Below are 72089 nucleotides of genomic sequence, written 5' to 3' on the forward strand. Positions count from 1 at the left end.
ACGAGATGAGCATATATCTCTTCAGTTATTTACCTTTACTATTCTCATTATATTATTATGAGTTGTTATTGGCTATTGTGTTGGACACTGACCTTCTTTCAAGCTCGTCACTGCTTTCAACCTAAGGTTAGGTTTGTTACTTATTGAGTACATGGGATTAATTGTACTCATACTACACTTCTGCACCTTGTATGTAGATCTTGAAGTTGATGTTGATGTGTATGGAGGGAGTTGGCATTGAAGATGTACCTGCGTTCCGATTATAGCTGTCACTTATCCTTGGTAGCTTTAGATTTGCAAATCAGTTTATGTATATTTCGAGCAGATGATGTATTTTCGTACTACCTTTGTAAATTCTAAGTCTTAAAAGCTCATGACTTGTACTACCAATCATTGAGATTGTATAGAAATTCAGTTATTTTTCTCATTTATTTTTGTTATTCTCATTTGAGTTGTGTTGACTATCACTTGGCTACCTAGCATGTTGGGTTAGGTGACATCACGACTAAATGGATTTTGAATCGTGACAAATGACTTCCTTAACAATCTTATCTTTTCCATATGTAATCATTAAAATCAAAAAATGCAAGAGATGTTACTCCTTATTCAACTGTCCAATTCGTCATAAATATTTTAAAGAATTTTTTCTGGTGTTCGATTGGTCAGCGAAAGATATGTTGCGTAAAGCATTTATATCAAAGATTATTAATAATATCAACAAATCGGAGAGTGTTTATTGTAATATTTGAGTAAAAAAGATAAATAATGTCGTTTAAGCAAAAATTGAAAAATGACGTTAAAAGTTTAGATAGCGGTAAGGAAATGATTTCCCGACAAGCGAACGAGTTAGTTTCTCCTTACGATATAAAATGGTTTGCTTGGGATATATTTTATGGTAATTAACAAACATCATAAAATAACTTTGTATGAAAATGGCAAAACACTCTATAAAAGTTGATGCAAGTAAATCATATAGAGAAAGTGGTAAGATGTGTGTTACGGTCGTTATATTTCCGTCCTCCACACTTCACACCTCTATTGAAGCAATCAACTTGCCTTTCAGACCCATATTTTCTTTTGCGGTAAAACAAAATGTTGTGAAAAGAAAGTGTACGAGAAAATGTTCATAAGTTATAGTCCTTAGATAGATTATACAAGATGCAATAGAAGTAGTAGCTTCAAATTGTAAATTCTCTTTGTTCCGAATTGGTTGTTTCTTTGTGACGGTTTTCACTTCTATTTCCATGGAGCAATGATTCGCTGTTCTTTCATTGAAGAATTTGTTCTTCTCCGTAGCTATACTAACGGAATCATATTTTCCTCTTGATCCTCGGTTAATGCATATCCATAAGATGTAAAGATGATATATTTGACGAATCATTGAAAAAGTGAACTAATTCGTGTATTGGAGACTTACGGATTTCTCCTTCCGGGATCTGATCGTATGTTGTAACCACAGCTCGAATTACAGGTCGTTGGAATCCTCACGTGACGGACGGACTCCCTGTTTCCACAGCTTAGAGAACTAACCCTAGCCGTCTCTAGTCTAATGAAAAACCTTCCTTTTCAACACCTGAAGTGGTGCTTATATAGGCTAGTAGGGTTTTAGGAGGAGGACTAGCTAATGGGTTAACAGGCTAATTAGAACCCTTTATGGGCGAAGCCACCTTTTGCTAAGGATGGTCAATTGACCACCCTTTGTTGAGATATTACGAAAAATTACACGGCATATATAAGTAAAATATTAGATTTTAGATGTTTATAACATATATTGAACACCCTTTGTTGGAAAATATTTTTTACTTTTTTTAAGTCTTAACGCCCTGGAAAAAAAATTCTGATTTCGCCACTGGTACTATTATGGGTGGAACCGACCCGATAACAATTTTCCAACACAAAGAGATTTTGTACTCAACAGATTGATATAATCAGGATAAAAATGCTGGAATATTATTCAGATGATTAAACTGGTCAATCTTTAATTTCTGTGACTTATTCAGCAATATTGTGGTTGAGGATTGATTACTATATTGTCTATGCTGAACTTATGGTTTTTGAATATATGGTCCTCATAGGATGTTGCATTTATCGAACCCCATTCTGAGGTCCCAAAAATGAAACTTACATTCATGGAATTCTAAATATTCTTAGAAAGGACCTGGAGGTTCGCTGTTGAATGCTCTTCCCGAGGGAAATATAATTCTCGCTTTTTCCTTCTACTTTTCCTTCTTGAAAATACCTATGTTAATGATTCTATTTCTATAAGGCCTGACTTCTGGTCTTAGTTGTATATTTTGATCGTAGAGTTACATTAAATGTATGTGAAAACAGCCTTTTGAATGGAAATCTAGAAGAAATATCTACGTAAAATAACCTGAAGGTTTTGAGGAGAAAGGAAAAGAGCAATTAGTATGTACATTAAAGAATTCTAATTTGGACTTAAACAAACTTCCTTTCAGTGGTATGTTAAGTTTCACGATACTGTGACGTTCTTCAGATATAAAGATAGTAAATTTGATGAATGTATATATCTGAAAGTCTCTGAGAGCAAATATAAATTCATAATTTTATACGTGGATGACATACTACTTACATGTAAGGATCATGGTCTATTACATGAAACTAAAAAAATTTCTTTCTGATAATTGTGGAATGAAGACATAAGTGAAGCCTCTTATGTGTTTGATTGAAATTCATCGTGGAAAATCTTATTTCAAAAGGCCTATATAGATAAAGTTCTTATAAATTTTCTAATGCAAAATTGTTTACTTACACAAAGTGAAAGGAGATAAATAAAATTTCAGCCAAAGCTCCAAGATAAAATTAAGCGTAACCAAATGAAAAATATCTCATATACATCTGTAATTGGGAGTTTAACGTATGCTCAAACTTGCGCAACATTCTGATCTTAGTTTTCTGGTTGGATGTTCGAAAGATATAAGGGAATCCTGATATGGATCACTAGAAAATGGCAAAGTAGGTGATGTGTTATCTTCAAGGTACAAAACATTATATGTTCACCTATCACCATTGTGATTCTCTTGAGGTAATGGGTTATCGTGATTTGGATTTTATGGCTTGTGTTCAGAGGCGAATTCAGGATTTGAAGGTGACAGAGGCATATGAGCGGACTGCTCAACCAGTGTACCGCCAAGCTTTTGATCTTAAGGGTTCCAAACAAATTATATGACCGTTTTCAACATATATACATACATATATATATATATATATATATATATATATATATATATATATATATATATATATATATATGTTTATAACTTTTTCAACAGTTAATGGAAGCTGAATTGTGGCATGTTATGAAGGTACGTCACAAGCATTTTGGATCAAGAATTTTATATCTTGGCTTAGAAGTTTAGATTTTATTTTAAGGCTTATGACGACTTTTGCAGCTTGTCTTCTTTTAAAGAACAACAAGTGCTCAAGCAAGCCAAAGCACACGAAATTGAAATATCTTGTTGTTTGTAAAAAAGTTAGCAAGTGTATCGGACATCTTGTATTCACTTTAGTGTTCCAAAGTGCAAGTTATTTTCCTATCTCTTTAAAATATTAAAGAGATATATATATTCTTGTGCTTTGATAGTAAAGTTGGACCTTTATTATGAACATCAAAAAGTTTGTTCAATTGGACATAAAAAGTTCATTTGAGCATGATAGTTAAAGTGGGTCATATCCTTCTGTTGTTTTGGAGCAATAATCATATTGTGATGCATAGGATTTATATCTTTCATGATATAACATTGCAATGAGCCAATGATCCATATTAGTGATGAATTTAGAAAATATAGCGATCAGTAAAGTTAAAGTTGTAGCCATTATATTTTTGTGAAATCCATAATAATTTTCATTGATCATTTGATTAAGTGGGAGAATGTAAGATGTTTTGGGGCTGTATAACAACGTTAAAAAACCAAAATTAAATATACCAAGAGGCATTCATGATCTTCACTATTCACCTCACTTACTACCATGATCTACACATATATTAGCCCACTATATGGGACAACACACTTGTCACTACAAATAGGATGATTTTTAGTCTCTCTCTTCATCACTCAAGCATAGAGGAAGGAGCTTGAGGGAAGATCGAGGTGCTAACTTTTATTTGTTTCTACACTTCATGGTCATTATTGAGAAGTAGAGGAGTAGAGTTAGTTATAATGAGAGTGGTATTTTAGACAATGTATACATGCACATGTGAGAGACACATGAGTGTTAGTTAAGCTGTTTAAATACTGTTACTCACTGTAACAGTGCATTATAAAAGAAAAATGAAAAATCATTTTCTGCTTCTTCCTCTCTACTCTCTGTATCTTCTAGATCCTTCAAGCTAGGGTTTCAATTGTTCATGCAATCTAGATTCTATCGTGGTATCAAAGGGCGTTTTTTGGAATTGTGACGAAAATATGTAAGATCTGAACATCGGACATTGTTAGAAGCTCGAATTCAATAAGCCATGGGAGAAACGGCTAGTCTTCAAATTGATCAGAATCATCCTCTGTTTTTAGCATCTACAGATATGCCTGGAGTTGCAATGCATGATATAAAGCAAATCGGACTTGAAAATTATGGTTTGTGGAGTATATCGATACGCATGGTACTTCTAGTGAAGAACAAGCTAGGGTTCATAGAAGGAACCAGCATAAAAAGCTCTTACAAAGGAGAATAGGCAAATCGGTGGAAAAGATGTAACGCGGTTGTTCTCTCATGGATAAGACGCACAGTATCTGCAGAATTACAGCCGAGCATCATTTATGCATCAAATGCAAAAACATTGTGGAGTGAATTCAAGGAGAGGTTTGATAAATCTAATCTCACTCGTTTTTACCTTCTATGGATACAAATTGGATCATTAAAGCAATGTATTGATTCTGTAACATCACAAAAATGAACGACCTTTGGGATGAAATTGACTTGTTAGTTCCAACACCTAGTTGTGATTGTGAAGAGACTAGGCCTTTTATTGAGCAATTTAAAAATCTACGTTTGTTGCAGTTCCTTATTGGTCTTAATGAAAGTTATAGTCAAGTAAGAAGTTAGATATTGCTTAAGACGCCGGTACTGACTGTAAACAGGCTTACGCTTTGGTTATTCAAGAGGAAAGCCAACGTGAGCTAAGTGTGCTTGAAGTAAATAGAGAGCCCTTAACTATGATGGCAGGACATAATCAAGGATATAAAGCTAAGAAGGTTGGGATAATTTATGTGCATTGTGGATACAAAGGACATCTTAAAGAAAATTGTTACAAAATCATAGAGTATCCCCCTGACATTAAAAGCAAGAAGAAAAGTAGGGGCAAGGAAACATACTTATTCCAACATGATATCAGAAGAGACCACAAGTTCTTCTCAGAACCACCCACAGGGACATTTTTCCACTGAAAGTTAGTACAAAAAGCTATCGGATCTTCTGAACAAAACACATGCAGATGATGGTCATACGCTTATGACAGGTATAACTACATTGCTGTCTAATGCATCCTTTTGTGAGTGGATAATAAATACAGGGGCATCTCATCATATTACATGTCATAAAGAGGTTTTGTCTAATTTAAAGAACATTAAGCAACAGAGGAATCATAAAGTGCAGGTGCCAACAGGTAGCAGGTGCTCTGTGACACACAAAGGAAATGCTTCTATTCTAGGAAGCTATGAACTAAAGGATGTGTTATATGTTCCAGATTTTAAGTTTAATTTGTTGTTAATCTCTAAGTTGACCAAGGAGTTGAGATGGTATGTCCTATTCTTCCCTGACTTTTGTGTATTGCAGGGTCTTTACAATGGGAAGGTGATGGGGATTGGTAAGGAGGACAGTGGACTATATGTGCTCAAGTGGAGAGACAGACCTGCAACAACAATGGTTACCAAGGACACTGATGAATCCAACCTTTGGCATATGAGATTAGGCCATCCATCAACAATAACAATGAAACACATTTATGTCTTGAAGAATAAAGTAGTAGACAACATGCAACATAATTGTGAAGTGTGCCCTTTAGCTAAGCAAAGTAGATTGAAGTTCCCTCTTAGTAGTAGTAAAACTGACTGTATTTTTCAGCTTATCCATCTTGATGTTTGGAGTCTTCATAAGTTGCCTACACATAATAGAAAATATTATTTTCTTACAATTGTGGATGACTTTAGTAGATATGCCTACACATAATAGAAAATATTATTTTCTTACAATTGTGGATGACTTTAGTAGATATACCCGGTTATGCTTATTGCAGTCAAAATCTGAAGTTGTAACAGTGTTAAAAGATTTTCTTATAATGATAAAGACTCAATTTAGTATGAATGTGAAAGTATTGAGGTCTGTCAATGGGAAAGAATTCTTTAACTCTAGTTGCAATGAATTGTTAGCTTCTTTAGGTATTGTGCATCAAAGTAGTTGTCCTTACACATCCCAATAAAATGGGATGGTGGAAAGGAAACATAAGCACATACTTGAAGTAGACAGAGCATTGAACTTTCAGAGTTGTTTACCTAGAAGGTTCTGGGGAGATTGCATTAAAACAGTTGTCTACCCTGATCAACAAATGGCCTACATCTCTATTACAAGTAAAGTCCCCTATGAGGTGTTGTATAACAAACCACCTACTATTGATCACTTGAAGGTGTTTGGATGTTTATGCTTTGCTAACAATTTCCAAAAAGGATACAAGTTTGCTAAAATGGCAAGAAAATCAGTCTTCATAGGCTACTCAGAGGTTCAGAAAGGGTATAGGTTGTTTGATTTAGACACTAAGACTATATTTGTGAGCAGAGATGTCATTTTTAGAGAACGCATCTTCCCTTTCAGAGAGACTACAACTACTTTAGAAGACAACTTTCCTACACAAGTGTCTGTGCCTATACAACCTGACTCCTCCATATCACCTGTATCTAGTACAGTCTCACATGAATCCTACACATTTGCTATAGATGCTCAAATTCAACCTACCGACATCATTCCAATCCTAGGAGATATCAGTACACCTGCAACAAAATGAGTGGAGATTGAGCATGCAGTGCAAGTTGCAGAAACAGTAGAGGTTGATCATGTAATTAATGCAAGATACCTCAGCTGAATTATTTCCAGACATTGCAAATAGTGACAACAAAATCCATTGCACCACCACAAAACAAATCATAAGTAGAAAAAAAAGTGAATCACACAATAATGTATGTACTTTCCTCGCTCTCTTACTTTTTTCCAAGTGCGGGTACATTCTCGAATATTGCCGCTCACCGGGGTAGCATCCGCATAGACGTAAATAGAAATTAGTATAAAATGTTCAGTTTTATTGAAAAAGTCAATAAGAAAAAGGAAGGAATTATAGTATAAGGAAAACCCTAACAGATCCAAATTTGTTTTTTACCCAAACCAATTCATTAAGCCAAGCTAAACCAAATAGAACATATATTCCACTACTAGGATTGCATAAAATTAAAGACCACAAAAAGCAGTCGCAATACATATCTCAGCCAAAATTTTCCAATCAGCTCAAGATTTTAATACACTTAAATGTTGCGAATCTTTTACTTAAAAATAAAAATTATAACATATTTTTCAATCGGGCAGTAACAAATTCGAAGCTTATAATAAAGCTTACCAACAGGAGAACCCGATATAACGCTACAAAGTGAATCCCTGGCGATCTTAATATTCAAAAACGATCTCAGTATATGTATCTTTGTATCACAATCCTCGTCTTTGTCGCATTCTCTATAGCAAATCTCATCTTCCCTCATTTCCCGACAATCTCCCAATAGCCCTAGATAAACAGATACCCAATTTAGATTCCATGCTTAAATCAAAAGCAAAATAATAAACTCAACAAGAAATTAATAAGCCGAACAAGAAAGGAATGGTTAAAGAAGAAACCCCAAAAATCCTCATGGAGGAGAAACCTAGATCTGAGCTATATCTTATGACCTACCTCTTCTTGATGGTCAGCGACCTCCATAGGCGTGAGAGTGTTTTAGCCTACTTTGATGTGTTTGAAGCTATATGCATTTTGAGATGTGTTCTTCAAATACGTTCTTCATCTGTGATTGAAGCTACAAAGAAGTTTTTGAAGCGATGCATTATTTTGAAACTATGCGTTATTTTGTTTTGAAGCTAGTTGGGTTTAAGAAAAAAAGTGGGCCTAAAGATATTAATATTATTATTATTAAAAATAACAATAGAACAATTCTGGGCGGGACTATCAAAATTAGAAGGTAAAATAAGGAGGGAACTAATAACCGTTCCAATTGGCATTTTTACCAAAAACCCGTTGCCACAATTTATTCTATTGCAACGGTTACAAAAATCGTTACATAAAGTACCCATATTATCTGAAACCTTGACTTATGATAATCTCATAGCAGGTTATCAAGCATATGTCACACCTCCTTTTTCCCCGAAGAGGATATGGGATAAGGGAGTTTTTCCAAATTAAGTGACATTAATCGAAATGGTATTTATTTATTTCAGAGTCGCCACTTGGAATAATTTATGGTGTCCCAAGTCACCGATTTATTTTAAAATCCCAAATCGAGGAAATTTGACTCTATTTATGGTCCGCGAACACAGAAGACCGGGTAAGGAATTCTGTTAACCTGGGAGAAGGTATGAGGCACTCCCGAGTTCCGTGGTTTTAGCACGGTCGCTTAATAATTAATACTTGGCCTAATTATCTGATTTATTACATGTTTAAAAACCTATTGTGCATTTTTAACTTTTAAAACCACTTTTAGTATTTATGAAATTATTTATGGAATAAGTCACGATGTCGTACACTTGTCGTTGTGGTACACATTGCAAACCGCGCCACATGAAATGTACCCACGATTTACGACATGTTTATTTTTATTAATATTTGAAGTTATAGTCGAGTCACGTGAAACGCACACTCGAATTGGGATTTGCGTATCATGACTATGCCACGGGAACCGTACCCATAGTCACGATAATTTATTTATGCGCCTAAAGCAATCTACAATTATAAACAAAGAGGATGGCCTTGAAAGATTATAATTACATTTTAATACCATGTGAAGCCGGCAAGAAATGACAACTTAAAGATATCACCTGAATTTTTCTCAAACACATATAACCCATTTACCGTTATTGACAAAGTAGGGCCCAAACCATATGCAAAAAGGAAAAAGATTGAAAGAAAACGCACAAATACCCACGCTCTAAACCATGTGAATTCTCATATCCAATTTATGAAAAAAAAAATTCAATATACTACTTATCATTCCCTTTGGCAGTGAGAAAATAATTTTGGCAATATTAGGAACCAAATTAAATTTCAATAGAGATAAAAAAAAAAAACTACGAAGGAAAATGGTCAGAACTAGATGAATCAAGATATCCTTGACCAAAGTTTCACCTAAAGAAAATCTTGAAATTTCTTATAAATTAAAACTCATGTGGAAAACAGATTTTATAACTTTGTATAATACTCCAAATTTCTAATGACTTCATCAAGAACTTTAATCCGGAAGAACTAAAAGATAATGGGCCAATATCATGCTTAATATCACATAACAACACATGGAGTTAAACTTGAAATAATAGAGGGATAAGAGTAGGAACCTCTGGTGCGTGTCTTCTTTATTAAACAAGAGAAATAATCCAACAGTTACAAATGAATCTGATGCCGCTAACTCGACTTAGAATACTCCAAATCAGCGACAGAAACCGCGAACATCCGACGGAACCAACGAACCTGCGACCTCATATAGGAACTCGACTACCAGATTTTTCGAAAAAAAAAAAAAAACTTGGATCTCTCAACCAAATCGCATTTTTGTTGCTCAGCCTCGAATTTATTTCAAACTTTGAGAACGACCTTGGAGGCCCTTTGCTCTATGGTGTTAATAGTGAGAAAATCAGTGGAATCCTCTGTTCTAAAGTGTTGTTTCTCACTGCCTATTCATCCCCTCTCTGTATTTTTCTGTCTCTGTTTCGCCCCCTCCCCCTTCTCTCTATTTTCAGATCGATCTTTTGTGTGTTGGGTGAGTAGAAAATATATAGGTCTAGGTATAGGGATTAATTGGTGGCCAAGAAAAAGAGTGTGTATGGGCGTGTGCAGTTTTTGAGAGAGCATGTGAGTTTGTTACAAAAGATAAGGAAGAATCTTGCCACATGAAAATGACTCATTGACTCTTACTTTAATTAATATTTTTTTAAGAGTGTAAAATAAAAATACTAGCTAAATATTTTAAAATCAAGAACATATAATTTTTGTAATTTTTAATTTTCTTAAATAAAACCTACTAAAAATGAAGTTCAGGTTAAAATATGTAGATTAAACTTAAAATTATTTACATACTAAAAAGTGTTAAAAAATTACTAGTATGGTAAAAAATTATGTGCTCACAGCTGCCCCTCTTTGCTTGTGAACATGAAGAATTTTCAGGCAAAGACAAAAGTGAGCCGTGTGACTAATTTTTTACCAAATCTTTATTCAAAAGGAAAAATAAACAAAGGAAAGGGTGCAACCGAGTCCTGATTCTGGACAACCTACATATCCTGGGTCATAAGAAAATCAGATTGCGTGTAGTTCAAGGGGAGTGATGGAATGATGGGTTGAGGAGTCAAGTGAGGTTTCGTCGAGGCTCCGGTCCGTGGTCCTGTTATTACATAAAAATCAAAATCTAAAGGAACTAAACAACCCTATCAGCTATGAGTTACAAGATTCCTATCTAGAAGTCTTCTGAAGCTTGATCTTGAGTCTTGAATGGTTATTCATGCAGACTTTTGATTTGAACCTTGATGCTTCCTAGCTGCAGGTGCTAGTTCATTCTTCTATGATTTCTTCGGATCAAGCCGCGACATGCAAAGCTTGTGATTTCAGTCATATCTTGAGCAGTTCACATCTTTCAACTGCTTCTGCATTTTGGATTCACTTCTTTTTTTTTTCTTTTATACTGGATTGAGACTTCTTCTTTAGGTCATCTCGGACTGTCGACTTGCATTCTTTAGACGATCTTCTGTACTTCTAACTTTAATTGAAATTTGAGATAACTTCCCTCGTTCTTCAGGTGGGCGCCTGCAACTGACTTGAAATTTGAAATAAATTTCCTTGTTCTCCAGGTGGGTGCCTGCTAATGACTTGAAAATTGAAACAAATTCCCTCATTCTCCAGGTAGGTGCTTGATGCTGACTTAAAACTTGAAATAAATTCCTTCGTTCTCCAGGTGGGCGCCTGATACCTTAAAACTTGAAATAAATTCCCTCATTTTCCAGGTGGGCGCCTGATGACTTAAAACTTGAAATAAATTTCCTCGTTCTCCAGGTGGGCACCTGATGACTTAAAACTTGAAATGGATTCCCTCATTCTCCAGGTGGGCGCGTGATGACTTAAAACTTGAAATAAATTCTCTCGTTCTCCAGGTGGGCGCCTGATGACTTAAACTTAAAATGAATTCCCTCATTCTCCAGGTGGGCGCCTGACGACTTAAAACTTGAAATAAATTCCCTCATTCTCCAGGTGGGCGCCTGCTAACTTAAAAACTTGAAATGAATTCCCTCATTTTCCAGGTGGGTGCCTGATGTTGACTTAACACTTGAAATAAATTCCCTCGTTCTCCATGTGGGTGTCTGATGACTTAAAACTTGAAATAAATTCCCTCATTCTCCAGGTGGGTGCCTGCTGACTTTAAAAACTTGAAATGAATTCCCTCGTTTTCCAGGTGGGTGCCTGCTAGCTTAAGACTTGAAATATATTCCCTCGTTCTCCAGGTGGGCGCCTGCTATCACAACAACGCAGACAAAACAGAGAAAATTTTCTGCCCCAGTTTGTACCAGGAACATTCATTGATTGTTAGTTGCATCCCATTATCCATGAGGGTCCTGAAAACTTAAAACTAGATCCCATTATCCAGGAGGGTCCTGAAAACTTAAGACTGAACTTATCTGGAACATGCTTTCCTCATGGGGATTTCCTGGCAAAGAGAAAAAGATTTCTTGCCCCTGCTTAAAACAAAGAGAATTTTGTCAGTTTGAAAATGTGGCGGTTAATTTATGGCATCCTTGCTGAAAGTGTCTGCTTCTGCCACTATCCCGCTTCATTCTGATTAGATGCTTCGGGCTACAAAAAATTGTTTGACCTTTCAATCGGACCTCGACCACAAAACCTCTGAATGACTTGCATCCCTTACACTCAACTCGTCGTATGGCCCTTTCATTCTAACAACTGTTGAACCTTTGCATTTCCTACAAATTCACGAATCACTTGACCACATAAACTTCAGTTATCACCGCATTGCTCATTCTAAATCATGTCCCTTGTGATGTGCCTGGCCAAATTTCGCTTGGTGCAAATAAAAAGCTAGTAATGAGCTTTGAAATCCTTTCTTGCTTGCTTAACAAAAGACTAATTTGACAGAGACTTAGAAAAATAGACCCAAAAGAAATGAAGCGAAGTGACTTCAAGAATTAGGAATAAAAAAGAAAAAACAGAGATGACTATTTGAAGAAAAATGGAAAAGAGAATTATCTGAATGAAACAACTGGCTCCAATGATCATGACATGCATTTCGGATTGATCAGCCTAATCCATCCAACTAATCACATTTCAGTTCATGCCATGTCTTCATACTTCAAAACCGGGTTTTCCATAATTCAATTTCTCTGTAGAGTCATGAACCTCATTCGGCTTGTAATACCTCGAGGGGTTTTCACCAGCAAACATCTCTTATTTGCTGCTCTCTCAACTCATTGTCGCCTTACAATGCCCGTAAGGGTTTTCACCAATAAGACTCCCTCATTTGAATTTTCTCTCGACTCGTCATCGCCCTATGGTGCCCGTGAGGGTTTTCACCAATAAGACTCTCTCATTTGAATTTTCTCTTGACTCACCATCGCCCTATGGTGCCCGTGAGGGTTTTCACCAATAAGACTCTCTCATTTATTCACTTTTCCTTGTGCCCATGAACAAAGGTGCTACCCATGATGTAAATAATACCTCCATATCACTTGACTTGGCATCCTCAAAGTTGATCAGAAGGTCTTTCTTTGGACTGTAGTGTAGGTTTTGGACAGGGTTAGAAAGAAAGGGTGGCATGCAGGCTCAAAATAATTTAAGATGAAGGGGTTCAAAATTATAACTTTTGGAATCAGATCTTTTTACAAAACTAAAACTTCTGCACCAGTTTCTTCGAATCTGGGGAATTTTGGATTTTTATTTTGATGGGACCGAACCGTGTAAGGCTGCCTACGTATCCTTAAAAGGAATCAGGTCGAACGTAGTTCAAACTAGTAAAAGTTGTTTTGTTTTTGCTTTTATTTTTCTTTCTCTCCTTTCTTTTCTCTTTTCTTTCTTTTGCTTTTCTCTTTTCCTTCTCTTTTTTTTTTTTGCTTTTATCTTTTCCTTTTTTTTCCTTTTCTTCTTCTTCTTCTTCTTCTTTTTTTTCTTTTCTTTTCTTTTATATTTCTAACTCTACTTCTGATTCCAAAAGAGGGGTATGAAAGAAAATAAATAAGGTTCAAAAAAGGGGTAACAAATAATAAAAGTGTTTGGGATAGCAGAATAAAATACCTTCGTCATTCCAACTTTGAACATGCCTAGTACAAAATGCGATTGAAGATAAGCAAAGAAATCATACATAATATCTCTTGACTGCATCAGAATTGATAGACATATTCATACATTTACCTTCTATGTCTGTTAAATACAAAGCACCATTGGGCAACACCTTTGTCACAATGAACGGCCCCTGCCAATTTGGGGCGAACTTGCCTTTAGCTTCAGCCTGATGTGGAAGGATGCGTTTCAACACCAGCTGACCCACCTCAAATTTTCGAGGACGCACCTTCTTGTTGTATGCTCTTGCCATTCTTTTCTGATACAATTGACCGTGACATACTGCTGCCAATCGTTTTTCATCAATCAAACTCAATTGCTCTAGCCGGGTCTTGACCCACTCATCATCATCAATTTCAGCTTCGGCAACGATCCGCAAGGATGGAATCTCAACTTCCGCAGGTATAACTGCCTCGGTTCTATATACCAGCAAATAGGGAGTTGCACCTATTGAAGTGCGAACAGTAGTGCGATAACCCAGTAAAGCAAAAGGTAACTTTTCATGCCATTGCTCGGAACCTTGCACCATTTTACGAAGTATCTTCTTTATGTTCTTGTTAGCAGCCTCAACAGCTCCGTTTGCCTTAGGACAATACGGAGTGGAGTTTCGATGCATAATCTTGAATTGTTGGCATACCTCTTTCATCAAATGACAGTTGAGGTTAGCAGCATTATCTGTGATGATTACCTTGGGAATTTTGAACCGGCAAATGATGTTTGAATGAACAAAATCTACCACCGCCTTCTTGGTCACGGACTTGAAAGTTACAGCTTCGACCCAATTGGTAAAGTAATCAATGGCCACCAGAATAAACCTATGCCGTTTGATGCTGCCGGCTCAATTGGTCCAATGACATCCATGCCCCAAACAACGAAAGGCCAAGGTGCAGACATTGTGTGCAACTCAGAGGGCGGTGAATGAATCAAATCACCATGCACCTGGCATTGATGACATTTGCAAACGAAGCTGATGCAATCTCGTTCCATGGTGAGCCAATAATAACCTGCTCGAAGAATCTTCTTTGCCAAGACATACCCACTCATATGCGGCCCGCAAACTCCGGAATGCACTTCGGCCATGATAGTCGAAGCTTGTTTAGCATCTAGGCACCTTAGTAATCCTAGATCTGGAGTTCTCTTGTACAATATTCCCCCACTTAAGAAAAATCCACTAGCCAGACGTCGAATGGTTCTCTTTTGATCACCTGTGGCATGTACCGGATATACCTCCAATTTGATGTATTCCTTGACATCATGGAACCAAGGCTCACCATCAGGTTCCTCCTCAATCACATTGCAATAGGCATGCTGATCACGGATTTGGATATGCAGATGGTCGACATAAGTCTTATCCGGATGGTGTAACATTGACGCCAGAGTAGCCAAGGCGTCGGCAATCTCATTATGAATCCTGGAAATATGCCTGAATTTTACCGACCTGAATCGTTGACAAAGATCATGCAAACATTGTCGATACAGTATGAGCTTCAAACCCCGAGTCTCCCATTCTCCCTGAATCTGGTGAACCAACAAATCTGAATCTCCCAAAACCAATATTTCTTGAACTCCCATGTCTATAGCTAGCCTCAAACCTAGAATGCATGCCTCGTATTCAGCCATGTTGTTAGTGCAATAAAATCGAAGCTGAGCTATTACGGGGTAGTGATGCCTTGTTTCAGAAATGAGTACAGCCCCTATTCCGACACCTTTCATATTAGCAGCTCCATCAAAGAAGAGTTTCCAACCTGGCTTTTCATCATGATCAGCCTCGTCAACATACATCACTTCTTCATCAGGAAAATAAGTCTTCAGTGGCTCATATTCTTCATCCACCGGATTCTCGGCCAAGTGATCGGCCAGGGCTTGGGCTTTCATCGCGGTCCGAGTCATATAGATGATGTCAAACTCTGTGAGTAAAATCTGCCACTTTGCCAATCTTCCTGTGGGCATAGGCTTCTGAAAGATATACTTTAGAGGATCCATGCGAGAAATAAGGTAAGTAGTGTAGGATGACAGATAATACTTCAACTTTTGTGCCACCCAAGTCAGGGCGCAACATGTCCTTTCAAGAAGAGTATACTTAACCTCATAAGGAGTGAACTTCTTGCTGAGATAATAAATGGGTCGCTCTTTCTTGCCCGTGATGTCGTGTTGACCCAACACACAACCGAAAGAATATCCAATACCGTCAAATAGAGAATTAAAGGTCTCCCAGGTTCTGGCGGGACCAGCACAAGTGGGTTTGACAGGTAACTCTTGATCTTATCAAATGCTTCCTGACACTCATCAGTCCACTTAACCGCAGCATTCTTCTTCAGCAACTTAAAGATGGGCTCACAAGTTGTCGTGAGTTGACCAATAAACCTGCTGATGTAGTTTAACCTTCCAAGAAGGCTCTTTACCTCGGTTTTGTTCTTTGGCGGTGGTAATACTTGGATGGCTTTGATCTTTGATGGGTCCAACTCAATACCGCATCGACTGACTATGAATCCCAACAGTTTCCCGAACGGGACACCAAATGCACATTTTGCCGGATTGAGCTTGAGGTTGTACCTGCGGAGCCTTTGGAAGAACTTTCTCAAGTCTCCAACATGGTCGGACTGCTTCTTTGACTTTATGATCACATCATCTACATAAACCTCAATTTCCTTGTGTATCATGTCATGAAATATGGTAGTCATTGCCCTCATATAAGTTGCCCCAGCATTCTTCAAACCAAATGGCATTACCCGGTAGCAGTATGTCCCCCATGGTGTGATGAATGCTGTCTTTTCTGCATCTTCCTCATCCATCAGGATCTAGTGATATCCCGCATAGCAATCCACAAAAGACCCAATCTCATGCTTGGCACAATTGTCGATCAGAATATGGATGTTCGGCAAGGGAAAGTTATCTTTTGGACTTGCCTTATTGAGATCATGATAATCAACATAGACCCTAGTCTTACCATCCTTTTTTGGTACTGGCACGACATTAGCTAACCAAGTGGGATATCGAGTGACCCGAATGACCTTTGCGTCAAGCTGCTTTGTGATTTCTTCTTTGATCTTCACACTTATGTCAGTCTTGAACTTCCTTAACTTTTGCTTGACTGGAGGGAATGCCGGATCAGTTGGCAATTTATGAACTACCAAATCAGTGCTCAAACCCGGCATGTCGTCATACGACCATGCAAAAACATATTTATATTCAAACAGTGCTTTGATTATTTCTTCCTTGATTTGTGGTTCCAGATGCACACTTATCTTGGTTTTCCTGATATTATCTTGATCTCCTAAATTGATTGCTTCAGTTTCATTCAAATTAGGCTTGGGTTTTTCTTCAAAGTGATTTAGTTCTCTACTGATTTCCTGAAATGTTGTTTCTTCATCATATTCAATTTCATCATCACACTCTACTTCTTGGATTGTTGTTTCAGAATTAGATTGGCTTTTAAGATTTGGCTGAAAATTCCTCATGCATGTCATGTCATTGAAACCAGCATAAAAAGAACTGTACAGAAAAAAGAAACAAAACAAAAATGAAACGCTATCAGGAATAATGGAAAACGAAAAATTGTATTTCATTGAAAATAAAGGATAGAAGGGTTTGTACATCAAAACAAGCAAAAAAAATAAAAAATCTGGATTACAACCCTAGAATAACCGAGATAACAGAAAGGAAAACAAAGCAAACTACCAAAACTCCTTCTGGGTGGGGAGAGGAGTAGTTTTCCAATTGCTTAGCTTCACATTTGGGCCAACGAGCTGCACATCGGCATTACCGGAACCTTCCCCGATTTTCACCATGTTAACCTCATCAAACAAACTCTGGAACCTCTTGATCAGCTCTTCATCAAAGTTGACCACAGGTTTTGGGACCGCTGATATTGGGCGTTTTGCGACCCCTGGCTTGACAAAAGACTTGGAGATATGTGGAACAGGCTTAGGAAGTGACCATGCCTTTCTTTTCAAATTTTTAGCCTTTTTCATGTCCTTCCCTATGAGTGTGAATCCCAAACCAAATGTACCGAAACTTTCACGTGGACACACCGGATGTGCAATACCCTGCAGAGACGAACCCAGGCCTTTGCCCGGCACAAAACCATTCTTCAACATTTCATTTGCTACCATGACGGACGCGGAGGGTAGCATTGGACCTGGAATGCATTCTCCTTCAGGAATCTTCTCGACAGACACTGTTTCAAATGTTTGGTACACCCAAGGCCCTTTATCATCTTCAACTTCAATAAATGGAACAATTGTGTCATTGTAAGCAGATAAGTTCTCATCACCGTGCACAACTATTTCCTGCCTGTCCCATTCGAACTTTACCATTTGATGCAGAAAAGACGAAATTACCTTGGTAGCATGTATCCATGGCCTGCCCAACAACAAGTTGTAGGAGACAGCCACATCTAGCACTTGGAACTCCATAGTGAACTCAACTGGCCCTATTGACAATTCGAGCATTATATCAGCGACAAAATCTTTCCCTCCTCCATCAAAGCCTCGAACACATACATTGTTCATGTGGATCCTTTCAGTGCCGATCTTTAACTTTTGCAAAGTGGACAGAGGGTAGATATTTGCACTAGAACCGTTATCAACCAATACCCTTGAGACAGCAGAATCCTCGCACTTCACTCTGAGATAAAGAGCTCGGTTGTGCTCCGTACCCTCCATAGGAAGTTCATCATCTGAGAAAGTGATCCTGTTTGCTTCGAAAATCTTGTTAGCAATCTTTTCCAAGTGGTTTACCGTGATCTTATCAGAAACATGGGCCCCATTTAAAATCTTCATCAGGGCTTTGCGGTGTTCATCTGAATGTATCAGCAAAGACAAAAGAGAGATCTGAGCTGGTGTTTTCCTTAACTGCTCTACAATGGAATAGTCTTGCATTTTTATCTTTTTCAGGAACTCTTCAGCCTCTTCTTCGGTGACCGGCTTCTTTACTGGGATGTGGCCATCCTTGAATGGCTTGGCTTTCCTCAGTTCTTTTGGGGTAAAACTTCTCCCAGAACAAGTCAGTCCTCCGGTTTCATTGACTTCTTCCTCTACTTCTTTCCCTTTATTTGTTACTATCACTTGTTTGTAATTCCACGGGACGGCCTTTGTGTCAACCATTGGTAACTGGGTCACTACTTAATAATAACGGGGGTAATACGAGCCCCTTCCACGATTACGACAGGCTTGCCCGGGACCCCTGGCACGACCACTTTTTGCTTTTCCTGGTTCGCTTCAACATCAATGGGAGGCCTTTTCACAACCAATACAGATGGCTTCACGTTGAGTGTGCTTAGCTTCTCCGACACCCCTTCAACTATCAACGGCATTGCTTTTGCAGAATTTGGAGCTTTAACTGGATTACTTTCGCTAGCCCGGATCATCATGACAGACTTGGAAGAATTCTTGGGCTCCCCATCCTTATGAACTATCTCAATCATATGTGTCTCTGCATGGGCCAGCAAAGGATTTTGGTTGATGTTTGGTGCCTCCGGGTTCTGGACCACAATTTGATTTGTATCAATAAGCTCTTGGATCGCCTTCTTCAAATGCCAACACTTCTCTGTGTCGTGCCCTGGGGCATCAGAACAATATGCGCATCTAAGGGAATAATCAAGGTTCCTTGGAGGTGGATTTGGTGTCTTTGGCTCAATCGGCCTCAAAACGTCCAACTGCCTCAACCTTTGAAACAAACTGGTATACGACTCTCCAAGAGGTGTCTTTCCACTGCTACCTCTCTTTTCTATAATCCGGCCTCGATCGAAAGCTTGGACCAGTAGGGTTTCGGTATGGTTTTGGGGGTGGAAAAGGATTTTGTGGAGTTGGAGCATGCCATTACGGGTAAGGAGGGGGTTGCGCATATGACTGTGTGTGGTGAACATGGTATTGGGGTGGTCTGACTGAATATTGAGGGTCTTGTGGTGGGAAATAATGTTGGGATGGATTATATAGAGCTTAGGTGTAGGCTTGAGGTTAGGGGCGAGGTTGGGTGTACTGGTGAGGCGAACCCCTTGGGCCACGCCCTGATCCAGAGACAAACATAGCGACATCATCTTTCTTCTTTTTGCCTAATAGGCTTCCGGTGCCACTTTGAATTGCCTGTGTGGTTGCTTTTATGGTGGAATAACTCATGATCTTGCTTGACTTGAGTCCCTCTTCCACCATTCCTCCCATCTTTACCACATCGTTGAAAGACTTACCTATAGCTGAGATCAAATGGCCAAAGTAAGTAGGTTCTAAGGCTTGAAGAAAGTACTCGACCATCTCATCTTCTTCCATTGGAGGATTGACCCGTGCAACTTGTTCTCTCCATCTGAAACCATATTCCCTAAAGCTCTCACTGGGCTTCTTCTCTACCTTGGTCAAAGATAGGCGATCCAGGACAATGTCTATATTGTACTAAAAGTGTCGAGCAAAGGCCTGAGCCAAGTTGTCCCATGTGTACCACCTGCTAGCGTCTTGGCGGGTGTACCATTCCAAAGCCGCCCCACTCAGACTCTGACTGAAATACGCCATTAATAATTCGTCTTTCCCACCGGCGCCTCTCATCTTGCTGCAAAAACCTCTCAAATGGGCCACGGGATCTCCATGTACATCGTACAGGTCAAACTTGGGCATCTTGAACCCAGCGGGCAGTTGGACATCAGGGAATAAGCATAAATCCTTGTAAGCCACACTTACTTGGCTTCCTATCCCTTGCATGTTCTTCAAAGATTACTCTAGACTCTTCACTTTCCTGAATATCTCATCCTGCTCCACATTCTGGGATGGTTTCTCAGTTTCAACAGGAGGTTCAAAGTGAGGGGTGTAGGAATAAGGATCCGTGACTTTGAAAGTTGGTTCCGGAGCATAATATTGGGTATCTGGAGCTTGGAACGCGGGTTCACTAGAAGATCGGTGGAGGGAAACTCGCGGAGGGGCTACAAAAATAGGAGCAGATGTGGGAGCCGGGTATGCGGTTATTTTGGCTGGTGGAGCATGAAAAGTTTGGGACGAGGTGCCGGGGTAGTGATGGAAAGGGGTAAAACCCCGTGCATGCTGAGGGGAAAGATCAACGGTAGTGGGATTCTGGGCTTGTGTCAGTGGTGGGATGAAAGCGGGATTTTCTGTGTAGTTAGCGGGAAATGAAGGTGGAGGATGCCCCCTGATCCAGGCTTGATACATTTCAGCCAATTGATGCTTCAACCTGTGGACCTCCTCTTTCAATTCAGACTCTGATTCTACAATCTCCCTCGGCGGGTCAACAACACCCCTGTCTGACTCTTTGCTAGTCATGACTGCCTTGCGCTTTGATCTGGTATTATAGGGGTGACATGCCAGGATGCCAACAAACTAACCACCTAAACAGAACCTGTCTTTCTCTGCACACAAAATAACTTGGTCAGTTTTGAAGCATTTAACAGATAGGGAATCGCATATTGGGGATGCAATGCACCTGAGCAGTTAAACATTTCTAAATGCTTTGCGACGGCTTATGTGTTTCATCCCGGCTCTTTTCCCAAATTTCGAGTCCCGATTTTTCCTCTCTCCTTTTGCTGTGTTTCTCTCTTTCAATTCTCATTCTCCTTTTTTCTTTTGTTTGGCCCCTCTTTTCTTTCTTCCCTCCTTTTTATTTTCCTCTTCTTTTTTTTTGGTTTTCTTTTCTCTATTTTCTTTTAATACTATGATCGAATCCTATTGGGATTGCCTACGTATCATGACGCCGCATGAATCAGATCATTACGTAATTCGGGGAAATAAATGCGAAATGATTTTTTTTTCAATATTTCATTAATAAAAGACATCTTTTGAATTTTCTATTACAAGGACTTAAAAGTAGTGATGACTACAAAAGAAAAATCTACAGACTCGAAATAAAGCAATAAGCAACCTTGACAAGGATGAACAAAACTCGAGGAAAGTAAAATATAGACTCAAAAACTAACTAAAAAAAAAATCAAAAGTACATAAGAGCCTCCACTGGTACTCCGGGGGATTGCGGGACATCAGCCGGTCTCCGCACGGGCCTACGGGCAATATCTTCTTAAAGGTGGTCTAGGTCAACCATCACCTGTCGAACGAATGTCATTACAGAAGCAAAAAATATAGACTTGGTCATGTCTTCACATTCATGGCATTTCATTACAACATAATCAGCTATCTCTATTATCCTCATTCTGATGACACCTTTTTCTTGAAGCAAACGTCCAATCTGCTGGGCCCGAGCCTCTAACACTTGTGTATCTGTGTTGTTTTGGTTTTGTAACTGTTGCAGGCTTTCTTGTAGTTGGTAAATCAATGCATAGCAATGCTCTCTTTCTGTCTTGAAATCCTTTATTTGCTTGACCATTTCATTTTCCAGGGCAACCAGCTTTTTCTGTAAAATTGCTACTTCTTTGTCATATTTCTGCTTCAACTGGTGGGCTAATCTAGCATGTTCTTCCGCACTTTTGGCCAACTTTGCTTGAGCATTTAACAAGTCCTTTTCGGCCTTTGTCAAGTCAAAACCATAATCATGCACTTTCTGCCTTATGTTGGTCATAATTTTCTCATCTCTCTCACTTCTTACCGGTTTCTCGGCGGCTATTTTCATTCACTGGATTTGGGCTCAAAGGGCTTCTTTTTCCCTAGCCAACCTCTTCTTTTCCCCTTCATCTTCAGCTACCTGCAAACTACTATCAAATTTAATTTTTTCAATTTGTTCTTCTAGTTTGTTTATAGTAGTCTGGTATTCCTTTTCTTTAGCTAACCAAACTCATTGCTCTCGTGCTCCATCGGTGAATTGTTGGACATGGGGCCTTTTGGCGGGCTGTTCTGGCTCTTGATCGACCCGACTTATTTTACCATATCATATGGCGTAGTTGGATCCTACTTCACCCATGGACAAATCTCGTACTTGAGTCTGTGGTTTCAAGAACCTACATTGGTGCCAAATCTGACGAACCCTTTCTTCTGGAAATATGGCTTTTGGGCATAGTTCAATAACCTGTGGACTCAAATCTTCGTCATAGGGGACTGTTTGGTATCTGCCCAATTAGCGTAGGATCCGATGCGGGGCATATGGCTGAATACTCTGAAGACCCATTAATAAAAGAAAGCACACTCCGACGGATATGTAAATAACTTCATCGACCGGGAGCCAACCGAAAGTCCACTCAATTCGATTTGCGTTTAAAGAACCCAAATACGCGAACCATGCCTCAGTACCTTCTGGAAACTCATGACCGTTTACTCGGTTTTCATATTCTTCGATGCAATTGAGTCCGGTCAGACCGTAGTTCATGTAACCTGGGCGATGACAAAGATGTTCTACTAACCACATTTGTAAAAGCAAGTTGCAACCCTCAAAAAACTTTGTCCCGGCTCGACAAGCGGTTAAAGCTCGATAAATTTCTACGAGAATCATCGGTATGATAGTGCCATTGGCCTTTTTGACCATAAAGTCGGCCACTCCTGCGAGCCCCAATTCTATATGTCTATCACTCCTTAGGCATATCAGAGTGCCTAAAAATGCCACACAAAGGCTAAACCCCCGTGCTTTCCATTTGTCTTTATTTCCCTGATGATTCAAACCAGTGTCCGGAGCCTCAAATCCGTGGGGGTCCCCATACCGGCTGTATAAGAAACGGAATGTGCAGAATCCTCCGGCTAAATTTTCATCTTTAACCTGCCGGCTAATACTGAGGAGGTCCAAAAACTTATGAGGGGTTACAGTTCTTGGTGCTACTGGATATTGATACCTTAACTTCCCTTCGAAACCAGCATAACCTGCTATCTCCTCTAGTGTAGGGGTCAACTCAAAATCAGAGAAGTGGAAAACATTGTGTGTCGGGTCCCAAAACGGTATCAAAGCTTCGATTATATCAACCTTTGGTTTAATTTCCAGAAGACCAGTGAGCCCACCTAAAGCCTTTGTCACAGAACGCTTGCTGACCTCCCCCAGGTCATTCCACCACATATGGAGTCCTAGTGGAATCTCGTCTACGACTCGAAAAGGTATATTTTCAACAGTGCTCATCTTGCACATTTTTATTTAAGGCGACTGGTTAAAAATAAGTGATTTTTGATTTTTGATTTTTATTTTTGATCCCATAAGAAAGACTATTTGTGCAAAATAAAACTCAAACAACTCAAGACCACCTTTGCAAATACGGCCCTTCAGAAATGAAGATTTTAAAGCTGTGCTTGCTAAGTGGCCAAAATTAGAAAAAGAGCCATAGGTGGCTATTCTGGTAAAACAAACTTCCTGCGTCCCGTCGGGACGTTTCTGGCTATTTGGACAGAAAGTGACATCCCCTAAATTTATTTATGACAAAATGATGCATTTTCATATTTTCTGGTTATTTTTGCAAAAACGGGGCCGGACCCGATGAGGGTTGCCTACGTATCTCACATCCAGTGAGAATCAAACCTGCGTAGTTCGGTCCATCTTGATGCACAGAAAGATATGATTTGTTTTGAAATGATTTTTTTTCTTTCTTTTTTTTTGAAACTTTGGCAGAGTAACGGGATTTTTGAATATCGGGATTATCAAAACCGGGCATTTTTCTATCCTACCTCACTCTTGGTTTTTCTTTTCTTTTTTTTTTAATTTTCTTTCCCTACTCTAGAAGCCGGTCAACATACAAGCCAAGCAAATTAATGCACAAGTAGCACGTAAAGAATGCATCAGGATGGTCTTTTGATTTTCGGGTGCACCTATCCTAGACGGACCCAACCCCTGTGTTGAGTCCCCTAAGACAAATGCACGTGATGCAAGCAAACGTACCTACTAGGGATCCGACATGAGGCTGTGTTATTCTAAGTTTTAAATCTTGGGTGTATTGTTTAAGACCTGGCTTACCCGAGCGGACAACTCGAGCCGGGGATGGCAGCGTACCGAGAATATAGAAGCTTCACCGGCTTTGCAACTTGTCCGAATCTCGTTCTAAAATTAGGATATGACTCTAACAGAAAAGAAGCCACGCGAAGCGCACGCTCCCTAGAAGATTTAGAAGACTCAGAGAGAAGGAGGGTTTCGTAGCAGTTTATATACAGTTCAAACAATATCAAAGCGGTAAAAAGCGGCATTTAGCACATTAGGCTCAAACACGTAAAAATCAGATAATAGACAAAAATCAAGTATAACAGTTATTCTAAGCTCGAATTCTGGTCTGCGAAACCAGAGATTCTGGGTTCTTGTCCCCAGCAGAGTCGCCAGAGCTGTCACACCTCCTTTTTCCCGAAGAGGATATGGGATAAGGGAGTTTTTCCAAATTAAGTGACATTAATCGAAATAGGATTATTTATTTATTTCAGAGTCGCCACTTGGAATAATTTATGGTGTCCCAAGTCACCGGTTTATTTTAAACTCCCAAATCGAGGAAATTTTACTCTATTTATGGTCCGTGAATACAGAAGACCGGGTAAGGAATTCTGTTAACCCGGGAGAAGGTGTGAGGCACTCCCGAGTTTTGTGGTTTTAGCACGGTCGCTTAATAATTGATACTTGGCCTAATTATCTGATTTATTACATGTTTGAAAACCTATTGTGCATTTTTAACTTTTAAAATCATTTTTAGTATTTATGGAATTATTTATGGAACAAGTCACGATGTCGTACACTTGTCGTTGTGGTACACATTGCAAACCGCGCCACATGAAATGCACCCACGATTTACGACATATTTATTTTTATTAATATTTTAAGTTATAGTCGAGTCACGTGAAACGCACACTCGAATTGGGATTTGCGTATCATGACTATGCCACGGGAACCGTACCCATAGTCACGATGATTTATTTACACGCCTAAAGCAATCTACAATTATAAACAAAGAGGATGGCCTTGAAAGATTATAATTACATTTTAATACCATGTGAAGCCGGCAAGAAATGACAACTTAAAGATATCACCTGAATTTTTCTCAAACACATACAACCCATTTACCGTTATTGACAAAGTAGGGCCCAAACCATATGCAAAAAGGGAAAAGATTGAAAGAAAACGCACAAATACCCACGCTCTAAACCATGTGAATTCTCATATCCAATTTATGAAAAATAAAATTCAATATACTACTTATCATTCCCTTTGGCAGTGAGAAAATAATTTTGGCAATATTAGGAACCAAATTAAATTTCAATAGAGATAAAAAAAACTATGAAGGAAAATGGTCAGAACTAGATGAATCAAGATATCCTTGACCAAAGTTTCACCTAAAGCAAATCTTGAAATTTCTTATAAATTAAAACTCATATGGAAAACAGATTTTATAACTTTGTATAATACTCCAAATTTCTAATGACTTCATCAAGAACTTTAACCCAGAAGAATTAGAAGACAATGGGCCAATATCATGCTTAATATCACATAATAACACATGGAGTAAAACTTGAAATAATAGAGGGATAAGAGTAGGAACCTCTGGTGCGAGTCTTCTTTATTAAACAAGAGAAATAATCCAACAGTTACAAATGAATCTGATGCCGCTAACTCGACTTAGAATACTCCAAATCAGCGACAGAGACCGCGAACATCCGACGGAACCAACGAACCTGCGACCTCATATAGGAACTCGACTACCAGATTTTTCAAAAAAAAAAAAAAATCGGATCTCTCAACAAAATCGCATTTTTGTTGCTCAGCCTCGAATTTATTTCAAACTTTGAGAACGACCTTGGAGGACCTTTGTTCTATGGTATTAATAGTGAGAAAATCAGTGGAATCCTCTGTTCTAAAGTGTTATTTCTCACTGCCTATTCATCCCCTCTCTTTATTTTTCCGTCTCTGTTTCCCCCCCTCCCCCTTCTCTCTATTTTCAGATCTATTTTTTGTGTGTTGGGTGAGTGAAAAATATATAGGTCTAGGTATAGGAATTAATTGGTGGCCAAGAAAAAGAGTGTGTATGGGCATGTGCATTTTTTGAGAGAGCATGTAAGTTTGTTAAAAAAGATAAGGAAGAATCTTGCCACATGAAAATGACTCATTGACTCTTGCTTTAATCAATATATTTTTTTTTAAGAGTGTAAAATAAAAATACTAGCTAAATATTTTAAAATCAAGAACATATAATTTTTGTGATTTTTAATTTTCTTAAATAAAACCTACTAAAAATAAAGTTAAGGTTAAAATATGTAGATTAAACTTAAAATTATTTACATACTAAAAAGTGTTGAAAAATCACAAGTATGGTAAAAAATTAGGTGCTCACAGCATACTTGCAGGCTTTCTTAGTGGAAGTTGAGCCTAGTACTTTTCATCAGGCTTCAATTGATAGAAGATGGGTTGCTGCTATGCAACAGAAAATCAAAGCCCTTGAAGACAATCATACTTGGGAAATTATGGACTTACCAGCTAGGAAGTAGGCCATTGGGTCAAAATGGGTATACAAAATTAAATACAAGGCTAATTGAGAGGTAGAGAGATACAAGACAAGGCTAGTTGCCAAGGGGTACAATCAAAAGGAAGGGCCGGACTACCATAACACATTTTCCCATGTAGTAAAAATGGTCACAGTGAGGACTATTATAAACATAGCTGTTGCAAAGGGATGACATTTATACCAAATGAATGTTAGCAATGTCTTCTTACAGTGAGGACCTCTATGAGGAGGTTTATATACAGTTGTCTCAGGGATTTCATAAGCAGGGGGTGTTAAAAGTGTGCAGGCTTATGAAATCTCTCTATGGCCTTAAACATGCATCCATACAATGGAAACTAAAGCTCACTGATGCATTTGTTCATAGTGGCGATAAACAAAGTGCATTTGATCATTCCATATTCACAAAGCAACAAGGAAAAGAGATGGTCAACATACTAGTGTATGTGGATGATTTACTTATTACTGGAAGTTGTCCCAATCTAGTCAATGATGCTAAGACAATATTGCATACCAAGTTCATGGTAAAGTACTTAGGTTAGTTAAGATATTTCCTTGGAATTGAGATCTCACGGTCCAAGAAAGGGATCTTACTCAACCAAAGGAAGAATGCTCTAGAATTGATCTTAGAGGTAGGCTTAAGTGGTGCAAAACCAGTTGAAACTCCTATAGAGTTGAATAAAAAATTGACATCAGTGGAGTATGATAGACAGGTGATTCAGAGTTAAGGGACAATTCAGCATTTCAAAGGTTGATAGAGAGGTTATATATCTAACTATCACCACACTTGACATAAGTTTTGCAGTCCAAACTTTGAGTCAGTTTATGCAAAAAATCCAAACAATCACACATGGAGGCAGCCTTGAGAGTGGTGAGATATATAAAAAGGGCACCAGGTTTGGGTTATTGATGGAAGTAGAAGCCATTGATCATTAAGTGCATACTGTGATTCTGATTAGGCACCATGCCTCAATACAAGGAGATCTGTGACATATTAAGTTGTGAAGTTAGGTAATTCTTTGATATCTTGGAAGTCAAAGAAGCAACCAACAATGAGCATGAGCTCAGCAGAAGCTGAGTACATAAGTATGGTTGTTGTAACTGTATTGATTGCATGGCCGACTGGAATACTAGAAGATTTGGGGATAACTATGTCTAAACATGTTTCTTTGTTTTGTGATAATAAGGCAACAACACAAATAGCTAGGAATCCAATATTTCACGAGAAAATAAAGCATATCGAGATAGACTATCATTTTGTGAGAGAAAAGATCAAGACATGGCTTATATATCCATATTATGTTTCCTCTTCATTGCAGTTAGTAGACCTTCTAACAAAATGATTGACTGCTGCACAACATAACTTCTTAGTATCCAAGCTTGTCGTGTTAATCTTCCACCCTTCAGCTTGAGGGGAGTATTGAGGAGTAGAGGAGTAGAGTTAGTTATAACGAGAGGAGTATTTTAGACAATGTACACATGCACATGTGAGAGACACGTGAGTGTTAGTTATGTTATTAAATACTGTTACTCACTATAACAGTGCATTATAAAAAAATGAAAAATCATTTTTTGCTTCTTCCTCTCTACTCTCTGTATCTTCTAGATCCTTCAAGCTAGGGTTTCAATTGTTCATGCAATATAGATTCTATCACTCATGGTAAATGTCACAACCCAAATTGGAGGGTCGCGACGGACACCCGTTGTCTTACTCAACCGAGTACCAACGTAACGTATCTTTCTTATCATACCATCATGGGTGAATGGGCCAAAAAGGCCGCATGAGATAACCAGAACAAAACATAAGGGAATACTCGACACAGGACGACCCAACATGATATACAAACTTATATATGTGACATATGGGCCTATGACGCAGACATCATCATTTGTACACTGAAAACATAGGCCGACAAGGCCATACAAGTATCCATATGCATGACATTTATCTACAAGACTCTAAGAGTATATAAACGTCATAAATATCGGGACATGGCCTCACCATGCCAATCATTACATGTCCAAAGTATACTGACCAAATAAGCAACTCTGAAGCAAGTGGAGTGCAGCAACATCTTCCGTTGAGTTGATAGCCTACTAGGAGGATTGTCATCCTGTCTATCGGGACCTGCGGGTATGAAATGCAACGTCCCCAGGAAAAAGGGACGTCAGTACAAATAAAGTACTGAGTATGTAAGGCAGGAAAGCATATATTATGAATAATAATGCAAAGAGAGATAGAGAAGATACAACCTATAATATCTGAGTGCATGTGAGGGCTACTAATATGAAATGCATGATACATATATATGCACATAAACTTTTAAAAACATACGCCTCTGTGGGCATCATCATCGTCATATTGTATCGGTCGTAATAGGCTCGGTAAAAACATACCCGACCATCATAAGGCTCGGTAAAATCATACCCGACCACGTGTAGCTCGGTAAAATCCAACTGATCAGTGGTTGAACAATAGGTGTCGTACCCGACCGACTATAGCGCGGCTCGGTAGAGTAAAATAGATACATATATAATGCATGTTGGACTCATAGAATCACGTTCTAAATCTTTCGAAGTGACATAAGGTCGTTGCACCTTCGATTAACGTTATGGGCATCCATACCATCAATATGAACCTCAATAGGATTCAAGGATCATACATACATGCATAGAATAACTTTATAAGGAAAGAACAACATTAACAACCTTAGTTGCTCGAAGTAGATCCGTTATGAAATAGTGTATCGTTTATGTCCATTTCACTTTAAATTATGCAAAAAGAAAGAAGGAAGTGCCTTAACATACCTTTGCAAATCTTCTCTCCAATCGTCAACCAAGCTCAATATGATCTTCTTACATCTACAATGAGTAAACAGATTTCGTCATCATCGTATAAGCATTGTAACTCTCATATGTCAAAACAACCAATATTCTGCAAGAAAACGGACAACACCTCCCTGTTTGTACTATATCCCATAAGTTATTAAAAGTCACCAAACCGCTCAAACAACAACCAGTAGCTATATGGAACACAACCAGTGCAATAACACGTCGAGCTGCAAGCTCGGTTCATGTCTAATAGCATTATATTTTGAACTATTTCCCTCTTATTTATATTCAAGAAAATGGTGATAATGACAACACAATATACTCAGATTATTTTGTATATTTTCCATCCATAAAATGCTGCAAGATACCTCCCAAACAGTCCAACAATCAACAGTATTACTAACAAGCCTTTCGATCGATATCTCATAAGTTCTAGCTTCAACGACTTAGCCATAACTTGGATAAGCTTAAATACATGTAGAGTAAGAGATTCCTTACCTTTAAACAGATAGAACAACTCCAATTTGAGCTTAGTTCACCACGAAATATCCTTTCAATGCAGCCACAAGAACAAGGAAGCGAAACTAGAAATCAATTCGGGTTTCTCGGCACTAGAATCACTTTGGAAGACTTGAAATCACCTAGGATTGATATGAAAACTTTGGGAGAGTATTATACAGAACTTAAACCACTTTAAACAATTCCCCAGACAAGCTGGAACCACACCAGAATCAGCAACCACAAGAAGAACAAGAAACTCACTAGCGCCACGGGATTCCCGACACTTGATTTGTGTTGTTTGCCCTTGGTTTGGGTCTAGACACCTAAAAACGTTAAGTAAATTCTCTTTGTTCCAAATTGGTCTGCATTTTCCAATAAGTGTACTTAGCTGGTTTTTTGCTTTTATATGGTCCTCGTATGATGCTGCGTTTTATCGAATCCCATTCTGAGGTCCCAAGAATGAAACTTTTATTCATGGAACACTTGAATATTCTTGGCAAGGACCAGAGGTTCCTTTTAGGGCAAATATCTCGCTTTTCCTTCTACTTCTCTTTTCCTTTCTTGAATCTAATATTCACAAACGTCACAGGTAGATTTTTCCATAACTAATTTAGAATGTGGTATTCTTTAATTTTTTAAACAAAATTTAAACATAAATCACATAAATAAAAACGGCGGGATCATTTTTACAGTAGAATATTTCATAATTTACATTCAGTTGGTTTTCATTCTCCTTAATATTTTTCCTTTCCCGGCGGAAAATACCAATTTCACGACTTTACATGAAAGATCACAAACTGCTAAGTCTATGATATTCAAAAACATCATAGCTACACTTTTCCAAAAAATGATGGTGGAAATTAATGAATTGCATAAAACCCAATCAGGAACCTATAAAAATGTTAGTCCCCATATTACAACTTGGGGGAGGGGGAGATGAAAAATAACAAGAACGAGAATACCACACTAATAATTATCATGTACTCCATAATATCTTATATATATTGACCATTTGAAGTACATCCATAGAAGGTATCTGGCATACATAATATATTCTTTAAACATTACATTATTTATTTCACGTGCTAGCTAGAACTATCCAATATTGTTAATTATTCATCAACAAACACATACACATATGTGTCTGTATAAACATAATATACATCCGCATATGTATAGATCCACCGAACAGCATAGATGTTCTATTTCTTGAGAAGGTGATCCTCTATATCTTTGGTCATGTCAAGGGCACAACCCAAAAGAGCGATAGGCTCGGGTATATCTTTAGTTTTTTTGTCGTAAACTAATGTCCATGTAGTCCACTGCTGTTCACAGGATGTGATAATAGTGAAGGAATTGTACAACTCTAACAGATCTCCTTCAATTACTTTCCAAGTGATTGATTTCTTCTGAGGATCAATGGCTTCGATCACTTCCTTAACCGTCGTATCTTTTCCGCCTATAAACATTAAAATACCAAAATACAAGAGATGTTACTATTAGTTCAGCTGTCTAATTCCTCATAAAAGATATAAAACATTCACAAAACAATATCTTCATCTTATTTCCTTAGTTTTTCCTTGTTTTTGCATTTTCATATCTCCAAAAATTGTTTGAAGCTCATGAAGATTGGACTGTGTCTGTTTCTTTTTCCTAAATAGAATATATTTAAAATATAAGAACATTTGATATTGTGTGGAAAATATGGAAATAAGTAGGGAAAGCAGTAAATATGATTATACTCTTTTTGGTATCGTTGAAGTAAATTCCCATAAAATGATTTTATTAAAAAATTCTAAAAAATAATTTGTGTATTTGGCTGGCAAGTGAAAGATATATTAGGGAAAGCATATATTAAAGACTAACAATAATTTTTGCAAATTGGAGAGTGTTTTACTGAAACCTTTAAGTAAAAAATGGACTGTACTCTGGTGCACAAGGCATCTTGAGTTCACGCAGGATTCGAAAAAGACTGCATCCTAAGGTGTGTGAATGAAAACCTTTAAGTACTAACTAAAATTTTATAATAACGTCTAATTGTTAGTTGGGGAATAAGTAATCTGAACTTCAAAGTTAAGGTATGACTGACGTAATTTCCTATGAAAGATGTTTGATGCAAGTAAGTCATATATATATAGGGATAAAGGGAAAATAGGTATTACCGTTGTTATATTTCCAACTAACTATTGAGCCAATCTTTATTATTCCACCTTTAAGAATCTCAAAATGTTTGACCTTACTAGGGCTTATAGTGCATAGTTGATGAGGATTATTTTGATAAAGGTCATGAAACAAGTGTCCTCCACACTCCACCTCTACTGAAGCAGTCAACTTGCCTTTCAGACCCATAGTTTCTCCTTCGTATGACAAAAATGTTGTGAAGAGAAAGTGGTGAGAAAATGTTCATATGTTGTAGTCCTTATATAGATTTAATTAGCTATGTTTAGAAAGTAGAGAACCTTATCCACAACGCACATTTTTTACTTTACTACTACTTGTATTTATCGAATCCCATTCTGAGGTCCCAAAGAATGAAATATTCATTCATGAAATTCTAAATATTCTTAGTGAAAGCTCTTCCTAAGGGCTAATACATTTTTCCTTTCCTTTTTGAAATAACCAATTTAATGATTTTACATGAAAGGCAACATTACTGCGGCGAAGTCTCTCATATTACCAAAAATCATAGGTAGACTTTCAAAAACTGGTGATGAAAATAGATTTCACAACATCATCAAACTTATATACAGTGACATTGTAATTTTATGTATATTATCAGATAACCTTTACTTGCGTAGCAGATAACATGTCTTGCATATAGATTCAATTTTTTATGAAGGATTACCTATAGATGTTTTTTAGAGGACCAGTGTAACGACCCGACCAGTCGTTTTAAGTATTTGCACTTCGCTCGGTAGTTTGAGGGCACGAGTATTTGTGTGTGAATCGCCGGTTTTGGTTTTCAGGTTGTGCGGAATCTATTTGGAAGAATAAACTTCATGATTGAAGCTTTAAGTTTGAAGACTTGACCAAGTTGGACTTTTTAGCATTTGACCTCGGATTAGAGTTTTGATGGTTCAGTTAGGTCCATATGGTGATTTCAGACTTGGGCGTATGTCCGAATTTGCAATTGGATATTTCTAGAAGAATTCGGCACTAATTGGCAAAAATTAAAATTCGAAGGTTTGAAAAAATTCATTAAGTTTGATTTGAGGTGCGATTCATTGTTTTGATGTTGTTATGCGTGATATGAGGCCTCGAGTAGGTCTGTGTTATTTTATGGGACTTGTTGGTATGTTCGGACAGGGTCCCGATGAGCTCGGGTGAGTTTCAGATAAGTTTGGGTTGTGTTGCACTCGATCGTTTTTATATTCCAACGTCGTTATTTCAAGCATAAATGGTACCACATTAAGCAAATGAGCTCTAATATTTCTGTTTTTATTGAAGCATTAGATCTGTATCGTAATTACGGAGTAATAGCAAAAATAATCGTCGAATTTGGACATCGTATGAGGACTTTATGGTCATTTTACTAAGAATTGGGTTGCAATATTTTTCAGATTAATTACGCAATTGCCACTGGCTTCGTATTTAAAAATCTAGATTATTTCCAAATATTGAAACCAACATATCTCCCTCATTATAAGGTCAAATGGAGTGATTCAAAAGCGTAACGTAACTGAAATTTCACAAGAAATCCATTAAAGGCATCAAAAGTGTAACGTGACTAGATCGGGATTGTTTGGCACATGAAACGAGGCAGAACAACTACGCAAAAATATTTAATATTGAGGGTTTGTTCATTTGGTCATATTTTAAGTTGGGGAGCTCGGATATGGGTAATGTTTGAGGCGATTTCACCATATAAATTGTGGTAAGTGTTTTCTACCCGGTTTTGGTTATATTTCGTGAATCTATCTTCATTTTTGGTAATTGGATTGTGAATTTTAAAGAGAAAATTGGAGGTTTTTGTCCAAAGTTTCATAGAGTAAATTTTTGAGTTTTGAACATCGATTCGGAATCGGATTTGGGTAAAACTAGTATGGTTGGACTTGTAATTGAATGTGTTGTCGGATTTTGTGAGTTTTGTCAAGTTCCGAGGCACGAGCCCGGGTTTGACTTTTTGGTCGATTTTGGGATTTTGATTAAAGATTTAACCTTTATCGATTAGGTTTGTTTTCTTTGGCATTATTTGATGTATTTGAGTTGCTTTTGGCTAGTTTCGAGTCGTTCGAAGGTCGGTAGGCGCATGATGGCATCTTTGGAGCATCATTTGGCTTGCTCGGTATTGGATTTGGCTTGTTCGAGGTAAGCAACACTTCTAAACTTGGTGCTGAGGGTATGAACCCTGAATATACGTGTTATGTGTTTGGTGTAAAGGTGACGCACATGCTAGGTGACGGGCATGTGGGCGTGCACCATGTGAATTGTAACTCTGTTATTTCTGTGGTACTGTGTAGTTACCTGATCTTATCTGTAACCATGAAATCTGTACATACTAGAGCTATTGAGCGGTGATCCATGTTAGAAATCATGTCTAGGCTACATGCTTATTCTGTTGGGACCCACGAAGGTCATTTCTACTATTGAGTTATTTGCTTACATCGCAATTACATACTCAGTCGTACGCATTTATATGCACATAATATCTCAGTCTCTGTTACCATTTATTGATAATCATATCATTTTTTTGGGCTGATTTTTTTATGACATTGTGTGCCCGAGAGACTGGAGAGATTGATAACTGAGCGAGGCTGAGGGCCTGATTGTGAGGATGTTGATGGGATTGGGCTGCACCGCAGCAAGTACTATTGATTTATGATGGGAGCGGCTTGCACGCCGCGGCATATGTTATTGATTATGCCATAATTGGTTTATTATAGCGCTTGGGCTGAAGGAGCCCCTCCGGAGTCTGTACACATCCCCAGTGAGCGCATGTACCTACTGAGTGCGAGTGCGAGTGCGGAGTACGGAGTGCGAGTGCTGAGTGACTAGGAGGATTGAGTGACTGTGAGGATTGAGTGACTATGATGATATGAGCGATTGGGAGGACTAAGTGCATTGATTCACCGAGAGTATGCATATGGTTAATTTCATCACTATATTGTATTACAGTTGGCATGCATACATTGACATGTAGGCATAGAGATGTACTTTCCTCATGCCTTTTGATAATGAAATATCTTACCTGTTGTTGGACGTTTTTGGAAAAAATCACAGTTTTCAAACTTACATTTTTGGTGTTTTCGGTGAAAGATTTGGAATTTACTGTTATACTTGAAAAGCTTGCCTACTCTCAGTAATTGTGAACGAGTTGAGCATCATATCTTTGAGTTATTTCTTGTACCATCTTATTTATATTGATGTGAACTGTTGCTAGTTATTGGAGTTGGACTCTGATCCTTGTCCCAAATCGTCACTACTTTCAAGCTAAGGTTAGGTTTGTTACTTATTGAGTACATGTGGTCGGTTGTACTCATACTACACTTCTGCACCTTGCGTGCAGATATTAAATGTTGATGTTGTTGTGTATGGCGGAAGCTAGATTTGAAGATGCACCTGCGTTCCGGTTACAGTTGCCTCTTGTCCTTGGTAGGTTTAAAATTTTAATCTGTTCATGTATATTTCAAACATATGATGTATTTACTTCATACCAACTTTGTAAACTCTAAATCTTAGAACCTCATGATTTGTACTATCAGTCCTTGGGAATTCTTTGTATAATAATTCAGTTGTTTTATCATTTCTCCTCTTAATTAATCTCATCAAAATGGATAGCTGTTAATTGGCTTACCTAGCGGGTTGGGTTAGGTGCAATCACGGCTAGTCAAATTTTGAGTCGTGACAACCAGATAGTATAAAAGTTTCTTTACACTTTCGATGTATTATAAGTTATTAATTCTTTAGGTGTTTACAACTTAATCTCATAAATTAATTACTTCATAATGAACCTCTGTATATCTTAGTCCCCATATAACTACCGGGGGAACCCCAAAAAGATGGTTGAGAAAAAGAACGTCAATAGCACACTGATAAATATATCGTCATTGTTAAAAGTAAATATCAAACTTGCAAAATACATAATATCTTAACATATATATTGACCATCAGGAATACATCCATAGGAGGAGAGTGGCATATATATAATATTTTCTTCATACACAACATTATTTATTTCACAGGCTAGTTATAATAACTAGCAGCCAATATTGCCAAATATATGGCTATGAGCCACTGAATAGCATAGATTTTCTATTACTTGAGAAGGTGACACTCGATATCTTTGGTCACACCAAGGGCTAAACCTAAGAGAACGAGAGGCTCTGGGACGTCTTCAGTTTTCTTCTCGTACACAAATGTCCATGTAGTCCATTGGTGATCATTGGATGAAATAATAGTGAAAGAATTGTACAACTCTAATAGATCTCCTCCAATCACTTTCCAAGTGATTGATTTCTTCTGATGATCGATCGCTTCAATCACTTGCTTAGCAATCTTATCTTTTCCATCTGCAATCCAAAAATACAAGAGATAATAAACGAGGAAAAACATAAATTTGATTATATTGTATTTGGTACGATTGAAACAATTTTTCATGAAAGAAGTTTTGTCCCGAAAATGTATGAAAAATATTTTTTGGTATTTGTTTTAGTGACTGAAAGAAAAATATTATGCAGACGATAAATTAATCAGTTTGGAGAGTATTTTGACAAAAGTTCATAGTACAAATGATTAATAATAACGTCTAACTGTTAATTAGTTGGAGTATGTCATATGAAGTTAAAAGTTTAGCGAGTTGCAACGAAATAGTTTCCACACATATGTGAAAGATGTTCTTTTTTCCCTTTCGATGCCAAATGATTTACTTGGACTACATATTATGGTAACTAAACGTATTTTCTTGAAAAATGACCATGTCATATCGAACACATAAATGTAAAAACATTAATTGATGCGAGTAATCATATACAGAGAAGAAGAAGAATGTGTATTACCGTCGTTATATTTCCAGATAACTACCGAACCAACCTTTACGGTTCCACCTTCATGAATCTCAAAACCGTTGAGCTTACCCGGGCATATATTGGGTAAATGATGAGTATTAGTGTGAATAATATCATGAACTAAATGACCTCCACACTTCACCTCTACTGAAGCAATCAACTTGCCTTTCACTCCCATAATTACTTTTTTCCGAGTAGCTAAAAGTTGTGAAAAGAAAGTGGAGTGAGAAAATGTTCAAAAGTTGTAGTCTATATAGATTTTAATTAGCTGTATGCAAAGCTAGTATAAAACATGATCCACGATTTTTAATTAGTGGGGACGAAGGTTAGTGTTAGTTCATTTCGTATATAATTAGGTTGTAGTAAGTTATAAGTTTATCTCTCGATTTGAATTTTTACGTACGCACGCTAACTAAACATGCTGTAGATAAATTTACAGCTTATTATATTCATTTTATAGTCAAGATTGAGGTTTACGACTAGGGGGTCCTTAATTAATTTAAGGCTCACAAAATTATGAACATTAATTTTACTGTTATAAAAGAATGAAGACAATTGAATTTCAATACTTTTATTAAAAAAAGAATTAATTTAAGTAGCTGTTCAACTAATTGCTGAAATAATAGTTATATACCCATATATAATGAGTGTATAATTTATGTAAAAACAGTAAATTTGATCTATTATTTATGTAAAAGATCCAAAAAGAAGATCATCTTTGTCAAACAAGTGAATCCGTAACGATATGTTGGTGATTTATGTCTCCTAGTACATATTTTGTATTTTGTTTTGACAAAGAAGGTTTTATCTTGTCTGCTATATAATGTTTTATCTTTTTTTTTCAATGTAATAAACATGAAAATACAAGATTTTGTTATGGGGTCGTATGCATTATATACTGTGCTAAATCTAGGCAAACAAGGTCAAATGTTTCCTGAGTAGTTGGGATTTGGAAAGTGAACTTAAAAAGTTAAAAGAAGAATTCGAGGAGTTGTTTATTGTCTTCTTTTATGAGAAAAGAAATCGCCATGTTATTTCCCTCATGCTTCCAAGCTCAAGTTTGATTCTTTTTTTCTTTTTTCAAAAAGAAACAGATGGCATTCACTACCAGAAATCCGAAAACAATTGTCCAAAAAAACCAATCAAAGTAGGTCTGTAATGGCCAATAACCGCCCAAAACGTGATCATTCACGTGTGGACGGTATTTTGAAGGTTGGAAGGGCATACCAACCAAAGTTGGTCGGAAATTACCTATCAACATTGGTCGGTATGCTGTACACGACCATCTGACAATTTAATTGACTTACCGGCCAAAAGTCATCGGAATATTATTTATTAATTTAATTTCACTGACCAAACTTTGTCGGTGTATTAAATTTATTAATTTTGCCTTTGGTCGGTATTGGAAAATATATTTTTTTATAAATAATTAAAATTTAAAAATACCGACCAACTTTGGTCGGTACTGGAAAATATATTTTTTTTATAAACAAATAAAATTTAAAAATACCAACCAAAATTGGTCGGTAAACTAGACAGGGCAGACAGCAAACCGACCAAATTTGGTCAGTAATGTTGAATTTCTAGGAATTTATTGTACATTAACCGACCAATATTGGTCGTTAATCAATTTTTTTTTATTAGTTACCGACCAAGGTTGGTCGGTTTTTGAGTTTAATTTTGGTATAAAATGTTTGTTTTGGTAGCTACACCACCTGCCAAATAAAAACAGTATACCAATACCCCAAATTCACATCTAATAACTACCAATTCACCACATACAACCCCTAATTCACCACAAATTCAACCAAATATCCAACAACAACAACAACAACAACAACAACAACAACCAAACATCCAATTAATACTTTAAAACTAACAAATTAAAGTTCTATTGAACACCACAATCCAAAACCAAGTAAAAACTAATTACAACAAGTTCAAAATTGTTCAATCTAATTCAAAACTAGTTCTATTAGTCTAGTTCAAAGTATATCAAAGTATTGGTCAAGGGGTGTTTTCTACAACATCATCACCATCTGATGAACTTTCATCTACAAAATGGTATAGAGAATGGTCTTGTGGAGGACGGGAATAATGATCATGAGGAGGACGAGAGGAACGATCATGAGAAGGACGGGAGGAACGATCACGTGGAGGTCGAGCCTCTGGCAATGACTCACGAGACCGGAGCAACGAAAAAGCTCCAGTAGAAAGGAGAGTTCTGATGTGAGCTTGCATACCAAGGAATTGAGAATCTCTAAGCCGTTCTCTTTCCTTGGCCGCTCCTAGCTCGAATGTAAGCTTTTTCTCTGTCTCCCGCATAATCGGGAGGCTCTCCCTATTGAGTTCCTCGCCCTGTGATGAAGTCCTTATTCCTTGCATTCCACACCTATAGTGATGGAATTTTTTCATAGGAAGCCCGTATACCTTCTCCCATTTTAGACCACCAACAGCCTCCAACCATATTCTTTCAGCATCCTCGTCCGAAAGTTGGGTTGGCTATTTCGATTCACCAACTGGCTGACTACGAATGAATTCCTCCACGTTACTTTGGTTGCGACCCTACATTATTTTAAATTAAAATTAGTATATAACAATTCTTACAAAAGTAAATTATAACACTTAAATAAAATTGAAAGCTTACATATGCAGTCTCTGCCCGGTCCTCGACCCACCTATCCTCATCCCCCTCTTTCTTCTTCTTTAAAATATGTGTCTCCTTGAATAGTTGATCATGGCTCATTGGACGCCCATACTTCTTTTCCTGAAAATAAATTAATTTAGTTAATAAATAGAATTGATATACTTAGAAAAGTAAAATAATTTAAGCAATTACCAATCTTCTTTTTATTGTCCCGATGTTGATAGTACCCCAAGTGTGCAAGGAGCCTCCCTTCTCGGATGAGCTAGTTTTCTTTCCTTTTTCGCTCCTCTGTAACAGATTATTGGTCTGCCATTGCCTTAACAAATCATCCCATAAATGCTGCAGACACCAGTCAGGCCACTTGTTCTTCTTTCTATAATCCGAGAAATGATCCGCCAATCTCTTACGAGATTTATGATAAAAATTTGCAGCCACTTCCTCGCTATAGCGGTCTTCCCATACACACTTGCTCTGCATTTCAAAAGTTAAATATTAGATGAAAACATCATAAATATAGATTATTAAACTGCTTAAAAGAATATTTATACCTTAAACTGATTGAAAATTTGCTCCTTAAGCGAGAATAGGAAATCAGTCCAAGTCGCATAAGGGCCATCATAAAGCTTTTTGATCGTATTGGTGATTATTTTCGTAGTCTACTTACTCGGCTTGAACCTGCAATTTAACAATAAGAATACATAAATATATTAGTAAAAATATTATAAAACACTAAATACAAAAATAACAAATAACTCTTACCTGTCACCCTCAGGGGCTATGATGATCATGCCATAACGATCATAATGCACTACCTCTAGATCATCATCCTCAGCATATGTATCAAATGCATGTGTAGACGGTGTAGGGGGCTCAGAGCTACTGTCTCGCAGGCGAAGGCCTGAAATGGATGAAGTCGATGATGAAGAAGGCTGCGATCCCTGTGACTGTGACATAGCTGGATGCGATCCATGTGGCTGTGATACTGATGGTTGTGACCCGAGTGGCTGTGATATGGATGGATATGATCCATGTGGCTGTGATATGTAGGGATGCGATCCATGTTGCTGTGAGGCAGTTGGACTGTATATCGGACGTATTGTCCTATGGCTCTGTGATGGAAGACCTAGTGTCTGGATGAAGGTGTAGGCCTCGTGATATTGTGGCAACTCAGTATAGCCGTGTGGTGGAGGATAAGACATAGGCATCTCTGAAGAGGGTGGAAAAGAGGGAGTATTATTATCTACCCTCCTCTTTCCCTTCCTAACCTTTTTTCGACCCCAAGAACTAGTAGGGTCATTGTTACCTTGACCCTTGCCTGCCATCTGCATAATATAATACATATTTAGATTGAAACATATAAGAAACTAATTATAAAACGAAAGTGCTTTAAAAACCAACTTTTTAATCCTCGTCGACGTATTGTTCCTCGTCCGAGAATTCCTCGTCCTCACTTGTTTGAATTTCATCAGTTGATTCTTCGTCATCATTTTCTATAATAGATATATTTAATGATGATCAATTATATATACTAATTAGATTATTGCTTCTTCACAAGTCTATCCCTAAAAGAACTTGGCCCTGTGGTCTTAGCGCTTCGTGTTCTTATATATATGTGGCTATACCTATAAATATATATATATATATATATATATATATATATATAGACACACACACACACACACACACACACACTTTGTTGTACTACTTTAACTATATATAGCTTGTTATAGTATATGTTAGTGTATTCATTATTTGTATCACAAAATAAAGTATTAACGGATTACATTTATATTATTTAAATAGGAAATATTAATGTGATCCAAAAGTTTGACCATGTTTAACCTATTAACTCGTTTACTTAATGCTAATAACTTCTTTCGTTTCTTTAATTTGTGATCCAAATATACATGTCAAAGATGTTTAGTATTAATTCTTCTATATTTCATTCATTAATCACTAATAATGTATAACATAGATTAATCGATATAGGTCGAGACGTTTTATTTTTAATATTCATCGATATAGGTCGAAACGTTTTATTTTTAATATTCATCGATGCATCTAAGTAAGTTATAAGTCGATGAATCAATTTACAAATAGATATATTTGATGATGATCAATTATATATAATAATTATATTATTGCTTCTTCACAAGTCTAACCCTAAAAGAACCCGGCCCTATGGCCATAGCGCTTCGTGTTCTTATATATATATGCGGCTATATATATATATATATATATATATATATATATATATATATATATATATATACACACACACACACAAAAACACACACACACTTTTCGTTGTACTACTTTAACAATATATAGCTTGTTATAGTATATGTTAGTGTATTCATTATTTGTATTACAAAATAAAGTGTTAACAGATTATATTTATATTATTTAGATAGTAAGTATGAATGTGATTCAAAAATTTGACCATTTATAACCTATTAACCGACCAACTTTGGTCAGTTATTTTCGAGAAATTATATATACCGACCAAAGTTGGTCGGTAAAATCTTTCCCTGCATACCCGACCGACTTTGGTCGGTAAACTTAACTAAGAATTATATAAATTTTATAAAATATTTTAAATAATAATATAATTATTAAAATTTAAAAATGTGGGTCCACATTACCGACCATTGTTGGTCCGTAATCAAAAATGTGTTTTGACTAAGCAAGTCTGATCACTGCGATCAAATGTTTGACCAATATACCGACCAATATTTATTTTTGTTGTTTCCGTCCGTTTTGGACGATTTTTTGGTCGCTTTTGTTGACCGACAAACGTTGATTGGTATGGCTTGATCGATTTTTTTTCGGATTTCTAGTAGTGAGTTAATATCAATACATGAAAGATGACAAACTGGAGCTAATATTTTTATTTGCAATAAATGCAGAGACTTCATATAGTAGAAATTTCCTTTGCACCTTTCTTTCACCTTCGTGAAAGAGTTTGATTTTCACCAGATGGCCGATATTAGTATTGTGGCCCGACTAATCTGCATTCATGTTGTGTAAGGCTCATTAAGGGAGGAAACATTTTCTATCAGAATTTTTTATATTAGGTTCGAACGTGAAAGCTTTGGTATGGTGGCCTTTCAATGAAGACTTAATTCATGATAACAGAGGCGGAACTAGGATTTGAAGCTAATGTGTGATCGAAATTTTAGTTTTTTTATATTACTGGGTTCTAAAGTAATAATTTCTACATATTCAATAAATTTTTTAAGACAAATACAGAATATGGATCAAAGCTACTGAGTTCGGCCGAATTCAAAGCCGAAAGGCTAGCTCTGCCAAACATATTCTCATATATTTGATTCAATCATATTTCAATATTTGATTAGCCGGCAAACTCATGAAAGCTTTTAATTAAATACGTAATATGGGTGTTGTGGCAGTCTTATTTTAGTTCCTGAATGATTGCTTAAAGCAGAGTCTCTGAAAGACTCGAATTGCCTAAAGCACAATATCCGAAGGACTCAAATGGCTGAAGCACAAAAATTAAATTCTCACTATCAAATTAATTATATGGAGCTCTATATGAATTAACTTTTAATCAGTGAAAATGATGATAAATTTTTCGAACCTGAATGAATACAACAAGAGTACTAATGCATCTTGCTAGTAATGTACATCACTTTATATAATATTCTTTTCTAATGGTAAGCACTCTCCACTTCCAACCAAGAGGTTGTGAGTTCGAGTCACCCCAAGAACAAGGTGGGGAGTTCTTGGAGGGAAGGATGCCGAGGGTCATTTGAAAACTGCCTCTCTATCTCAGGGTAGGGGTAAGGTCTGCGTACACACTATCCTCCCCAGACCCCACTAGTGAGATTATACTGGATTGTTGTTATTGTTTTCTAAATTTGTTGTTAAAATAGTCTTGTGTCAAGTAAAAGACATTGGACCGACTAAATCATTTAATCAATTGGATACCCACGCGATACAATATATTGATATCACCACAAGAAATGAGGTTTTTGGTGGTGGATTGCCTAATAGATAGGGAATTAGAAAAGGCTGGTCATATTTATTGTTTACTTTATCTTGTCGGTATACATAAATTAAAAATTGATTATATATTGTTATACACATAGTATATATGAGTTATGCACATCTTACGGCCGATTATTTTTAGTTTAAGAAATTAGGTGGACGTCTATTTGGGTTAATTCTTCTCACTCCATCCGTCATAGTTAAATTGACTCTCAAAAAGCAAAATGTATTGGGTTTGTTGGGGGGGGGGGGGGGGTGTTTGGAAGGAGGACAAGGATACTCAGAAAACTTAAAACGCAAAACTCAAGAAATCGATTTTGCGCCCTGCTGTTGAAGAGCCCAAACAAACAGAGGAGTATTCTGTGTGACGATCGAGAAAGTTATTGAAAATATTTCACTTGTAAGCTAATTTCTAGGAAGCCTAAGTTAGAGTAGATAGTTTACCTCTTTGATTATTTTGTTTGTTCATGCAAAATGCTTTAGATATGAGAAGATATTTTTTAGAGTAGAACTTTCTACGAGAAATGTCGCTTCAAGAAAAAAGAGATTCAGATGGTTAAGTATCTTGTTTAATGACTGGTTGTTGTAACTGATTTACTGAATTTTTGGCATTAATCTTCGGAAGGTTGTTGTTCTTATTTCTTGTAATGGGTTTATCATAAAGCTAATTGGTTTCAAACGAACTCAAAAAATTTAGATAACAAACATCATATGTATCAACATTCAACAATGATAAAATAATTACCTTTAGAGTTTTAAGAAATCAATGAACTTCAGTGTGGGTATCAGAATTACTAACATGTAGGTTGTAGGAGGGAGAGTGGAACGTCAATTGCGATTTTTTTTGTTGCTTTTATTGTTGTTACGAAGGAGCACTTTTGTTTTCTTCAATAAAGGTGCGTTTCATATGGCGACTTTTGGATGAAAAAATTCACAACTTAGTTCAGTTCTCACCAAAAGGGTGCGCATTTGAGAAACTTTACTGTGTTCTGACCTACGGATGCTTCATTGGTATTGCGGTACTCATCCGGTTGATCGACTGCTGATATTCAAATTTTTGCGATGTGGTACAGAAGAATTATATAAGTATTCCTCGTGGGATGATCTTGTATGAGAGATGTGTTAGACATTCAAGCGGTGGAATTGAGATCGAATATAGTCATTCATCTGTTCTATGGATTTGGAGGCGGGGAATTCTCAGAAGCAGATTGTTTCGTGGTTATGGACTGTGAAGATGTGGCTAAAGCTAGCCAGATGATGGCATGTGTTATGATGAGGTCATGGTGGACTTTAGGAAGGTTATTTATCTATTTGTGGGTGACCAGAGTTAATTTGGGGTCCATTGATAGGCCCAATAAGGATGTGTATTCTGCACCAGATCGAATTGGTTGACTCCGTACTGCTATTGTTGAGGGGTGTGCCATTCGGTTAGAGTTGTGCTTATTTGTGTTCTAATATGTTCTATGAGTTACCCTTCTATGCCACGATGGGTTGTGATTTGTTGATTATATCCACACATGGTGCGGTTCTATTTGGGCCTTATGGAGGAGTTTGAGCGGCGTGGGTATTAGGGTGTCGAATGATTAATTGGGCATTGGTTATGTTCTTTCTGGATTGTGGTATTGTGTTATTTGTCTCTCCGTGATTATGGTTATGCACCTTGGGTACTTGATGTCGAATTGCACATGGTTATTGATTTTGAGCATGGTGGCTGAGGTATTTCAAATAGACCAGTATTTGCATGGGGTCACGCATTGCAGCGGGGTTATGTTAAGATATGATCCTTTGTGTTAGATTCGAGTGTCTTGGTTCTGCTAGGAATGATGGGTTCGTAGCATTTCAGTTGTGGTGGTACTTGTTGAGCTTGCAGGATGGTTCTCTTGTTTGAGTCATTTTCCATGATTGAATACATTTGGATTGTTGCTTATTGGTGTACAGATTGCACGGGTTGTGGCTTTAGATTGTATTGATGTGGTATGTCACTAGAGTGGTTGCGTTGGATGCGATGAGGTCATTGGACCTAGAATGGATACTATCGGATTTGATTACAGTATGTATGGAGGATAATATCGGAAGTCGACTTAGAAATTGGCTATAGTTCTTGTCGAAGGAGGGAGAGTTCCATGACTTGTTGGTCTGATAAGTGGTTATGAGTTTCTACGTTTTTCTTTCATCATCGGCAGTGTATGAAGGTTTTAGAATGAGGTTTTGTTTGATATGAGGTTTATTACGAGTACCAATTTATTTTTAAGCAGATATGGTGATTAACAATTACTGCTATGAGTATTTGAGTTATGTGGTATATAATGTGATTGTATCTTAGGTTACGATTAAGGCTCGATGCAGTTTATTCAGACATATACAGTGTATAGATGCGAGATTTGGGTCTTATAGGAAATTCCAAATGTTGGAAAATTGGATTCCAAGGTTTATGTGCTAAGGTTGAATTAAGAATCTTCAATTAGGTTGTGTCGCGAGGCTTATATGGATTAGGGTGACGTAGGCTTGATCACCCCCGGGTATGTGCATGGATAGGTTATACGACAATTTGATGGCTTTAGGACGGCTCTTGGCACGTTCGAGGACGAATGTATGTTTAAGTGGGTGAGGATGTAATGACTCTTGGCACGTTGATGGCTTTGGGACGACTATTGAGCTGTGATCCATGTTAGAAATCATGTCTAGGCTACATGGTTATTTTGTTGAGACCCACTGAGGTCATTTCTACTGTTGAGTTATTTGCTTACATTGTAATTACATACTCAGTCGTACACATTCATATGCATATAATATCTCAGTCTCTGTTACCATTTATTGATACATCATATCATTATTATTTTGGGCTGATTTTGTTTATGACATTGTGAGCCTGAGAGATTGGAGAGATTGATGACTGAACGAGGTCGAGGGCCTGATTCTGAGGATGTTGATGGGATCGGGTTGCACGCCGAATCAAGTATTATTGATTTATGATGGGAGCGGGCTGCACGCCGCAGCAGATGTTATTGATTACACCATGATTGGCTTATTATAGCGTTTGGATTGAAGGAGCCCCTCCGGAGTCTGTACACACCCCCAGTGAGCGCAAGTCCCTACTGAGTACGAGTGCCGAGTGCCGAGTGCCGAGTACCGAGTGCCGCGTGCCGAGGGCCGAGTGCCGAGTGCTGAGTGTGAGTGCTGAGTGCGAGTGCCGAGTGACTGGGAGGATTGAGTGACTGTGAGGGCTAAGTGACTGTGAGGATATGAGCGATTGGAAGGACTGAGTGCATTGATTCACCGAGAGTATGCATATGGTTAATTTCATCACTATATTGTATTACAGTTGGCATGCATACATTGACATGTAGGCATAGAGATGTACTTTTCTCATGCCATTTGATAATGAAATATCTTACCTATTGTTGGACGTTTTTGGAAAAAATTACAGTTTTCAAACTTACTCATATTTTTGGTATTTTCGGTGAAAGATTTGAAATTTACTATTATACTTGGAAAGCATTCATATTTTCAGTAACTGTGAACGAGCTGAGCATCATATCTTTGAGTTATTTCTTGTGCCATCTTATTTATATTGATGTGAACTGTTGTACAACTCTAATAGATCTCCTCCAATCACTTTCCAAGTGATTGATTTCTTCTGATGATCGATCGCTTCAATCACTTGCTTAGCAATCTTATCTTTTCCATCTTCAATCCGAAAATACAAGAGATAATAAACGAGGAAAAACATAAATTTGATTATATTGTATTTGGTACGATTGAAACAATTTTTCATGAAAGAAGTTTTGTCCCGAAAATGTATGAAAAATATTTTTTGGTATTTGTTTTAGTGGCTGAAAGAAAAATATTATGCAGACGATAAATTAATCAGTTTGGAGAGTATTTTGACAAAAGTTCATAGTACAAATGATTAATAATAACGTCTAACTGTTAATTAGTTGGAGTATGTCATATGAAGTTAAAAGTTTAGCGAGTTGCAACGAAATAGTTTCCACACATATGTGAAAGATGTTCTTTTTTCCCTTTCGATGCCAAATGATTTACTTGGACTACATATTATGGTAACTAAACGTATTTTCTTGAAAAATGACCATGTCATATCGAACACAAAAATGTAAAAACATTAATTGATGCGAGTAATCATATACAGAGAAGAAGAAGAATGTGTATTACCGTCGTTATATTTCCAGATAACTACCGAACCAACCTTTACGGTTCCACCTTCATGAATCTCAAAACCGTTGAGCTTACCCGGGCATATATTGGGTAAATGATGAGTATTAGTGTGAATAATATCATGAACTAAATGACCTCCACACTTCACCTCTACTGAAGCAATCAACTTGCCTTTCACTCCCATAATTACTTTTTTCCGAGTAGCTAAAAGTTGTGAAAAGAAAGTGGTGTGAGAAAATGTTCAAAAGTTGTAGTCTATATAGATTTTAATTAGCTGTATGCAAAGCTAGTATAAAACATGATCCACGATTTTTAATTAGTGGGGACGAAGGTTAGTGTTAGTTCATTTCGTATATAATTAGGTTGTAGTAAGTTATAAGTTTATCTCTCGATTTGAATTTTTACGTACGCACGCTAACTAAACATGCTGTAGATAAATTTACAGCTTATTATATTCATTTTATAGTCAAGATTGAGGTTTACGACTAGGCGGTCCTTAATTAATTTACGGCTCACAAAATTATGAACATTAATTTTACTGTTATAAAAGAATGAAGACAATTGAATTTCAATACTTTTATTAAAAAAAGAATTAATTTAAGTAGCTGTTCAACTAATTGCTGAAATAATAGTTATATACCCATATATAATGAGTGTATAATTTATGTATAAACGGTAAATTCAATCTATTATTTATGTAAAAGATCCAAAAAGAAGATCATCTTTGTCAAACAAGTGAATCCGTAACGATATGTTGGTGATTTATGTCTCCTAGTACATATTTTGTATTTTGTTTTGACAAAGAAGGTTTTATCTTGTCTGCTATGTAATGTTTTATCTTTTTTTTTTCAATGTAATAAACATGAAAATACAAGATTTTGTTATGGGGTCGTATGCATTATATACTGTGCTAAATCTAGGCAAACAAGGTCAAATGTTTCCTGAGTAGTTGGGATTTGGAAAGTGAACTTAAAAAGTTAAAAGAAGAATTCGAGGAGTTGTTTATTGTCTTCTTTTATGAGAAAAGAAATCGCCATGTTATTTCCCTCATGCTTCCAAGCTCAAGTTTGATTCTTTTTTTCTTTTTTCAAAATGAAACAGATGGCATTCACTACCAGAAATCCGAAAACAATTGTCCAAATAAACCAATCAAAGTAGGTCGGTAATGGCCAATAACCGCCCAAAACGTGATCATTCACGTGTGGACGGTATTTTGAAGGTTGGAAGGGCATACCAACCAAAGTTGGTCGGAAATTATCTATCAACATTGGTCGGTATGCTGTACACGACCATCTGACAATTTAATTGACTTACCGACCAAAAGTCATCGGAATATTATTTATTAATTTAATTTCACTGACCAAACTTTGTCGGTGTATTAAATTTATTAATTTTGCCTTTGGTCGGTATTGAAAAATATATTTTTTTATAAATAATTAAAATTTAAAAATACCGACCAACTTTGGTCGGTACTGGAAAATATATTTTTTTTATAAACAAATAAAATTTAAAAATACCAACCAAAATTGGTCGGTAAACTGGACAGGGCAGACAGCAAACCGACCAAATTTGGTCAGTAATGTTGAATTTCTAGGAATTTATTGTACATTAACCGACCAATATTGGTCGTTAATCAATTTTTTTTTTTTATTAGTTACCGACCAAGGTTGGTCGGTTTTTGAGTTTAATTTTGGTATAAAATATCTGTTTTGGTAGCTACACCACCTGCCAAATAAAAACAGCATACCAATACCCCAAATTCACATCTAATAACTACCAATTCACCACATACAACCCCTAATTCACCACAAATTCAACCAAATATCCAACAACAACAACAACAACAACAACAACAACAACAACCAAACATCCAATTAATACTTTAAAACTAACAAATTAAAGTTCAATTGAACACCACAATCCAAAACCAAGTAAAAACTAATTACAACAAGTTCAAAATTGTTCAATCTAATTCAAAACTAGTTCTATTAGTCTAGTTCAAAGTATATCAAAGTATTGATCAAGGGGTGTTTTCTACAACATCATCACCATTTGATGAACTTTCATCTACAAAATGGTATAGAGAATGGTCTTGTGGAGGACGGGAATAACGATTATGAGAAGGACGAGAGGAACGATCATGAGGAGAACGAGAGGAACGATAATGTTTTATCTTTTTTTTTTCAATGTAATAAACATGAAAATACAAGATTTTGTTATGGGGTCGTATGCATTATATACTGTGCTAAATCTAGGCAAACAAGATCAACTGTTTCCTGAGTAGTTGGGATTTGGGAAGTCAACTTAAAAAGTTAAAAGCAGAATTCGAGGAGTTGTTTGTTGTCTTCTTTTATGACAAAAGAAATCGCCATGTTATTTCCCCCGTGCTTCCAAGCTCAAGTTTGATTCTTTTTTTCTTTTTTCAAAAAGAAATAGATGACAGTCACTATTAGAAATTCGAAAAATATCGTCCGAAAAAAACGATCAAAGTAAGTTGGTAAAGGTCAATAACCGTTCAAAACGCGATTATTCACGTGTGGACAGTATTTTGAAGGTCGGAAGGGCATAGCGACCAAAGTTACTCGGAAATTACCGACCAATGTTGGTCGGTATGCTCTACACGACCATCTGACAATTTAATTGACTTACCGATCAAAATTAGTCGGAATATTATTTATTAATTTAATTTTACCAACCAAACTTGGTCGGTGTATTAAATTTATTAATTTTGCCTTTGGTCAGTATTGGAAAATATATTATTTTTATAAATAATTAAAATTTAAAAATACCGACCAACTTTCGTCGGTATTGGAAAATATATTTTTTTTATAAATAATTAAAATTTAAAAATACCGACTAAAATTGGTCGATAAACTGGACAGGGCAGGTAACAAGCCGACTAAATTCGGTCGGTAATGTTGAATTTCTGGAAATTCATTGTATATTAACCAACCAACATTGGTTGGGAATGTGCAATTTAATTTTTTTTTTTAGTTACTGACAAATGTTGGTCGGTTTTCTGGGTTTAATTTTGGCAAAAAATACCTGTTTTGGTAGCTACACCACCTGCCAAATAAAAACAGCATACCAATACCCCCAATTCACATCTAATAACCCCTAATTCACCATATACAACCCCTAATTCACCACAAATCTAACCAAATATCCAACAACAACAACAACCAAACATCCAATTAATACCTTAAAACTAACAAATTAAAGTTCACTTGAACCTCACAATCCAAAACCAAGCAAAAACTAATTACAACAAGTTCAAAATTGTTCAATCTAATTCAAAACTAGTTCTATTAGTCTAGTTCAAAGTATATCAAAGTATTGGTCAAGGGGTATTTTCTACAACATCATCACCATCTGATGAACTTTCATCTACAAGACGGTATAGAGAACATTCTTGTGGAGGACGGGAATAACGATCACGGGGAGGACGTGGGGAACGATCACAAGGAGGACGGAAGGAACGATCACGTGGAGATCGAGCCTCTGGCGATGACTCACAAGACCGGAGCAACAAAAAAGCTCCAGTAGAAAGGAGAGTTCTGATGTGAGCTTGCATATCAAGCAATTGAGCATCTCTAAGCCTTTCTCTTTCCTTGGCCGCTTCTAGCTCGGATGTAAGCTTTTTCACTGTCTCCCGCATAACCGAGAGGCTCTCCCTATTAAGTTCCTCGCCCTGTAAGGAAATCCCTATTCCTTGCATTCCACACCTATAGCGATGGAATTTTTTTTTATAGGAAGCCTGTATACCTTCTCCCATTTTGGACCGCCAACACCCTCCAACCATATTCTTTCAGCATCCTCGTCCAAAGATTGGATTGGCTAAACCGATTCACCAGCTGGCTGACTACGAATGAATTGCTCCACGTTACTTTGGTAGCGACCCTACATTATTTTAAATTAAATTAGTATATAAAAATTCTTATAAAAGTAAATTATAACACTTAAAGAAAATTAAAAGCTTACATATGCAGTCTTTTCCCGGTCTTCGACCCACCTATCTCCATCCCCCTCTTTCTTCTTCTTTAAAATATGCGTCTCCTTGAATATCTCATCATGGCTCATTGGACGCCCATACTTCTTTTCCTGAAAACAAATTAATTTAGTTAATAAATAAGAATTGATATACTTAAAAAAATAAAATAATTTAAGCAGTTACCAATCTTCTTTTTATTATACCGATGCTGATAGCACCCAGTGTACAAGGAGCCTTCCTTCTCCGATGAGCGAGCTGTCTTTCCTTTTTTGCTCCTTTGTAAGAAATCATCGGTCTGTCATTGCCTTAACAAATCATCCCATAAATGCTGCAGACACCAGCCATGCCTCTTGTTCTTCTTTCTACCATCCGAGAAATGATCTGCCAATCTCTTGTGAGTTTTATGATGATAATTTTCAGCCACTTTCTCGCTATAGTGGTCTTCCCATACACACTTGCTCTGTATTTCTAAAGTTAAATATTAGATGGAAACATCATAAGTATAAATTATTAAACTGCTTAAAAGAACATTTATACCTTAAATTGATTGAAAATTTGCTCCTTTAGCGAGAATGGAAAATTAGTCCAAGTCGCGTAAGGGCCATCATAAAGCGTTTTGATTGCATTGGTGATTAACTTCATAGTCTGCTTACCCAGCCTGAACCTGCAATTTAACAATAAAAATATATGAATATATTACTAAAAATATTATAAAACACTAAAAGCAAAAATAACAAATAACTCTTACCCGTCACCCTCAGGAGCTATAATGATCCTGCTATAACGATTATAATGCACTACCTATGGATTATCATCCTCAGCATGTGTAGACGGTGTAGGGGGCTCATAGCTACTGTCTCGCAGGAGAAGGCCTGAAATGGATAAAGTCGATGATGAAGATGGTTGTGATCCCTGTGACTGCGACATAGCTGGATGCGATCCATGTGGCTGTGATACTGCTGGTTGTGACCCGAGTGGATATGATGTGATCCATGTGGCTGTGATATGTAGGGATGCGATCCACGTGGTTGTGATGCAAATGGCTGCGATCCACGTGGCTATGAGGCAGTTGGATGTATGTCGGACATATAGTCCTATGGCCCTATGATGGAAGACCTGGTGTCTGGATGAAGGTGTAGGCCTCGTGATGCTGTGGCAGCTCAGTATAGCCATACGGTGGAGGATAAGACATAGGCATCTCTGAAGAGGGTGGAAAAGAAGGAGTATTATTATCTACCATCTTCATTCCCTTCCTAGCCTTTTCTCGACCCCGAGAACTAGTAGAATCATTGTTACCTTGACCCTTGCCTGCCATCTCCATAATATAATACATATTTAGTTTGAAACATATAAGAAACTAGTTATAAAACGTAGAGTGCTTTAAAAACCAACTTTTAAATCCTTGTCGACGTATTGTTCCTCGTCCGATAATTCCTCGTCCTTACTTGTTTGAATTTTATTAGTTGATTCTTCATCGTCATTTTCTATAATAGATATATTTGATGATGATCAATTATATATACTAATTAGATTATTGCTTCTTCACAAGCCTATCCCCAAAAGAACCCGGCCCTGTGGCCTTAACGCTTCGTGTTCATATATATATATATATATATATATATATATATATACACACACACACACACACTTTGTTGTACTACTTTAACTATACATAGCTTGTTATAGTATATGTTAGTGTATTCATTATTTGTATTACAAAATAAAGTGTTAACAGATTATATTTATATTATTTAGATAGGAAATATTAATGTGATTCAAAAGTTTGACCATGTTTGACCTATTAACTCGTTTACTTAATGCTAATAACTTCTTTCATTTCTTTAATTTGTGATCCAAATATACATGTCAAAGATGTTTAGTATTAATTCTTCTATATTTCATTCATTCATCACTAATAATGCATGACATAAATTAATCAATATAGGTCGAGGCGTTGTGTTTTTAATATTCATCGATATAGGTCGAAACGTTTTATTTTTAATATTCATCGATGCATCTAAGTAAGTTATAAGTCGGTGAATCAATTTACAAATAGATATATTTGATGATGATCAATTATATATACTAATTAGATTATTGCTTCTTCACAAGTCTATCCCTAAAAGAACCCGACCATGTGTCCCTAGCACTTCGTGTTCTTATATATATGCGGATATACCTATATATATATATATATACACACACACACACACACACACACACACACACACACTTCGTTGTACTACTTTAACAATATATAGCTTGTTATAGTATATGTTAGTATATTTATTATTTGTATTACAAAATAAAGTATTAACGGATTACATTTATATTATTTAGATAGCTAAATATTAATGTGATTCAAAAGTTTGACCATGTATGACCTATTAACCGACCAACTTTGGTCGGTTATTTTACAGAAATTACATATACCGACCAAAGTTTGTCGGTAATGTGATGACCCGATAGGTCATCTTATATTTTAGAATATAATTCTGTGTTTTGAGGTCTCAAAAACCTTATTTTAGCCTTCCTCAATTTGCGTGCGTAGTCCGGGTGTTCTTCCGGAAAGCTTATAAGTTAAAAACTAATAAAAATAAGAATTTTTACTTTAAAAATTAATTTGTATTTACTTCGGTCATCATTTTGAGTAAACGGATACGAATTCATATTTTGACGGTCTCGGTGGGTCCGTATTGAAATATGGGATCTGGGCATATACCCGAAATCGAATTCGGAGGTCCCTAGCTTAAGTTATGAATTTTTGTTGAAAATTAAAAATGTGGAAGTTTAATGGTTTTTAAGAATTAACTGAGGTTTGGTTTTGTTGATACCGGATCCGTATTTTGGTTCCGAAGCCCGATACATGTCCACTATAATATTTATGACTTGTATGTCTAATTTGGTGTGAAACGGAGTTGATTTGACATGATTCGGACATTCAGTTGTGAAAATAGAAGTTTTAAAGTTTTCTTTAAAAATTTTATTTGATTTGGTATTCGATTCGTAATATTAGGCATTATTTTGGCGTTTTGTTCGCGTGAACGAATTCGTATGATGTTTTAGGACTTGTGTGCATGTTTGATTTGGAGCCCCGAGGGCTCGGGTGAGTTTCGGATAGGCTACGGAAGCTTTTTGCACTTAGAAATCGGGTTTTTTGTGCTTCAGCTGATATCTGGTGTGTTCTTCTTCGCGTTCGCAAAGGCACTATCGCGAACGCGAAGAGTGAACTGGGCTGGGGAAGGTTTTCTTCTTCGCGAACACGGAGCGATGGGGGCCTTACCCTTCGCGAACGCGACCAGCTCATCGCAAACACGACTTGCTCATCGAGAACGCATAGCTTTAGGGACCTGGGGGAAGGATCAGTCATCTCTTTATCGCGAACGCGAGCACGGGTTCGCGAACGCGAGCACGGGTTCGTGAACGCGAGCACGGGTTCACGAACGCAAAGGCCAGGGGAGAGCAGACTTCACGAATATGATGAGGGACTCGCGATAGCATAAGCCTAACAGACATTGCTCTTCGTGAACGCGTCAGGATTCACGCGAATGCGATGAATACCTGACGCCCAGTTATTAAAAACAGAACCAAAACAGGATTTTACCCATTTTTCATAAACTTTCCATTAGAGCTCGACCTAGGTGCGATATTGAAGGGAAAACTCAACACCAATTCATACGTTTGTACTCTTTAACTCATTTTCTTTCATTTCTAACATCACCCAATAATTTTCTAGCCCTAATCTTTGTTCTTTCATGGTAGAAAACTAGGGATTTAGGAAGAATTGGAGTTTTTTGCAAATTGGGTATTTAGACCTCAATTTGGGGTCGAATTCCGAAACTAGTTACATAATCGGGCTCGGGGGTGAATGGGTAAATGGATTTTGGTCCAAACCTCGGGTTTTGACCAACGGTTCCGGGTGTTGACTTTTTTTCAATAATGGCCTAAATTGAATTCTTTGCAATCGTGGGTAGTTCCTAAGGCATAATTTGAATTGTTTGGTTAATAAATTGCTAGATTCTATTGGTTCGGAGGCTTGTTTGAAAGGAAAAGTCGTGGTTGAGATTTGAGTTTGGTCTTTGGAGTGAGGTAAGTGTCGTGGTTAACCTTGACTTGAGGGAATAGGGCTTGTTTGTCTATTTGCTACATGTTTAAATGTTGGGGAACAACGTATATGTGAGGTGATGATTACTTATGCGTTGCAGTCAGGTTAAAGCATGCGGGCAGGGTTTGGTTTCTTGCAATTATAGCTTCTTTGTTCATATTATCCATGTTTAGACTAGTATTGTTAAATTATCGTTCTTATTATGTTTACGGATCTTCTGGTGATAATTGAATATTGATTCCAAAGTTGAGATTGATATTGTGGAACCAAATATTGAAGTAAGGCTTGTACTTGCTATTCTATCTCCTTGTCGTTATTTGTTCATTGCATTATGGTAAGGGAGAGTGTTAATGCCCGAAGGATGATGCCGTTCCATATTGTGAGTGTTAATGCACGAAGGGTGATGCCGTGCCATATTGTGAGTATTAATACACGAAGGGTGATTCCGTACCATATTGTGAGTGTTAATGCACGAAAGGTGATGCTGTGCCATGTTATGAGAGTTAATGCACGAAGGGTGATGTCGTACCGTTTCTATTGATTTTATGGTGAGGTTGAGAGTAAAAGAACGAAGGACGCTGCCGTGCATTTTTCCTTTACTGTATTTAGTTGTTCTTATTCGTTCATAGTATATTGGTTGTTCAAGTTACCATTCTGTTGTAGTTCTCTATCTCGTATTCCCCTCAGCATGTTCCCCCTCCCAATAGTATATGTTTAGTTGTTATTTGTACATATACTGTTAAATTGCACAGGTTTGTTATGTAGGTGTCTTGTCATAGCCTCGTCACTACTTCGTCGAGGTTAGGCTCGACACTTACCAGTACATGGGGTCGGTTGTACTGATACTGCATTCTGCACTTCCTGTGCATAATTTGGTATTGGTGCCAGCTGATCGAGAGGCGTAGCAGCTCGGACTGGTTCATCGGAGACTCAAGGTAGATCTGTTGGCGTTCACAGACCTTGAAGTCCCCGTCTATCTTTTCTGTTTTTTTTCTTCTTTCTGTTTCTTTCGTTCAAACAGTTGTATTTCTTTCAGACTTTTATTTGTAGTAAATCCTAGAAGTTCATGAATTGTGACTCCAGATCCAGGTGGTAGTAATTAAATGAAGCTTTTTTATGTTATTCCGCACTCGTTGTATTTCATTTTAGCTTATTTGCTGTTATTTACTGAATTGAATAAGGATTGGCTTAATGATTCTCTAACGTTATCTTGCCTAGCAAGTAAAATGTTAGGCGCCATCACGATCCCGACAGTGAGAATTTCAGGCCGTGACAGGTAAAATCTTCCCCTACAATAACCGACTGACTTTGGTCGGTAAACTTAAATATAAATTCTATAAATTTTATAAAATATTTTAAATAATAATATAATTATTAAAATTTAAAAATGTGGCTCCACATTACCGACCATTGTTGGTCGGTAATCAAAAATGTGTTTTGACTAAGCAAGTCTGACCGCTGCGGTTAAATGTTTGACCAATATACTGACCAATATTTTTTTTGTAGTTTCCATCCGTTTTGGACGATTTTTTAGTCGCTTTTATTGACCGACCAACGTTAGTTAGTATGGCTTGGTCGATTTTTTCCGAATTTCTAGTAGTGAGTTAATATCAATTCATGAAAGATGACCAACTGGAGCTAATATTTTTATTTGCAATAAATGCACAGACTTCATATAGTAGAAATTTTCTTTGCACCTTTCTTCCACCTTCGTGAAAGAATTTGATTTTAACCCGATGGCCGATATTAGTATTGTGGCCCGGTTAATCTGCATTAATGTTGCGTAAAGCTCATTAAGGGAGGAAACATTTTCTATCATGATTTTTTATATTAGGTTCGAACCTGAGAGCTTTGGTATGGTGGCCTTTCAATGAAGACTTAATTCATTATAACAGAGGCGGAGTTAGGATTTGAAGTTAATGTGTGATCGAAATTTTTTTATACTACTAAGATCTAAAGTAATAATTTATACATATTCAATAGAGTTTTTAAGACAAATACAGAATATGGATCAAAACTACTGAATTCGGCCGAATCCAAAACCGAAAGGCTAGCTCTGCCAAACATATTCTCATATATTTGATTCAATCATATTTCAATATTTGATTAGCCCGCAAACTCATGAAAGCTTTTAATTAAATACGTAATATGGGTGTTGTGGCAGTCTTATTTTAGTTCGGTTTAAAGCAGAGTCTCTGAAAGACTCGAATTGCCTAAAGCACAATATCCGAAGGACTCAAATGGCTGAAGCACAAAAATTAAATTCTCACTATCAAATTAATTATATGGAGCTCTATATGAATTAACTTTTAATCAGTGAAAATGATGATAAATATTTCGAACCTGAATGAATACAACAATAGTACTAATGCATCTTGCTAGTAATGTACATCACTTTATATAATATTCTTTTCTAAATTTGTTGTTAAAATAGTCTTGTGTCAAGTAAAAGACATTGGACCGACTAAATCATTTAATCAATTGGATACCTACGCGATACAATAGATTGATATATCACCACAAGAAACGAGGTTTTTGGTGGCCGCACCGTTAGTTGCCTAATAGATATTTAATGCAAATGTTGAGTAATATTCTAAAATTGTTATAAATATATTATATTATGGATGTTCATTTAGTACTCCGTTGTAAATAAGCTTCCTGAAAAAACTTATCTATATGAGACTCCGCCGTAAATATGTTTATCAATTTAGTACTCCATTGGAAATAAGCCTCATGAAGAAGCTTATCATTTTTGTACTCGGTTATGGATAAACATTACTCTATATCTGGTACAGTAGCAGCTTACAAGACACTTACAAGCAGTTTACACAGCAGATTGCAATAGCAGCTTACAATCAACTTACACAGCAACTTGCAGTAGCATCTTACAAGCAACTTACACAGCAACTTCCTTTCTTTTATAAATAAAGGAGTTCTCAGTTCATTATATACATAAGTTTGAATAATATATCAGTTTCTCTCTATACTTGTCTTTACTTTACAGTCTTTATTTCATAACACATTATCAACACGAGACTCTGCCATCTCGAGCAAATACTTTGAAAGTATCAGAGATACGAACTTTCTTTTTCTAAATAATGTCAAATCTTTCTAAACTTGAATTTGTAGCCCTCGATATATTGGGAAAAAGCTACATGTCTTGGCTGCTTGATGCTGAAATTCATCTTGATGCGATGGGTCTGGCAGACACCGTCAAGGACAAAAATCAAGCATCAAACCAGGACCGTGCCAAAGCAATGATATTGCTACGCCATCACCATGATGAAGGCTTGAAAATGAAATATCTCACTACTAAAGATCCAGTCATACTGTGAAATAATTTGAAAGATAGATATGACCACCTGAAGATGGTCATTCTTCCACATGCACGTTATGATTGGACTCATCTAAGGCTACAAGATTTTAAATCTATCAATGAGTATAATTCTGCTATGTTCAGAATTATTTCACAATTGAAACTATGTGATGATAATATTACTGATCAGGATATGTTGAAGAAAACTTTCACCACTTTTCATGCCTCGAATATGCTCCTGCAACAGTAATATCGAGAGATTGGATTCAAAAAGTATTCTGAACTTATCTCACATCTTCTTGTAGCCGAGCAACATAATGGGATATTAATAAAAAATCATGAAAGTTGACCTACTGGTTCTTGTCCATTCCCTGAAGTGAATGAGACCAACTTCCACCAAGCTAAGCATGGAAGAGGACGTGGCCCCAGTCGTGGTCATGGCCGTGGTCGGGGAAGAAACTCTAATCATGGTAATAATAATACACCAAAGAACCTTCCTCACCACTAACAGTGGAAAAGGAAGGAACGAAAGCATGAAGCGGTGCAAACAGCAAAGACAGAAAATGCATGCTATAGATGTGGAGGAAAAAGGCATTAATCACGTACCTGTCGTACGCCAAAGTACCTGGTTAAGCTTTATCAAGCTTCCTTGAAGAAGATAGAGAAAAATGTTGAAGCAAATTTTATTTCTGAAGATAATTTATACTTCATGCATTTGGATGTAGCTGATTACCTTGCACTCCCGGAAGGACAAACAAGTAATGTGATCGGTGATGAATTTATAGAGATGTAAATATTTTAATTTTTGTTATTTGTAGTAGATAGTATTTTTATGTAATTATTGCACATAAATTAAAGTTATGCTTTGATAATGATGTTTACTATCATATTCATTTTGTTTATGCCATTTTGAAGAATATGGATAATCCTCAAATTATGTTTGGATAAATGACCAATCATGAAGATATTTGTGTAATTGATAGTGGAACAACTCATGCCATATTCAAAGATCAGAAATACTTTTCTTATTTGCATAAGGAAAAAATAAATATTTCAACAATTTCTGATAATATAAGTTTAATTGAAGGCTCCGAAAGAACCACTATATTCTGTCTAAGGGAACAAAACTTGTTATAGACAATGCATTATTCTCCTCCAAGTTCCGAAGAAACTTGTTGAGTTTTATAGATATCCGCCGAATTGGATATCATGTTGAGACGATAGATGAAATGAATATGGAATATCTTTGTATTACAAAGAATGTTTCTGGCCAGAAGTGCATTATAGAAAAGTTACCAACTTTATCTTCTGGATTATACTATTCAAAGATTAGTATAGTTGAAGCACACTTTATCGTAAACAATATTTTCATGCTTTGGCATGGCCGTTTGGATGCTATTATTGGTGAACTTAATTAAGGAGCTTTAACCCAATCAAACTCGAAGTCATTTTCGCTGAATTCCTTGTAAGATGTTTAGTAAATGAATAAGCCAAATTACTTCTTGACTTCACGAATGTGAGATAATTTCATCTTTAGTTTATTTTCTCACATAATCATGTCGAAGACTTATATGTCTTTACTTACCATTAATATATTGTTATATGCTTGGGCTAGAGTAGTTTGACTATAGCAGTGAATTGAAATTAAGCTCGCAGATTTTTAGATCAATAGAATTTCTAAAAGAAAATCCCTCAGCCACTCGGCTTCTTTTACTGCTTCAGCTAATGCAATAAATTCCGATTTCATAGTTGAATGAGTTATGCATGTTTGTTTCTTGGATTTCCAAGAGGTTGCAGCTCCTCCCAAGGTAAACACCCCATCAGTAGTAGATTTTGTGTCTCCCAAACTCGATATCCAATTTGCATCGCTATATCGTTCTAAAATAGCAGCAAATTTTGAGTATTGAAACACAAATCTTTAGGTTTACAAAACCCAAGAACTCATTTAATGACCTTCCAATTATCAATACTCGAATTGCTAGTAAATCTGCTTAATTTATAAATTGCAAATGCCATGTCTGATCTTGTGCATTGTGAAGCATACATAAGACTTCCAATAGCGCTTGCATACTCAAGTTGATCCACAACTCTTCCTTCATTATTAGTTAACTTGATGCTTGGATCAAATAGGGTATTAACTTTTGTTATATTGAAGTGACTAAATTTATAGCACATTTTCAATGTAATGAGATTGACTCATACATATCCCCCACTTTTTCTTTTAAACTATGCACAATATGGTATCAACTTGTTCAAGATCCTTCATCTCGAATGAGGAAGATAGAAGAATCTTTGTTTCTATAACTCCATTCATATTGTTGCTTACAATTAAAATGTCATCAACATATAAACAAATTAAAACAATAATTACAACATGCTTTAGTATAAACACATTAGCCGCCGCTATATTATGTCTAAAATCAAATGATAAAATTACTTTATCAAATTTTACGTGCTATTGTTTAGGTGCTTAGTTTAGTCCATACAAAGACTTGACAAGCTTACGAATCTTATGTTCATTTTCAGGTAGAACAAACCCTTTAGGTTGTTCCATATCGACCTCCTCCTCGTGATCACCATTTAAGAGTACCGTTTTGACATCCATTTGATGAACACATAGGTCGTAAATAGACGTTAAAGCAAATATAAATCTAATTGAAGTAATTCTTGCTACCGGCGCATATATATCAAAATACTCAATTCCTTCTTTCTGTTGAAAGCTCTTAGCGTCTAACCTAGCTTTGTAAGTATGTAAAGTCCTATTAGTATGGTACTTTCTCCAAAATACCTACTTACAACTGATAGGTTTAGAAGTTGTAGGCAAATCAACAAGTTTCCAAGTGTGATTTGACATTATTGAATCCATTTCATCTTTAATAATATTTTTCCAAAAGGCTGCATTTAGCTTCTTTGTAAGTTTTGGATCATCTTCCACTTGAAGAATAATTGAGATTGTTCTCACAACTGTTTCTCTATTATCTTCAACAAGACTAAAAGAAATACTTTGAGAATCAACCTGATCTGACCCAAGTAGCTTAGCCTTTCGATCTCTAGTATTTCTCCTTTGTTCTAGGTTGATCATTAAACATATGTGAACCAGATTGCTCAACAATCCTTTGAGATGTTTCTTCTAATGTTACATCAGTTGATCAAGATTAATATCTTTTACCCGAGGATAAAAGATATTCAAGAAAATTCCACATCTCCAGATTCAATAATGGCAATCGGCTCTGTCACGATCCGAAATTCTAACCCTCGGGACTGTGATGTCGCCTAACATTTCACTTGCTAGGCAAGCCAATGTTAGCTATATTTATTAAATATTTTTAACAATTCAAAGCAAATGATAATAATAAAACTAAATAGTCTGAAAAAGAGTGAATAAACTAATAAACGGCGTAATCCAGATACAATCCCAGAAACCGGTGTCACGAATACAAGAGCGTCTAGAGTACTACACTGTCACGATCCAAAATCTCACATGTCGTGATGACGCCTATCGCAATACTAGGCAAGCTGACAACTCACAAATAACCACACATTTTTAATTTAAAACATACTGAAATAAGCATAAATAGTAAAAATCTCATAATTAATTGATAAGAAAATTGTCACGACCCAAAATCCACTATGGCCGTGATGGCGCCTAACGCCGCTGTCAGGCAAGCCAACGGTGATTAATCAACTTAATTACTCATTTTATTATTTTTGAAATCATGAATCCTATTGAATAAGTAGTGTAAAATCTATTACTCGTAGAAAGCCCGTGATTTTATTTTCCAATTTCCGTGTAAGGTATATATAACAAGGTAAAATGATAATAATTACGCAAACTACAATAATGAACACCCAGTAGGTACCCCCAAAACCCGGTGTCACAAGTGCATGAGCATTTACTAAGGAGTACAATAATAATACAACATATATCTAGAATGTAAATAAGACAGGATAAAATAAATAGTACGATGGAGACTCTGTGGACTACGATACGTAGATTGGAATGCAACTCACATGAAGTCTTCTCAACAGTTGTGCCTGCGCTCCAAGATGATCATCAAATGAACCTGTCAGATCCTGCACATTTAGTGCAGAAGTGTAGTATGAGTACGTAAATCAACGCGTACCCACTAAGTATCTAGCCTAACCCCAGAGAAATAGTGACGAGGGGTCGACATCGACACTTACTAGTGGTCCAATAAATTTATATGGTAAATCATAAATAGATAAGAGTACAATAATAGTAGTGAGGTAAATTTGTAACTAACACAATCTTCCAAAATTTCTTGTAACGATATTAATTTCTCAATCTCATATTCTATCTCGACAGCTCGGAAATATCAAGTGCCAATAATAAACGGATAAGAATTACCATATAAAATACGCATGACTATGCCGAGGTTGTACGTCCGGATCTCAGAAAGAATATGATACTGCCGAGTCGATCGTCCCACTCCCATCATAATGTTTACACTGCCGAGGGTCGAGCGGTACGAACCATAGATGCATCTATTATACTGCCTGGGTGAATGGCCCGCTCCCATAAGAGTGTGATACATAATCCTACAGAGGCATTTGGCCCGCTCGACAAGAAAGGAAAGAAATTATCGAATTACGAGACACGAGCTTATGATACAGTATATGAACACAAGGCGAGTATAACCTTTACCGTTTCTCAAATAACTTGCCAACAACTCAAGGTAATAAGGCTCGGCCTAATATATATGCATATATTTCTAAATCAAGTTCAATTATAATTTCAATTAATTAAGCCAACATAATGAATTCAAATATTCCTAATATTACACAGTAAGGTCCTAAGTCTACCCGGACATAAACATGTTTTAGCTACGTATAGACTCTCGACACCTCGTGCATACGCATCACCCACAACTAATAGCACATAACAATTACATCACCTAGGGTTAGTTTCCCCCTCACAAAGTTAGACAGGAGACTTACCTCACTCCGAAGTTCCATAACCAGCTCCAACGCCACTCTAACACTCAACTCCAAGCCAAATGTTCCGAAACTAGTCAAACAATCACGGAAGCCAATAAACATACACTCTAGCATCATAATTAATTAATTTATAACACTTCCCATCTCCGCTCAAAAAGTCAATAAAGTCAACCCTCAGGCCCACGTGCCCGGATTCCGAAGATGTTTGAAGATAAACTTTACTCATAACACCACGAACTCAAATATAAAATTTATTCCTAATTCCATATTCAATTGCGTGGTAAAATCCAAAAATATCAATTTTTAGGTTTTCTCTTAAAATCCCACAATTTCCATAATTTTTCATGTATTTACAAGCCCAAATTCGTATATTAAACTCGGAACTTATAGAAATTACTTACCTCATGATTGGCGATAAAAATGACGCTCCAAAATCGATCCAAGGCCGACTCCCGTGGAAGAAATGAAATAAAAATGAGCCAAACCCACGTACTTAACAAGGCCCTCTGCCCAATGGGCATAGCACCTGCGCTCACTTGACCGCATCTGCGATTCTGCAAGTGCGGTCCAAACATCGCATCTGCGGAACCCCCTGACTCTCAGCACTTCTCTTTTGCGGATAAGAGTCCGCTTCTACGCTCCTTCATCCCAAGGCCCCTTCCTGCTTCTGCGACCAACAACCCGCACCTGCGGGCTCGAAGGTGCGGAAATTCCCTCACACCTGCGCAACCATAGCCTCTCACCCACCACTACTTCTGCACCCCTGCGCCTAGACCTTCCTCACAAAAATCGCACCTGCGATGACCCCCTACACACCTGCGTGACTGAACCCGCGGCCACTCCTTCCGCATGTGCGATTACACTAGTCTCCAGCAGCAACAACATCTCCTCAAATCCGAATTCCAATCCGTTTCAAACCTGAGGCCCCCGGGACCCAATCCAAACATACCAGCACGTCTCAAACGCGATACAGACTTAGTCGAAGACTCAAATCACATCAAACAACATTAAAATTATGAATGGACGACCAAAAACCTTTCTTCCAACTTTCCAACCTTGAAACTTCGCCGAACACATCCGAATTACACTTAAACATTCCGGAATGAGGCCAAACTTTACGCACGAGTGACAAATCAAGATGCAAACCTATTCCAACCCTCGGAACTCAAAACGGACATCGATAACATCAAAATCTACTTCAAACCAAACTTATAAAATTCTAGAACTTCGAAAATGCCAACTTTTCATAATAGGCACCAAAATGCTTCCGGACTACACAAACTCAACTCGAACATACGCCCAAGTCCGAAATTATCATACGCTGATTGACACGCTAGAGCTCAAAACGACCGGTCAGGTCGTTACAAAAAAAACCGCGACTCAGGTTCTGCGAACGCAAAGGCAGCTACCTCAATAGTCTCCGAATAGATAAAGCTACAAAGCTAGCAACCGCAGTGCCCAGAAGTACTAGGATCTGCACACGAAGTGCCGAGTGTAGTATGAGTACAACTAACCCAATGTACGCAATAAGTAAAAAGACTAACCTTGAGCTGAAAGTAGTGACGAGCTCAGAAAGGTACAGTCCAAACCAAATTACAATTGTACAAATTTGATAGGAAATATGACAGTAATAACTCAAAGGAACTCATAATTAGATGGTACACAATACAGGAATGTAGAATTTCACAGTTTAAGCTCAACACAAATGAAATATGCCAAGTATGACTAATATGAGGAGTGTTACATCTCTATATCTACATATCAAATATGCATGTCACAGGTAATGAATCACAATGATAACCTCATGTATTCCTACTGTCATAGTACTCAATCTAACTGCCTCAACTCTCAGTCATCAAACTCAGTCACTCAGCATTGTACGGTACATGCGCTCACTAGGGGCGGATCCATCCCAAGCGCTAATATAAAGCCAATATGGCCTGCTGCGGCATGCAGTCCGATCACATAATAATAAATAAAGCTTAAAAGGCCTGCTGCGGCGTGCAATCCAATTCATATAATAATAATATATATAAAGCCAACAAGTCCTACTGCGGCGTGCAGCCCGATCCACAACCTCTCTCACAACACGGCTCTACGGCCCCAACTCATTCATTAATCTCTCCAGTCTCTCGAGCTCATAAATCTCATGCCAATCAGCACAAACAATGATATATGATACAACAATAAATAATAACAGAAACTGAGACATGATACGCAAATGTTGGATGTGACTGAGTACAAAATTTCCTTTTAAGCAAATAATTCTATAGAAGAAAAGATCCCAGTAGGTTTCAACAGGATAAGCATATAGCCTAAATATGATTTTTTAACATGGATTGCAGCTCAATTACTCTAACATATAGGGATCACATGAATAGCAACAAGGTTTGATGACTACACAGTACCATGGAATCGGCCGAGTCACAATTTCTACGGTGCACGCCCATATGCCCGTTACCTAGAAAGTGCGTCAACTCAACACCAACCACATGACACGTATTTCGAGGATTCATACCCTTAACCAAGTTTACAAGTATTACTTACCTCAAACCGTGAAAATCTCTACTTTAACAATCCCTTGCCTCACGAGTCGGCCTCCGAACTACTCGAATCCATCCACAAACAACTCAGTACAATCAATACGAGTTATATGAATCAATTCCATATGAATAAGCTAAGTTCTTTAACAAAAGATAACTCAAAATGTCAACCCCAAGCCCATATTTCATAATCCAACAAAATTAACAAAATTCGAATACCCATTCAACAATGAGTCCAACCGTACCAAAATTACCAAATTCTGACACCAAAATCGTCGCTCAAATCTACAATTATTACTCTCAAATACATGGGTCAAAAATTCCTAATTTACACCTTAAAAACACCAAATCTATGGGAGAAATTGAATGATTATACAATATAAATAGATAACAATGACCAAAAGTTGCATACCTCTCAAAATCTAGCGAAAACTCCTTCAAAATGCACATTCAAAAATGAAAAACTTACTCTAACCCTCGTTTATATCACTTCTGCCAGCGAAACCGCACTTGCGACCAAGAATTTCGCATAAGCGAAACCGCTTCTGCGGTCGCACGTCCGCTTCTGCGAAGAATACTAGACACCAAACCTCACACACCTCTGGTCCTCTCTTCACACCTGCGGGACTGCATCTGCAGACAAACCCATCGCTTCTGCGATCCCAACCACACTGCCCACCTCCGCTTCTGCGGAGCACTTCGCGTAGGAACGCGTCCGCTTCTGCGGATTTCTCCTCCGCGCCTGCGCTTCCCAGCTGCCTTCTCCCTTTTCGCACCTAAGCTGCACCTAGCTGCTTGTGCGACTTTGTACCTGCAGCCAATCCTTCTGCATGTACGATAACACCAGACCGAAGCACTTCGGCATATCTCTTAAGTCAAATTTCGATTTGTTAACCCTCCGAAATCCGCCCGAGGCCCCAAGAACCTCAACCAAACATACCAAAAAGTCCTAAAACACAATACGAATTTAGTCGAGGCCTCAAATCACATCAAACAACATCAAAAATACGAATCGCACCCAATTCAAGCCTATTGAAACTAATGAATTTCCATCTTCTACAATTGATGCCGAAACTATCAAATCAACTCCGATTGACATCAAATTTTGCACACAAGTCATAAATGACATAAGAACCTATTCCAACTTCTGGAACCAAAATCTGATCCCAGTAACCCCAAAGTCAACTCTCGGTCAAACCTCTTAACTCCCCATACTTCAATTTTCCCAAGTTTCACCAACTTAAGCCAAAATCATCTACGGGCCTCCAAATCAATATCTGGACACACTCCTAAGTCCAAAATCACTATACGGAGCTATCAGAACCATTAAAACTTCATTCCTGAGTCATTTACACATAAGTCAACATCCGGTCAACTCTTTCAACTTAGGATTCTATCCTTGGGACTAAGTGTCCCAACTAATTTCGAAATATCCCTGGAACCAAATCGACCACCCCGGCAAGTCACATAACAACAAGTGAGCACAGAATAAGCAATAAATGGGGGAACATGGCTATAATACTCAAAACGACTGATCAGGTCGTTACATTCTCCCCTCTTAAACAAACGTTCATCCTCAAACGGGTCTAGAATCATACCTGGACACTAGTACAATAAAAGTCTTTTAGCAGCAATTAATATGCTCTTTAGCGGCAATACGATTTGTCGCTAAACTATTTACCGACAATTAATTTTTTGCCGGTGTAGCCAGCATCACTAAAGGCGTTAGCGGCCATTGCACGAACTGCTGGTAAAGATCCCTTTTAATGCCGCTAAAAGTACTTAAGTTTTAGCGGTAAATATATACCGGCAATTAAAATGGCCACTAAAACTCCCCTAAGATATCCAATATTATACATTTTATGACTTTTGTTATTGCCGATAAAGACCTATCAATTGACGGTAAAAAGAGCCCTTTTAGCGGTAAATGTTATGGGCTATAAAACTATATATGAGTTAGCCTTTGTTCATAGGCTTTTGTTATGTCCGGTAAAAATCCATCTAATTGCCGGCAAAAGAGGACTTCTTATGAACTTTCTTATTGCTAGTAAGCATTAAGAAAGGTTCTTTTCATAATATTTAATGCACATTATCCATATTGTAATTTAATTATAATAAGAATAAGAATCAATCTCAAAAAACTTATTACACTTAATTAAATACACAACAAAATTCACTATTTCATAATTTTAAAGTGTCAACAACATAACCAAAAAGGTAACATATTTGAATTTAATAACTAGCGTAATTTGTCGTCTAATAACTGGCATTATAAAATAGCTATAATACTATATATAAATGGCGCCATGAAAGTTTCTCCAACTCTTGATCATGATGAAATTTTTCACATGCCAGATATCTGAACAACTACTTAATCTCTAGTCAAGCGTTCAAAGAATAGTTGTTTGCCTTCTCATGCCATATACTACCTCGCCACTAGTCTCCTGAGTTATATGCCTTGTATACTGCACTACCTTTATAGGAAACAAATCAAAGCACAAAATTAGTATTTATTTTGTTGTAGTGGCAAGCTATGAATAGTGTGATAATTGCACAATTACTTTAAAACTGATAATCATAAAATAGACTTAAGAACTCCCACGGAAACTTATGAAATTTAGCAACAAAGCATGCACTCACGAATTTGGTAAGTGCTAACTGTCAGCGCATTGTGTTCCTCATTCACTTATATGTTTTGCGTGCATACTTTGAAACCAACACAACACACACAAATAAAGAACCTCAGAACAAAATCTAATTAACAACATAAGGTCGATCTTTGAGGATCTCAACAATCTATACCTATGTTGCTCGGACTCTCCGAAAATATGGACGGGTGCGTGTCGGATCCTCCAAAAATAATTTATTTTTGGAGGATCCGATACGGGTGCGGAAGCTGTTTTGGAGAGTCCGAGCAACATAGATCTATACTATGTGACAACTACAATTTTAAGTTACTTTTTTCACAAAACTTATTATTTTTGTCCTCTATACTAACAAGACCACATGCTAAGGCTGCCACTCATTTGCAACTATGTGAAATGGTAAAAAATATAATCTGAATCGGGACAAAGCTAAAAATATAATAAAATTTTTATTTTTAGTTGTCCGGTCAATATGATAGATGGCATTACTTGATTCTTTTTATACTTTATATATTTACTTATATCCGGTCACTAGAATGAAATGTTTGATGCTTGCTGGTAAACAAATACTGATAATTGTTTTTATGAAGTAAGATAAACAAATATTGATAATTTCTGTATAATTTTTTCTTATTTGACTTTCTAAAATCTTTTCTTTTAGAAGACATTACCATATTAGATCAGTATAAATACAAACAAGTTTTTGTTTTTGGACAATTAAACAGTAATCCTAGCAATTCCTACTTAAAAGTTAACAAGGGAGTGCTGAGATGATACTTATTGTTTACAACTTATTCGATAATGCATAGACATGGCCTCCTACCATTGTAATAGAAATTAATGTAAATTTCAAGGCTTAGTAAGATGTCACTAGAACCATAAACACTAATCAAATATATAAAAAAATTAGAAGCAGAGTAAAGACCTCAATACCTTGATGGATTTTTCCTTTTAACACTTGAATGAGGTTCAGATGTATCCATGCCTCCAATTTTGAGTTTCTCACAGTTCTCTATCATATGTATGTCTATTTCCTTTCTACTTCCCGCTTTGGTACTTGATAGAGTCAAACTAGGAGAAGTAATAGCAGCTTTGGTGCTTCTGATCTTTCTCGCCTTGGGTAGTGGACCATCGTCGTAATCTTCATAACTAGAATAAGAAGATACATTCCAATAAGGAGTGACTCTGAAGAATATACATGTACGAATATATGATCGTGGGAAAAAATATCTATTTAAAATTAATTACCCAAAAGCTTGTTCACATCACTGGGAGAATGTTGGACAAACTCAATTCTGCATATGCTATTGATCGAACTCAAGAAGGAAGAAAAAGATGAACAATAGAATAAAAACAAGGCAGAAATACAATGTGAATGAAAGTGGATAAAGAAAAGAAAAGGGAAAATAAGCAACTCGTATTGTATTCACCAACACATTACATCATAGCTCCAATCATATTAAAGAAGTTAGAAGTTTTAGAATTGGTTAACATCGCTATCCTAACAAACGAGCAACATGACTAAAACCAAGAAGTTAACTACTACATGTTTCTCTTGTTATACCATGGATATTATAGAGATAGCAAGTTGCAGAACAGAAATAAGCAGTATAAATTTAAATAGAAAAAAAAGGAATCTTTACTTTGAAATGGCATTCATGGCGTTTATGTAGCTTGTTCATGGCAGCTATTTGCATCGAGAACCTATTATAAATATCAACACATTAGGAGACAAGCGGACCAGATAAGTATCTTAAGTATTTTAATGTATAAACCTACCTCCAATGTAAGCTTAAGAAATTCTCCACCAAACTCTATGCTGATAATCAAGTTATATGTTACAAACTAATTTTCCTCTATCGAACATCATCTTAATGATATAGACATAAGAATCTTGAAGAGAATAAGAAGACCAATTAACAATAAAACTAATCCCATTGAAGATGAACTAAGTAATTCTCAGCAGCAAAAACTTATACAACAATTGCAACAACAACAACATCATGGATAGAAAACATATTTATTAAGCTTTCAAGTTTCATGAAAATTTAGTACAAGAAGATTAGTATTTAGCTTTTGCACTACACTATAAATAGCTTCCCTAGTATCTTGTGATAGTTTCTGATCTATCTGTGCAAAAAGGAAAATAAAACAGTATATCACCAATCACAACAATAGAATTCTTACTATCTTCCGTCGTTAACTCTCATGAGAGCTACATTATTCTATAAAACCAATTAGAACAAAGTACATTTGTGCATACATAACGTCTAGAATATTGAGATATCGTAGAGGGGTAATAAAAGACATTAAACATAATCTAATACATCTAGCAAATAACCTCTTGATAAGATATGGGTAAAACATGATACCTTTTTAATTTTTATCTGTTTTAACTCCTAAAATGAAGAATTCATATAAACCTACCCAATAATCCCTTGTTTAAGGAT

The 72089-nt window shown here is 36.9% G+C and overlaps 1 protein-coding gene and 2 long non-coding RNA genes across 7 annotated transcripts; all 3 read right to left on the reverse strand.

Annotated features, from left to right (window-relative positions):
- Positions 1 to 5760: 5760 nt before the first annotated feature.
- On the reverse strand, positions 5761 to 8118 carry LOC104111917 (uncharacterized). 3 transcript variants are annotated; one of them, XR_011415327.1, is made up of 4 exons: positions 7943 to 8118; positions 7616 to 7777; positions 6964 to 6998; positions 5761 to 6115 (listed from the first exon to the last, which is right to left on the reverse strand). It is a non-coding gene; the product is annotated as an uncharacterized lncRNA (long non-coding RNA). The 3 variants fall into 3 exon arrangements; XR_011415326.1 differs by lacking the exon at positions 6964 to 6998 and having other exon boundaries at positions 5763 to 6115; XR_689841.4 differs by lacking the exon at positions 5761 to 6115 and having other exon boundaries at positions 6145 to 6998.
- A 23105-nt stretch (positions 8119 to 31223) lies between these two features.
- On the reverse strand, positions 31224 to 37461 carry LOC104088955 (MLP-like protein 28). The gene is made up of 4 exons (XM_070200590.1): positions 37238 to 37461; positions 36502 to 36751; positions 32405 to 32628; positions 31224 to 31701 (listed from the first exon to the last, which is right to left on the reverse strand). Exons 1-4 carry the CDS (start codon positions 37422 to 37424, stop codon positions 31445 to 31447), a joined length of 918 nt encoding a protein of 305 aa, XP_070056691.1. The 5' UTR covers positions 37425 to 37461; the 3' UTR covers positions 31224 to 31444.
- Positions 37462 to 69149: 31688 nt separating this feature from the next.
- LOC138908918 (uncharacterized) lies at positions 69150 to 71904 on the reverse strand. 3 transcript variants are annotated; one of them, XR_011415330.1, is made up of 3 exons: positions 71827 to 71899; positions 70573 to 71343; positions 69150 to 69468 (listed from the first exon to the last, which is right to left on the reverse strand). It is a non-coding gene; the product is annotated as an uncharacterized lncRNA (long non-coding RNA). The 3 variants fall into 3 exon arrangements; XR_011415329.1 differs by having other exon boundaries at positions 70573 to 70788; positions 70888 to 71884; XR_011415328.1 differs by having other exon boundaries at positions 70573 to 71904.
- Between the last annotated feature and the right edge of the window lie 185 nt (positions 71905 to 72089).

This window comes from Nicotiana tomentosiformis, chromosome 4 (assembly GCF_000390325.3).
Source record: "Nicotiana tomentosiformis chromosome 4, ASM39032v3, whole genome shotgun sequence".
Classification (NCBI taxonomy): domain Eukaryota; kingdom Viridiplantae; phylum Streptophyta; class Magnoliopsida; order Solanales; family Solanaceae; genus Nicotiana; species Nicotiana tomentosiformis.

Coding starts and splice junctions, on each gene's coding strand:
- LOC104088955 (XM_070200590.1), bottom strand. CDS start 37,424: ATGGGAGTGAAAGGCAAGTTGATTGCTTCAGTAGAGGTGAAGTGTGGA. Junction 36,752..37,237: donor TATCTGGAAATATAACGACG/GTAATACACATT, acceptor TTTGGATTGCAG/ATGGAAAAGATAAGATTGCT. Junction 31,702..32,404: donor TAGTTGGAAATATAACAACG/GTAATACCTATT, acceptor TAATGTTTATAG/GCGGAAAAGATACGACGGTT.